General features: G+C 42.8%; 1 protein-coding gene across 3 annotated transcripts; it reads right to left on the bottom strand.

Moving 5' to 3' along the window:
- Nucleotides 1-28208: 28208 nt before the first annotated feature.
- Nucleotides 28209-58242, bottom strand: TOB2 (transducer of ERBB2, 2). Of its 3 annotated transcripts, XM_056523854.1 has the most exons (3): nt 57995-58242; nt 50044-50140; nt 28209-35279 (listed from the first exon to the last, which is right to left on the bottom strand). In XM_056523854.1, the coding sequence occupies exons 2-3, from the start codon at nt 50048-50050 to the stop codon at nt 34378-34380; spliced, it is 909 nt and encodes a 302-aa protein (XP_056379829.1). In that variant the 5' UTR covers nt 50051-50140; nt 57995-58242; the 3' UTR covers nt 28209-34377. The 3 variants fall into 3 exon arrangements, with proteins under 3 accessions (XP_056379829.1, XP_056379832.1, XP_056379831.1); XM_056523857.1 differs by lacking the exon at nt 50044-50140 and having other exon boundaries at nt 57995-58241; XM_056523856.1 differs by lacking the exons at nt 50044-50140; nt 57995-58242 and adding an exon at nt 47265-47489.
- Between the last annotated feature and the right edge of the window lie 13847 nt (nt 58243-72089).

Raw genomic sequence — 72089 nt, 5'->3', positions numbered from 1 at the left:
TTCTAAACTGGGCGGTTGATATATATAGATATATAGATATAACCCCTTTTAAAAGGTTAAGAGATTTAAAAAAAAAAAAATTTTCCTGCAAAAATTGATTCAAAAAGGTCAACAATTTTCAGCTTTGTTTGTTAGTAAAACACGTTTCATGTATGAGATTTTCTTTCAATATTGTGTGGATTAACACAATATAGTTTACTGTAGTCTTTTGTGTTATGCCTATTTTTTATTCTTTTGCAGTATACCAGACACACTTTTGGCCTCTATCTGGTAATCTAAGGCTATGTACACATTACATTGTACATCAGGAGCTTTCCCACAGGACATGCTAAACATAAACTAAAAATATTACCTATAAAACACACACACTTAAAAAGTGAGACAAATGTGACTTTGACGTAAATGTAACTTCAATAGGTCACAAGGTGGCACTCAAACATCACCTGAATTTCTCTCCCAGAGACGGGTCAGGAAAAGTAGTAACATCCAGAGCAGTGTTTACAGCTGGTGCTGCCCTAGGCACTGGGACTGAATACACCCTATTAGGGTGATTCCAGAAGCTTCGGGATTTTTTTTTTAATGCAGATCTGTCATAAACAAGCAGCAAAAATGACATGAGGTATGTGCAATATTTGTTACAAGTTCACCATGGATCACGGCCAGAACGTGGTGAAATCAATCACAATCCCACAAATCTGCAGGTTAATCGCCCATATGAATTTAAAGGGGTACTCCACCCCTAGACATCTTATCCCCTATCCAAAGGATAGGGGATAATATGTCTGATTGCGGGGGTCTCGCCGCTGGGGACCCCCGCAATATAGCATGCGGCACCCACCTGTTTCTGCTCCGGATGCGCTGGAGGGTCTGGGTCCCGACCACCGGAATGGAAGTCCGTGACGTGAGGGGACAGGGCGTGACGTCACACAGGGGCGGAGTCGTGACATCACGAACTTCCGTTCCCGTGGTCGGGACCCAGACCCTCCAGCGCATCCGGAGCAGAAACAGGTGGGTGCCGCATACTATATTGCGGGGGTCCCCAGCGGCGGGACCCCCGCAATCAGACATATTATCTCCTATCCTTTGGATAGGGGATTAGATGTCTAGGGGTGGAGTACCCCTTTAACCAAAGAGGGAAAACATTTTTTTTTTTTTTTCATCCAGGCCACAACATAGCAACTACATAAGAAGCATTTCTTTTTTTCTTCCCCTCACTTAAAGGAGTAGTGCAGTGAAAAGTAACTTATCCCCCTATCCAAAGGATAGGGGATAAATTATAGCTCGTGGGGGGGTCAGACCACTGGGACCCCTCGTGATCTCCTGAACGGCCCCGGCAGTCTGCTGGAAGAGGCTGTGCTGACCCCCCGCATGGAGTGGCGGCTGACACCCCCCCTTCATGTATCCCATAGAGATACATGGAGGGGGGGTGGCGGCCGCAGCTTCCTGCGGGGCTCGGTACGACCGCTTCCGGCAGATCGCCGTGGCCCCGTTCAGGAGATCACGAGGGGTCCCAGCAGTCAGACAAACCCAAACCCCCCCATACCCCCCCCCCCCCCCGTGATTTATAACTTATCCCCTATCCTTTGGATAGGGGGATAAGTTATTTTTCACTGCACTACTCCTTTAAGTGCTACCCCCTCAACACTGCCGCCCGAGGCACAGGCCCACGGGTGCCTAATGTCGAATACGGCCCTGGTGAAATCTTGTTTTATTTTCTGGAACTGTAAACTTAGCCTTTAGAAATAATTCAAAAACAATACAGTGAAAAGAATATAGATAATAGAATGGTCTTCTTTCGAAAATGAGTTTAACCCCTTAAGGATGCAGCCTTGTGACCGGGACTGTGTGAGACTTGCAACTATTTTCAAATAAACGTTGTTTATAGAGCTAATATGCTCTGTACACCAGGTTGATACACATACTGCTCCATAGATAGAATATGATTAGAAAAGCATGGCTGCTTTCTTCCAAAGGCAGCGCCACACCTGTCCTCAGGATGTGTGGGGTACTACAACTCCTCTACATTTTCTTCAATGGGACTAAGCTGCAATATCACACATAACCTGAGGACAAGAGTGGTGCTGTTTATAGGATAAAGCAGCTGCGTTCTTCTAATCCTGAATAACCCCTTTAAGTAGTGGCTGCATTATGCGAGAAAACCCCCGGAATCTGCTCTTTGCTGAAGGTTTCTAATTGATTAACAGCCGTGTGGTTTTGCAAGTAAAACTGCTGTATACCTGCAAAATCATTCTGCACGACTTCATAGGTATACAGCAAAACCACACGGCCATTAACAATCAATTAGAAAACCACTCTGAACAGCAGGTCTGTGCAGTTTTCGGCCATACGCATCATGATAGCTCAGTGGTCGGCACTAAATCTCTTCAACACTATTGTCCCCTGTAAAATCTGCAAGAAATGTAAATGTTCCCCCCATATCTGTAGATCCCCCCCCCCCAGTATGAGTGACGATGATCCTTGTGCTGCGCCATGAACTATGTTGGTGCTATACAATCAGTGAGGAATAAATACATAACGTATATACTCGAGTATAAGCCGACCTGAATATAAGACGAGGCCCCTAATTTCACCCCAAAAACCCAGGAAAAGTTATTGACTTGACTATAAGCCTAGGGTGGGAAATACATCATCTCCCCTGTCATCATCCAGACCCCCGTCATCAACACCCTGTCATCATCCAGACCCCCGTCATCATCTACCCTGTCATCATCACCCCCGTCATCACCCCCTTCATCATCACCACCTGTCAATCCCTTCAGTGGTCTTCAACCTGCGGACCTCCAGATGTTGCAAAACTACAACTTCCAGCATGCCCGGACAGCCATCGGCTCCCCTCGGTGGCAAGGAACGGTGAGCTGGTCCGGGCCATCTATGCTGCAGGGACCGTCCGGTGGGGAGGGTTAGTCATTCTGGGCTGTCCATCTTCCCCGGGAGGCCCTCTTCTCCGCCCTGGACTAGTGACGTTGCCTTGACGACGACGCACAGGGACGTTCATGCGCAGGGAGGTGAGTAGAAAACTAAAGGGGGGTCTGGATGATGACAAAGGCCGCAGTGGTCTTCAACCTGCGGACCTCCAGATGTTGCAAAACTACAACTCCCAGCATGCCCGGACAGCCGATGGCTGTCCGGGCATGCTGGGAGTTGCAGTTTTGCAACATCTGGAGGTCCGCAGGTTGAAGACTACTGAAAGGGATTGACAGGCGGAGAGTTAACTCGAGTATAAGCCGAGGGGGGCGTTTTCAGCACGAAAAATCGTGCTGAAAAACTCGGCTTATATTCGAGTATATACGGTAACTAAAAAGGCAATTCAAGTAGAAAATATCAGATGGCACTATCACTCTTCCCCTTTGTCAAGACTCTCTATAGATTTTGTACAGAGTTATGATGACTTTCCACAGCCGTGTGCCGGGCGCATCCCGTTGTCCTTCACGTGTGAAATCATTGCCTCGGAATCAATAACGGTGATTTTAAGTACCAGAACAGCATCTTTTTCTTTCATGAAGACTGATAATAAAATGCTGGCTGTTAGATGTATTCTGTATAAGACTGTATTCTATAAGATAATTCAATGTACACGAAGTTGTAAGGCTACATTCACATCACGATTTTACAATACGGGAAACAAAAAACGGACAAAACTGTATGCAAAATTGTGCATTATTTGTGCATTTATATCTGTTTAAAAGTAATTCTGCAATTGCCCACAGACCCCCACAGCGGGAGGTACTACTACTCCCATCATGGAACAGGCTTGTAGCTCCCCCGGCTGCAGGAGTCTGCGAGCGGCTGGAGAGACTACTGCAGCGTTTGTACTACTACCCCCATCATGGAACAGAGTTTGTTTCATGTTGAGGGTAGTAGTAGTACAGGGGCTGAGGGATTGCGAACCGCTGCGATCATAAGTTATTAACCAGGGAAGCGGGCGGCATGCCGAGTGGCCATTCAAGGCTCTCGCAGGTTTTTTTTTATTATTCTACAGTGCGGATCAGTATTTTTACATAGAACCGGCCAACCAGGGATTGCGGCGCAGTGCCGCCCGCCTCCCCGGCAGGAGCCGTGTCTCCTACTACGGGTGAAACTCGAAAAATTAGAATATCATGCAAAAGTTCATTTATTTCAGTAATGCAACTCGTCTGCGGTAGTAAGCATGAAGTGCTCCAAAATCTCCTGGTAGACAGATGCTTTGACCCTGGACTTAAAGGGGTACTCCGGTGAAAAACAGATTTGTAAATTACTTTTATTTAAAAATCTTAAAGGGGTATTCCGGGAATTTTTTTTTATTTGACTATGTTACAGGGGCTGTAAAGTTAGTGTAGTTCATAGTATAGTGTCTGTACCTGTGTGTGACGGTTTTCTCACAATTCGTATGTGATTTTCACCCCAATATTTATTTTTATCAGCATACAAAATGACTGCTGTCTCGGATTTTTCCCAGGTTGCAGTGCGGCCGAGACCTGACTCACTAGTCAGCTGATGTTAAGGAGCCTGTCTGCTTCAATGGGTGGAGAGAGCAATCTGCAACTAATGCAACAGCTGTAGGCACCTTGATTGAAGACCACAGGTCTGCAGCTCACTTAGTTTCAATGGGTGGGGTGGCTGATGTGTGGGAAGGAGGAAAATGGTATCATGGGATTTGTAGGCAAACAAGAAAACAGGAAATACCAGTTCACAGAAAGCTACCCACAGTGTTATGGTAATCTCACAGCATAACCATTTAGCCCAAGACAAGCACAGATTCTTCCTAAGCATGTCCATTACTGTCTGCCAGGTACGTACTAAAATCACCTTATGGTGGATAACCTCTTTAATCCTTCCAGTACTTATCAGCTGCTGTATACTAAAGAGGAGTTTCTTTTCTTTTTAAATTTATTTTCTGTCTGACCACAGTGCTCTCTGCTGACACCTCTGTCTGTCTCAGGAACTGTCAAGAGCAGGAGAGGTTTGCTATGGGGATTTGCTCCTGCTCTTGACAGTTCCTGAGACAGACAGAGGTGTCAGCAGAGAGCAGAGTGGTCAGCCAGAAAAGACATTTAAAAAGAAAAGAACTTCCTCTGTAATATGCAGCAGCTAAGTACTGGAAGGATTAAGATTTTTAAATAGAAGTAATTTACAAATCTGTTTAACTTTCTGGCACCAGTTGATTTAAAAAAAAAATAATAATAATAATTCACCGGAGTACCCCTTTTAACCATCAAACAATGAAGCTTTATTGGTGATATGCATAAGAACATATTAAAATACAATGAAAGAAAACAATAGGCCCGTAGACCCGGAAACAGATAACAATATCCAGGTACATAAGGTAAAATTACAATATAAGATTGGAATACACAATGGAAGCTATCAGAGTACCCCTTTTAAAGGGGTACTCCGCACCCCTAGACATCTTATCCCCTAAGATGTCAGATCGCCGGGGTCCCGCTGCTGGGGACCCCCGGGATCTCGGCTGCTGCACCCACCTGTACGGCTTCCACCTTGTGGAAGCCGTACAGGTGGGTGCAGCAGCCGAGATCCCGGGGGTCCCCAGTAGCGGGACCCTGGCGATCTGACATCTTATCCCCTATCCTTTGGATAGGGGACAAGATGTCTAGGGGTGCGGAGTACCCCTTTAATGAAGCACAGTGGACCAACACCAGCAGATGACATGGCTCCCCAAATCATATAATATATTGGGGATTTGGGGTTTCCATGAGCTGTAGCCATAATCATCACAATGATGACAAATCACGTCTTGAATTATCTTGCAACGAGTCTCTCTCATAAATTAGTTTCACTTTTTAAGTTGTATCACTGAAAGAAATGAACTTTTGCACGATATTCTAATTTTTTGAGTTTCACCTGTGCAGCTCCCATCATGGAACAGACACTGTACAGTACACAGTAGTAGGAAGAGTCTGTTCCATGATGGGGGTAGTTGTAGTACCTCAGCACTGCAATAGTCCCAGGTGGCTGTGGAGTAAAATGTACAGAACCGTGCCCAAAATCTTGGTAGACTACAGTTTTGTGCATGAGAAAAAAAAGGCACAAACCATACACATACAAAAACTTATACAACCGGATATATCTAGTTGTGTAAGTTTTTGTATGAAAGGTCAACGTATAAGATTTGTCTATATGGTTTTCAAATTGCAACCGTATACCAAAATTGGGATGTGAACGCACCCTAAAATATAAAATGCTTTATGGTGGGGAAATTATCTTTTTTAATTGAAATAGTCACTAACCTGTCAACAAGCTTTGCATAATTCAATAGTATAAGCGAACATAAGAAACTGTAATACATTCCATGAAAGAAAAATGCTCTACTCATCAGGCTCCTCTTCTCAACCCTGTTATCTCCTATATTCACCATTCACTCTCGCTGTCTGGAGATGCATCAGCTTACTGAAATATCAGGTTTCCTTCTACCTACAGAAGTACAGTGATCCCTCAACTTACAATGGCCTCAACATACAATAGTTTCAACATACAATGGTCTTTTCTGGACCATTGTAACTTAAAACCAGACTCAACATACAAAGCTACAGACAGTCCAGATCTGCGAAACATGTCAATGCCCGGACAACCGACCAATCAGAATGGGCATTCACTGGTAAAACATCTGTATTACTGAAGTGCATGCACTGACTGGCTACCTGGTAGCACCCCCTACAGTACAGGGAGGTATGACATGTTCTGTACTACTCTTTACCTGTGCCAGGGATAGCTGCTCCAGGTGAGGGCGGCTCCATTTTACTTTTTTTGGGACACTGTGTGTTCTGTACAGGACCCTGAAGAAGCTCCTGTCCTCTACATAGACAGTGATTTACAGCTCCCAGCAGATCTTTATTACTCTTATATGGTTAGCTACTTATTTTTGCTTTATCTATATAGGTTAGCTTCTTATTTTTCTTTAATCCTCACTTTTTCCTATTTGTGGATGACATTTTGGTGGCTTCAGAACCAATTATCAGGTTTCCATGGAGTTATGGTCTCGACATACAATGGTTTCAACATACAATGGTCATCCTGGAACCAATTAATATTGTAACTTGAGGGATCACTGTATATAGAGAGGAGAGTTACCTGCAGAGAGAGAGAAATACAGAGAAGCTGCTGAAGGCTCTAGGGGTAAATTCACAGGCTATACTGCGCTTTAATGTCCTCCATGCTGCTGCTGATTTTGAGGGTGTGCTACTGCAATATAGAGGGGCCAGGAATTTTGCCACCCTAGGCGAAAACTCATTTTTCTGCCCCTTGGCTCGACACTTTGACATGGGGTGACACACTGTAACAAACCCTCTCCTCATGTAATCTCCTTACTACCTGGTTGACACCCTGTAACAACCCCCTACTCGTGTAATCTCCTTACTACTGGGATGACACACAGAAACAAACCCCCTCCTCATGTAATCTCCTTACTACTGGGATGACACACAGAAACAAACCCCCTCCTCATGTAATCTCCTTACTACTGGGATGACACACAGAAACAAACCCCCTCCTCATGTAATCTCCTTACTACTGGGATGACACACAGAAACAAACCCCCTCCTCATGTAATCTCCTTACTACTGGGATGACACACAGAAACAAACCCCCTCCTCATGTAATCTATTTACTACTTGGGTGACCCCCCTGTAACAACCCCATACTCGTGTAATCTTCTTACTACTTGGATGACACACTGAAACAAACCCCCTCCTCATGTAATTCCTCTACTACTGGTGGTGGTGGTGGTTTGCTGGATGGGCGGGTGCTTCAGATGCTGGCTAACTTTATTGCTGTGGGCAGAGCGGTGCCCCCATTAAGAGTGCGCTCTAGGGGGCTGCCTATTTTGCCTATAGGCAGAGCTGGCCCTGAGGGGGGGGCAGACAGTAAAAAAATAAAAACCCCACAGTATATATCCTCATGTGCAGAACTTTTCCTTTCACACCTCATTTATGAAGTCATTTTACTAACTACCACAATGGGGTCACCAGAAAGGAATGTACGCAGGAATGACTCTGGGCGTTCAGCATCACAAACACACTTTATATTTCTCACAGAGCACTGTAAGGCTGAGTCCTCATGAGACAGATTTGCATATTATGAATCCAACATATATTTTACTACAAGATCCACAGCAGAAATCCAGGACTTACGCTCAATTTTAGCTTTGGCTGTGCAGTTTGCAGTGTCTGGGGCCTTCATAAGGATTAAACCCATTCAATGAGGCTAATCCGCATTTGGCTAATCTGCTAGTTTTTTCATTTAGGAATAAAAAGTTTGTTACTTATTGCTGTATATTCTTTATTCAACCAACATTTTCTGAGGTTTTGAACCCCATTAGCAGGTATTGGTGTGCAGGATGTTGACAGATTTATTGTAAATTAAAGTGCATCTCCATTACTTTACTCGGGTGGCCGGACATTTGCTAACATTTTCGTGCCACTGCCGATACTTGAGACTCTGGTGTTCAATCTACCAATTTTACAGAAGGTCTATGGGACTTCCGCCGAATCTGTAGATTGAATGGCGTAGTCTCGGGCAAGTCTCATGCTCGGGTGGCACCTGAAGCATCACTGGAGTTGTGCTTTAAAGGAGAAGTTTCATACCTGGAAGTACAGAAATACGTATTCCCTTATCCGCAGGATAGGGGATACGTTTTATATCGTGGGAGGGTCCGACTGCTGCAAACCCCCCCCCCCCACAATCTCCTGTACGGGGCACCAGCTCTCCCCCAGAGCGGTGCGTCCCAACCCCCCACCCCCTCCATGTATCTCTATGGGAGAGCCGTTCAGCAATCTTCAGCTCTCCCCTAGAGATGTATGGAGGAGGTGTGGCAGCCCTCTCTTTGGATGGGGGCATGGCGCACCACTCTGGGGGAGAGCCGGGGACTCGTACAGGAGATTGTCGGACCCTCCCGCAATATATGTTTATCTGTACTTCCAGGTGTGAGACTTCTCCTTTCAAGGCACCGAATCTGCAAATAAATCTTTGCCACAAAACAGTCCCAATAAGTGGAACAGTGCTCACCAAGGTGCTCTAGAACAGGGCCTGCCATAGGGCCCCAATACAGACACTGTTACTTCTTTTCTCCATAGAGCTGTCTGCTTCTACCTCTGTTCTCTGTATATTAGGGCAACACAAATCTGGTAAAGAGCTGATCAGAGAGTGCCGGGTGTCTGCACCCCACCAATCTGATATCATAAGCACAGGCCATCTTACTAAAGTCTAGAAAACCCCCTTAAATATCAAGTACCTTCTTCTGCTCAGCAGTCTGCATTAAAGGGGTGCTCCGGTGGAAAACAATTATTATTATTTTTTAATCAACTGGTGCCAGAAAGTTAAACACATTCGTAAATTACTTTATTTAAAAATTTTAACCATTCCCGTACTTATCAGCTGCTGTATACTACAGAGGAAGTTGTGTAGTTCTTTTCTTTCTGACCACAGTGCTCTCTGCTGACACCCAAATCCCCATAGCAAACCTCTCCTACTCTGTACAGTTCCTGGCATGTACAGAGGTGTCAGCAGAGAGCCCTGTGGTCAGATTGGAAAGAAATTCAAAAAGCATAGAACTTCCTATGGAGCATACAACAGCTGATAAGTACTGGAAGGATTAAGATTTTTAATAGAAGTAATTTACAAATCTGTTTAACTTTCTGGCACCAGTTGATTGAAAAAAATAATTGTTTTCCTCTTAAGAGACACTTAAATTGTCTTGCTAATAAATAACACACTCTTAATATTTATTATGTGACTACTTTTTTGTGTTGTTGTTGTATCATTACATTTCATGCATCGCAATGGTTCCACTTATTTTCCATAATGCAATTCCAATACGCCAGCAAGCGTACATCCTTTCATGAATATGTCACCAAATGACGTCAATGTGCAGAAGCTCAGGGACAAGTGGCTTGTTTATTCTTACAGTTCCTATTTCTTTTGGTAGAACAAGAGTTAAGCCGCACGGTAACTTTAGAAAGGTTCTCCCTTGCGACTAAGCTCTATTTCATAGCTGGTGCTCAGTTACAGCAGCTGTATCTGGAGAACATGACCTAGTGCCTCATATATCGATGACGTACAAAGAAATGTGTCTAAATTAGGAGCCGGGGGCAGAGGCACATTATCCAGGATGTCACAGTGTACAAGAGGATGTGAGATGCCTGTCTGAGCGTCTTGGAGGAAAAAAATATTGTTGGGGCCTTAAAGGGGTACTCCGGTGAAAAACGATTTTATTTTTTAAATCAACTGGTGCCAGAATGTTACAGATTTGTAAATTACTTCTATTTAAAAATCTTAATCCTTCCAGTACTTAACAGCTGCTGTATGCTTCAGAGGAAGTTCTTTTCTTCTTAAATTTCCTTTCTGTCTGACTACAGTGCTCTCTGCCGACACCTCTGTTCATGTCAGGAACTGTCCAGAGGAGGAAAGGTTTGCTATGGGGATTTGGCCCTGCTCTGGACAGCTCCTGAGATAGAGAGAGGTGTCAGCAGAGAGCACAGTGGTCAGACAGAAAATACATTTTAAAAGAAAATAACTTCCTCTGTAGTATACAGCAGCTGATAAGTACTGGAAGGATTAAGGATTTTTAAATAGAAGTAATTTACAAATCTGTTTAATGTTCTGGCACCAGTTGATGTAAAAAACAAACAAAAAAAAAATATTTTCACCGGAGTACCCCTTTAAGGCCCAAACAATATTTTGGCAACAGTTAATAAAAAATAAAAAAAAATTCACCAGAGTACACCTTTTAAAGAGAACTTGTCACCTTTTAATTCTAATTTTCTCCTAAAGTAGTACTCCAGGATAGAAAAACTTTTCCCCTATCCTAGGTATAGGGGATGAGTGTCAGATCGCGGGGGGTCCGACCAGCGGTCGGACCCCCCGTGATCTGACACTTATCCCCTATATTTAAGGATAGAGGATACGTTTTTCTATCCCGGACATCTCCTTTTCCTTTAACATGTAATAATGACCTTTGGGTGAAAGTTTTTATTATGATTACTATTAATTAATTATGAATGAATTATTATTGCTATTATTCATGCACTGTACTTATTATGGTGTATTTATTTATCAATATATATATATATATATATATATATATATATATATATATAAATTCTGCTCAATTTCTCTTCTGCAGCCAGCATGTATTCAAATATAGTGCAAGCTGTTCTGTAACCTTCATAGTGAAATCTGTCCCCTCTCCTGAATGATCTTCTATCCTGAACTCGCACGGTCACAATGGGAAAAAAACACGGCAGGAATGGTGTGAGGAACATGATGAAGAGCTCAAGATGTTGACTTGGCCGCCAAATTCACCAGACTTTAATTCGATTGAGCATCTGGTGGACGTGCGGGAAAAACAAGTCCAATCCATGGGAACCTCACAATTTACGGGACTCAAAAGGAAACGGACAGCAATGTCTCCAGTACTGACCTGCCGGTACCCTCTGTTAGTTCAGGTGATGTTGATGGTGTTAAAGGGGTTAACCAGGAAAAAAAAAAATGTTTATATATCAACTGGCTCCAGAAAGTTAAACAGATTTGTAAATTACTTCTATTAAAAAATCTTAATCCTTTCAGTACTTATGAGCTACTGAAGTTGAGTTGTTCTTTTCTATCTAAGTGCTCTCTGATGACACGTGTCTCAGGAACTGTCCAGAGTAGAAGCAAATTCCCATAGCAAACCTTAACTACTCTGTGCAGTTCCCGAGACAAGCAGAGATGTCAGCAGAGAGCACTGTTTCCAGACAGGTAAGAACAACTTAAAGGGGTACTCCGGTGCTAAGACATCTTCTCCCCTATCCAAAGGATAGGGGATAAGATGCCTGATCGCAGGAGTCCCGCAGCTGGGGACCCCCGGGATCATGCACTCGGCACCCCGTTTGTAATCAGTGCCCGGAGCGTGTTCGCTCCGGATCTGATTATGGTCGACCGCAGGGCGGGCGGTGTGTGATGTCACGCCTCCACCCCCGTGTGATGTCCGCCCCTCAATGCAAGCCTACGGGAGGGGGCGTGACAGCTATCACGCCCCCTCCTGTAGGCTTGCATTGAGGGGCGGAGCGTGACATCACACGGGGGCGGAGGCGTGACGTCACATGCCGCCGGCCCTGCGGTCGCGGGTAATCAGTCCCGGAGCGAACACGCTCCGGGCACTGATTACAAACGGGGTGCCGAGTGCATGATCCCGGGCGTCCCCAGCGGCGGGACTCCCTCAATCAGGCATCTTATCCCCTATCCTTTGGGGGATGTTTAAGCACCGGAGTACCCCTTTAACTTCAGTAGCTGATAATTATTGGAAGGGTAGATTTTTTTGGCAAGATTTTTTAATAGAAGTAATTCTGGAGCAAGTTAATCTAAAAAAAAAAAAAAATTTCCTGGAATACCCCTTTAATTAATTTTATTAATTTGTTCTTCTTGGTGTCGCTGTTCCAGACATATCGCTAAAAATGATGATATGTAAATTAGTCTCCTGATATACTGGTGTGCTCCCGTGCCCCGAGGTGCACTACTTCTCCTGATCCACACCCCCTACTGAATATTCATACTATCCCCTTCCCGCAAGTAGCTGCTACATGCAGATATCCCGCGCAGGCGGGGTCATAGTCTAGGCCGGCTGTGCTGGAGATCTGTGTGGGCACACGCGGGATCTTGGCATGTCGTAGCTACATGCGTAAGAAGGGGTTGTGATTAAGGGACCAGCTGAGAAGAAGAACCAGTGGACCACATGGCTAGGGAATACAAGAGCCTGTAAACATGTCCACCTATAAACTAATGTGATATGACACATAATGGCTGAATGATAACAACTGTCTATTGAATTGCTTAGCAATTCACAGCCCAAATGTGACGTGCAGCCCGCACCCTCAAAAAACACAGCTGCTTGCATTGCGGTCATGCAATGAGGAGGAATGGGGGCCGCCACACTCCCTTTTAGTGAAAGGTGGGGCCCCTACAGTCAGTTGCGGGAAACCACCTTAAGGGAATGGTCCCATGTAGTGCTAACGCAGCATTTTTCACCCTGTGCCAAACGTTTTGCGTACACACAGGGATCCTTGCAAGAATAGAAGACGGCACTCACCATGTGGCATAATAATTCTCTTATTTAGACAGAGTACAAGATACAAATGGCCGACGGGCCATTTCACACCATCTACGGGTGCTTAATTGTGACAATTAAGCACCTATAAGCAGTGTAAAATGGCCCGTCGGCCATTTGTATCTTGTACTCTGTCTAAATAAGAGAATTATTATGCCACATGGTGAGTGCCGTCTTCTATTCTTGCAAGGATTGATGATACAGTGGCGACACATGTTGGGCAGAGGAGTGTGACGCTGTATATTTATGCAGTGGGTGTGGACTAGTAGTGCCACCTGTGATTTCTTCATTGCACATACACACAGGGATACTCGGCCCCGGCCCCAAACCTCACTGAACACACAGGGCCGCTGTGTGGATGCTGATCAGAGAATACGCAGCGTATTTCCCGCTGTACATCACATTGTGCAGCCCGAAATACGCTGCGTAAGCACTACGTGGGACCGTACCCTTAAAGGTTGCGACAGGAAATGCATTTTAACAGGTAAGTAGTTATTTATGTCAACAATTATTTTGTAACATTCTCAAATGCAAAAACATAATAAAGATTCCAAGTTCAATCATCTCTACCCGTCTGTAGTATGGCGGATAAATCGTAGACCTGGATCCAGTACTGTTTCCCCGATTCTTTTAAATGATATAATATCTAATACATTTGTCTGTAGCAGCAGATACGTTTACTAAATAAATAGGAGGCAGTGGAGTACATTCATTTTAGATACAAGTAGAGCAGCAAGACTTTTAGTTTCTAATATAGAACGAGTTAATTTGGAGGCGCTTAGGGCAGCACAAAGTGTAAATCTGGCGCTGTCTATATTTCAACTTTATGTTACAGGGTTAAGTTACGTAATAGGCAAGTGCATTGAGTTTAATGTCATGTGGACATTTTTTCTCCAGATACTATTTCACATATTCCCAGTTTATCTGCCATAGGCTGTATTTATGTAAAGAATTTAACCTAAAGCTATAGACATATTCTGAGACCATGACCGGAATGGTCGCTGTATCTTCTCAAGGTACAGAATGTGGATAACAGGCTTCAGGAAGTGCATATCCCATCCAGGAAAAGCTGGGTGAGATATGGGAAATCCAGAAAGAGTTAAAATCCCTAGAGACTTAGCTTGCTAGGTTATTTGGTAAATCCTGTTATTGGGACTGGATTTTTTTAATGGGCTGAAAGGTTTGGTAGAGGGGACTTTCATTCACTTCCTAGCCCAATTCTGGTTTTCAGGTTGGCCCCAAGTCAACTGGGGGCATCAACTACCTGTGAACATTATCTACCGACCTTCCTACTGGGGACATCAACTACCTGGGAGCATTACCTACCTACCTTCCTACTGGGGACATCAACTACCTGGGAGCATTACCTACCTACCTTCCTACTGGGGACATCAACTACCTGGGAGCATTACCTACCTACCTTCCTACTGGGGACATGAACTACCTGGGAGCATTACCTACCTACCTTCCTACTGGGGACATCAACTACCTGGGAGCATTACCTACCTACCTTCCTACTGGGGACATCAACTACCTGGGAGCGTCACTGGGGACATTAACTACCTACTGGGGGCACTGCTGACATACTTGGTGCTTCTACCTTAGAGGGGAAATTCCTTACCTACTGGGGGCATTACCTAATAGGGGAGGGGAAATTAACTAACCACCATCACCCAATCCTCCTACTCTTTTCCCCCAACACACTTATCTATTCTGTCATATTAGGCAGGGCACCCAGGGGGACATTATTAAGGGCACTGAGGATAGGGAACAAGTGGGAAATGTGCTTAAAACGTATGAAGCCTAATATTTTTGTAAAAAAAAAAACACTAGGCACAGAAGAAACTGCAGATGGCACCACTGCACATTCTTAAACTAAGACAACCCTCTATAATAAAGGGCCGAGCAGGGCAAATGTATATGGGTGGTGCTCACCTGTCAACACAGTCCGAGTAATATCTCAAGCAGTAACAACGTTAATAAAAATAACAAGAGCACTCACCCATAAAATGTAACTTTTAACTTCTGTTAAAAAAAACGCTCATGAACAGCCAGGGAAACAATGATACCCTGGCAGCCGCCAGGGGTAGACAGGTGACAGACTGTTTCGCAGTCAAACCTGCCTTCTCTGGCCCAATATATATTTGTATTCTGGCAGATTCTGTGGAGACGAGTCATGGTTGGAAGGCAACTTCATGGCGGCCTGAGCCAGACAGAGAAGAAAAGGAAAGAAAACGACTCCAATTGGGGGGTTGAGTGCAAGCCTTGAGCTGTGTTATGAGCCCCAACATTTCTGATGGTGGCCCTGCTGATGAGAGTTGGAGTCCTAAGGTGGGCAGTGTTAAAAAAGGGACATTTACCTTGTGTTAGTAACACAAACACACACACACACAAAACTGGTTTGTTGAGTGCCTGGTAACTCACCTGTATAAGGGAAAGGTTTTGTGCAGTTAGTGTTGGATGAACAGGATTCATTTAGTATTTCTTTGTGCCTGCATTTTAAGGCTGTGTTTGTTTTGTTATTGAAAAATAAAAACAGGAGATACCCTGTTTATATGTTACTTCCATGTCCCTGTCTCTGGCTGCTATTTTACCGCTATGGGTCAGCCTGACAGTGCTCAGACCATATGCCACACACTGCATCAATTTGGAGTAGAGGAGGACTCCAGCGGAAACCTTTGAAGCTCTGGTGAACTCCACGCCCAAGAGACTTAAGAGGGTACTCCGGCCAAAGACGATCCTTCTATTCATGTCCATGGGAATGGGGCGTGGTGCCACGTCTCCAATCCAGGATACACAGAGGTTTCCGAGACTGAAGTAGCATAGAATGCGGGGACTGCACGGAGATGGCAGGGGGTCCCATCGGCGGGCCCCCCCGCAATCAGACATCTTATTCCCTATCCTTTGGATAGGGGATAAGATGTCTTTGGCCAGAATACCCCTTTAAGGCAGTGCTGGAAAATAATGGTGGCCACACAAAATTTCAACACTTTGGGTCCAATTCGAACATCTCCACTTAGGGGTGTACTCACTTTTTGCCATGATTTTGACATTAATGGCTGTGTGTTGAGTTATTCTGAGGGGACACAACATTAAACACTGTTAGGCTAGGTTCACATTGCTGTTTGCATCCGACCCGTTAAGGGACAGGTGTAAACGGCTACTGCCGGATTCCGATGGACTCCATTCGCTTGCATGGGGTCCAGCAGTGATCTGGTAATTTTACAGTAATTTAGCAGAGAAAAAAATAGTACTTGCACTATTTTTTTCGCCGCTAAACTCCCATTGTTCTGACAGGATTGCCGATGGAACTCCAAATAGTGGAGAACGATTGCAATGTGAACAAGGCCTTATACCGGATGTGCATTCATTACTTTACATTGTAGCATTATCATTTCTTCAGTGTTGTCACATGAAAAGATATAATATAATATTTGTGAGGGATGTTCTCTAATAATCATACAGTTTCCACATCTCTGTGTATTTAAATGATTATTAATTTACTTATTTTATTGAGAACAAGTAGATTTTTCTTTACATTTCAGGGCTCTGTTGCCAGTATTCGTTGGGATATCCTCAAAGCAGGCACAATTGTAGACATTAATAATTCAGACATAGACCCAACACAGTCACTAGTAGACTATTTCCCAAATGTATACGTTTTGTTTGCAGGATGCTTAGCAGGACGATGTTTAGCATCTACATGTCTATGGCTGTTAAAGGGGTACTCCGCTGCCCTGCTTCGGAAGCTCCGCTCCCCAGCGTCCGGAAGTGTCTTATTCGGAACGCTGCCTGAGGGCTTCCATGTTCACGCCCGCCCCCTCAACGAAAGTCTATGGGAAGGGGGCGCGACTGCCGTCGCGCCCCCTTCCCATAGACTTTCATTGAGGAGGCGGGCGCGACGTCACGAGGGGCGGCCCTCATGCAGCGTTCCGAACAAGAAACTTCCGGACTGGTTTATATTCCACTTATTCCTTTTATACTTATACTTATTCCTTTTGCTGCTGTAGCTCAAGGTATATCCAGGGTATTTTTAGCATCATCCTTCCTATTAACTTTTCCCTGCTGTTGTGTCTCCGAGCCCTGGATAATTGAGGAGAGGGGATGAGAGGGACAGCTGTAGCAAAGGATTAAACCTTTCACTCTTCCTTAACATTTCTATCTCCTGAAAGGGGTTACCCAACCCCCTGCGCCATCTGCTTTTGCTCAGTACTGATCTATATATAACAGGTCTTACATAATCAAGCGTGAGGGGGACACGCGCCCGGTGACAAAGTGACATTTGTACATATTTCCCTTGGAGGACAGCACATAAATGGATTGTTCTAACAACCAGTAGGTGATGGGCAGTGACAGGCGGGCACAGACGTGTATTAATTCTCCGAATGACATCAGTATTAAAGGGTCAGTGGCTCAGAGGATGCAAGTGAATTAAGGACAAGCGGATTCAATCCTCATAATCCACCATTTAATGCATAACATGTATCTCATTGACACATTCAGGGTGGTACAAAGCGCCTTCAATGAGTATTCGCTCATTACTATCTATCCCCTATTAACGCACAATGAAGTAAAGGCAAAACGCAGCCACTGAATTATCACTTAACATTATCCAAACCATATCATCAGTGTAACAAGAAAAATACTCTTGTAGGTTAGGTTTTCGGCCCCCCCCACTTGGGCCTGTTCTAACTATGCATTTTTCACATGCAGACGAAAACCCTGCTCGCCTGTAGGTTGGTGCACGGTATGTATATATGGTCGATTTGTCCACATGCAGCGACTATAATGCTGGAGGATACCCTTAGTCTAACAGATAAAAAAAACAAAAAAACAACTACAACATTTAACTGTTTTGCCCCCATAAATAATAGAATACAGTGGTGATTGTTGACCCTCTGAACGTTTCTCCCATCTGCTCACAGGATCTTTGGCCCTCAGAGTGATCATCGTGTTCTTTGTTATCTGTCTTACCAAGGCCCTTCTTCCCCAATTGAAAAGTTTGGTGGGGCGGCCAGCTCTAGGAAGTGTTCTGGCTATTCCATAATTCATCCATTAAGGAATTATGGAGGTCGCACACACCAAAGCCTTCAGAAGGCCTTAGGCTGCCATGACAACGGATCGCATTGTAGAAAGCCGATCCATTCCCTGAACCGCCAATAAAGGTTAAAATGCTGCTGTCAGTTCTGACAGCAGTATCTAAACTGTTAAAATTATCTCCACGCTGGCCATTAGCAGTGTCCCGAGCCCACTCAATATACACTAGTATAGTTGGCCTGTGTCGACAACAGGTTAATTTGCACTTCTCCCCCTTGCCCCCTATGTCCATGGTCACAGAATAAATGTCTATTACATCCTGTGAGTCTAAGGTGTCGTCTTGTAGATGTAGACGGTGTCTCCATTGCTGAGACCCCCATCGATTACGAGAGTAGAGGTCCTATGTACCCTGAGTGAACGGAGCAGCAGCACATGATTGCCTGCTATTACATTCATTCGCTATGGGGCATGGCAGAGTGAATGAGGGCAATAAAGTGTGCTGCCATTCAATTTACTTAGGGGGCAACAGACCTCCATTTCGTTATCGGTTGGGTTTCAGCAGTCACACCCCCACTCATCAGATAATTATCACCTAACCGGTGGGGGGGAGCATTAGTTTAATTTTGTGATAACCTATTATTTTAGACCACAAATCAGACCAAAAGACTCCCCCCTCTCTTATATATTAATTATATCTTATATTGTAAATACTTCTTCCATGGGCCCCGTCTCTTTGCAATGCTCCCATAGCCCCCCCTCATATATACTTCTTCCATGAGCCCCCTCTCTATATACTGCTTGCATAGCCTCCCTTGTAAATACTTCTTCCATGGGCCCCCTCTCTATGTAATGCTCCCATAGCCCCCCTCATATATACTTCTTCCATGGGCCCCTCTATCATATACACTTTTGCATGGCCTCCTCTCTCATATATACAGCTCCCATGGACCCCCTTATCTCATATATACAGCTTCCATGCTCCCCCCTCTCTCATATACACTCTGCTCCCATGAGCCATGTAAAAGCACACCTTCCGCATAATCTAGTCCCCCCATGCTTTACCCATTACCTCTTCCTCTGTGCTCTATGTACAGTGTAGCTGCAAGGACCTGCAATAACATCATTGGGCAGGTCCTTGTAGCTCCACTGTAAGTGTTTCTTTGCTGGTACAATAGCTTTGCACAGCCCAAACATCTAGGAGTCTGACAGCAAAATGCACTAAACTGTGGCATTTTTACAACGATTTTGTTCAAATCAGAGCAAAATGCTAAAACGTGCCTTTCATCCCCTAGCTGTTCAGGCAGAGCCCTCAGGGCCCACCAGAGGATCCTCTAGTCTCTCAGTGGCTCAGTCAGACACTGGAGGGGGGGGGCTACTTTTAATGATTTTGCACTGTCAGATTGTTGGAGGTCCGACCACTGGGAAGACCCCCCCGCAATCTCCTGCCCGGCTCTCCTCATGAATAAAGCTGTGTCGACCGTGGTACAAAGCACCGGCCAACACGCCCCCTCTATGTATCTCTATACTGTACATGTTCTGACACTTATCCCCTATCCTGTGGATAGAGGATACATTTTATTAAACTGGTGTATCCCTTTAACCCTTATAGATCGCCATATAAGGCCTTTACCACCACTATACCCCACTGTGAGGTCCATGCACTTCTCACCTTCCTTGAAATGGCATACATTTAGGATGGCATCAGATACAAAGAGACTGACCTTTGGTCTCATCAATCCTGGGTATGGATTCCAAAAAGTCTTGACCTTTTACAACATGAGCCTTAACAGGTTTACTTGTGCTTTAACCACACATTCTACTTCTATACAGGCTGCTTCTTATGGAGCGCAACGAAACAGTCCATCCAGTTTGCCTCGCCACAGTCACTGTTTTCTCGACAAATCTTACAGACAGCATTTTAACTTCAGTTTTCTAACTTTAAAAAGTACCAGAGTTTTCCAAAAAACTTTTTACATGTCCAAGGTCCAAGTGACATTATGAGGTCAGTGACACACAGCTAGGAGAAAACGCTCTTAGCGTGGTCTTCTTTTGGCTCGTTCTAGTCTGAACACTTCAACCCCAACCAATCAAAACACTTTGGGGGGGCAGAGGCGTAGCTTCTGGGCCCTGATGCAAAATCTGCAACAGGGCCCCATATGTCAAATATACTACTGGTCTCTTGTGGGGCAGATGTGTTTTGGGGCCCCCTTAGGCACCAGGTCCCCGGTGCGACTGCTACCTCTGCAACCTCTATAGCTACGCCCCTGGGGGGGGGTCATCAAAACCTGTCCAGGGGAAAAGTTGAGATGAAAGAAGCGATCTGATTGGTTGCTATGGGCAACTCAGCAACTTTTCCTCTGGACAGGTTTTGCTAAATCTCCCCCTTTGACTCTAAGTTAGTGGTTTCCAAACTGTGGACCTCCAGCTTTTGAAAAACTACGACTTCCGCATGCCCGGACAGCTGGAAGTCGTCCTTTTGCAACAGCTGGAGGTCCATAGTTTGGAAACCACTGAGTTAGAGTGTCTTTCCATCATCTAAATGGATATGCCATCACTTTGTGATCTGTGAGGGTGTTCACTGATCCCGAGGATATAGAGCTTTAGGGTCTATTCACATGGCAGAATATCCGCTTGCGGAATTCAGCCTCAAATTAAAGCCCATAGACTTCTATGGGATTCTGCACTCCCATTCACACTTCTGAATTTCCGCAAGCGGCCCTGCGGTCGACCGTAATCAGACCCGGAGCGAACACGCTCCAGGGACTGATTACAAACGGGGTGACGCGTACATGATCCCGGGGGTCCCCAGCGGCGACACTCCCGCGATCAGGCATCTTATCCCCTATCCTTTGGATAGGGGATAAGATAACTAAGCACCGGAGTACCCCTTTAAGTACCACTTCTATTAGTGTTTGAGTTATATTGCTTAGCAGATTCGTGTGCTTATCAATTCGTACCTAGCACCAGACAGCTTTTTTTTTTTATTTTTTATAAAGCAAAAGGTATCACTATGTAGCTACTGCATGTGGAGGAAGCCGTGTCTGCATATAGGCCGGCATTTATCATTGTAGGTGTAAGTGAAGCATTTGTTTACACCTTTTTTTATTTGTGTGCTGGTAATGTGTAGGAGTACAACATTTAAATGGTCGCAAAGCATTCGATAAATTCTAGGCAGGTAAACATTTTCTGAAATTTCACTCTTCACATAAACCAAAAAGCTAAGCTAAGTCTGGGCTGATGTAGTTTTAGAGACTTTTCGGTGGTTTTGCGCCTTTTCACAAAAAGGTGCAGTTCTTAAAACCTATCCATATCATGCGTATTGCCGAAATGAGCGGATTACAACTCAAAATCAGCAGAAGTGTGTAAATCAAAAGGTGCAAAACAAAAAAGGACACTCGTGCCAAAATAGCACCAAATAGAGATGGAAAAAAAAGGGTAAACAATGATAAATGCCGCCCATAGTGCCCAATAAACGCACAATTTTGCCATCACTGGCAAAGAGAGTTTGGCCACTGGCCACCACATGCAATAGCTGCACTGTAGGCCCCTATTAGGAAGATGTACTCATTTTGTTTCTTTGCTTTTTATAATTTTGATTTAAAAAAAAAAATCATATCTCAAAATTCGCCATTGACATTTTACATTGGAAACGGATATACCAGACTTGCTGAACATTGAAGTGCACCTGTCACATGAACTCATCACATGAAACCATCCCTATACACGGGGGAGTGTCACCACACCAAACATGCCTTTTTTTTTATTCTAAACAAAATTAAAATGATTCAGTGTCCCAAAGTGTCCGAGAGGTGTGGCCAGGGGTCTGCGATGCCCCTGGCCTGCAATGTCTGTCTGCACTACATCGCGCTGCTTTCATTGACACACAAGGCTCATCTGCCAATGGTGGCCCTGTGTGTTCCGCCTGTGAACGCGCAGTGAGTCTATCGGCTTGTCAGGCCCACTGCATGTGCGTCACAATCCCTAGATGCAGACAGCTCCCTTCTTGTCTCTAGTGACAGTTCATGAAAAAGATCTCATCTCACTAGAACCCTCTTTGCTTTTTTTAATTGTCACTAGAGGCGGGGAGTGAGCTCTGCCTCTAGGGATAGCAAAGTGGTGTGACATAGTGCGGAGGCATAGCTGACCCTAGCCTTGCCTCTGGGACACCATGGGACACAGAATAAATATATATATATATATAGAATATAAAAACACAATTGAATAAATAAGGTATGTTTTGCATGGGGACAATAACCCGTTAGGCTATGGAGGTGATTTGATTAAATTAATTTATACGACCGATGAACTTTAAAGGGATACTCAGCTTTTGGAACAAACTGTTCCGAACGCTGGAGCCGGCAGCTTGTGACATCATAGCCCCGCCCCCACATGACGTCACGTCCACCCCCTCAATGCAAGTCTATGGGAGGGGGCGTGACAGCCGTCACGCCCCCTCCCATAGACTTGCATTGAGGGGGTGGAGCTATGACATCACAAACCCTCGGCTCCATCGTTCGGAAGAGTTTGTTCCAAACGCTGAGCAGCGGAGTATCCCTTTAAGTAAAAAAAAAAAAAAAACGTATATAAAAGAGAATATAGTTTGTATCCCTGTTTTTGCAGTAAACATGGTATAACCTTGACCTAAACCAGTTGCCAGCAATAAGGTTAACTGGGAAGCAGTAAACAAGGCCAAGGAATCTTAGGTTTCTCTCTGTAAGATTAAGAAGGTCAGACTAAAATTAGAAGTTAGGTACATAATAAGAGAAAGGAGGATGAGGAGGTAGCTGGGTATACATTGGAAAAGGAGAAAATAGGTGCAAAAAGAATGCCTCAAAAACACAATGAAGATGAGCCCCTCTCATACATGTTAAAGGGGTACTCCACTGTATAACTTTTCTAAACATTATGCCCCTGTTGCCGGCATATAAAAAACAAAAACATAGACTTACCTGCTGCCGCTCCCTCAGTGCCCCAGTATCGCTGCTCTCGTACTCCGGTTGCCAGTGGTGGACGCGTTACGATGCGGCCTGGCTGTCCTGCCTTGGCCAGTGATAGGCTGTGCTACGGTGTGACATATCGAGCCCTATCACCAGGAAAAAGGCCAGTGCCAGGGCTCAATACGTCACACTGTCGCTCAGCCCATCGACGGCTGGAATGGAATGGGTCAACAATAAAAAAAAAATACATTATAATGGAAAGATTGGCTTTTATGTGTTTTGGACCCGCTCCTGGTTTTGGCAGTGTGTACATAGCCTAACACGTATTAATATGTGGCCTATGTAAGCCTATTCCCTGATTTTGACATATAAATAATTTACTGTTACTTAGTCATTATGCCCTGTCCCCCTACCAGTGTCTGTACTTGGTTGCTTCGTACCCATTTGCAGATCCCACACACCAGGTACAGGAAGGCCATGTTCTTGATAAACATGGAGAACTTTGACCTGTGTGCTTTAGCAATGATGTCTGTTGGGCAAAGTACAGTGTTTGCTATCGTAAGAGCATGGGGCTCACTTTGTAGAACAAGTTTATTTAATTACATCAGGTTACAAAAGGAAAAAAAAAAAAATCTCCCCTACTGCCTTTGCAAAAGTAAATCATCTTAAAGGGGTACTCCACTGGAAAACATTTTCTTTTAAATCAACTGGTGCCAGAAAGTTAAACAGATTGGTAAATTGAATTACTTCTATTAAAAAATCTTAATCCTTCCAGTACTTATCAGCTGCTGTATACTGCAGAGGAAGTTCTTTTCTTTTTGAATTTCCTTTCTGCCTGACCACAGTGCTCTCTGCTGACACCTCTGTCCATTTTAGGAACTGTCCAGAGCAGGAGAGGTTTGCTATGGGGATTTGCTCCTGCTCTGGACAGTTCCTGACATGGACAGAGGTGTAAGCAGAGAGCACTGTGGTCTGGTAGAAAGGAATTTCTAAAATAAACTGGAGCATATAACTCATATAATGAGAAGATAACTCTTAGGGAAAAAAAAACTAATGATACCTGTGTATTAGCTAATGGCTGCTTTAAAAAGTTATAAAATCATGTTTTCCTTTAAATCAATAGTCATAGAGGCCATGCTGAACTGCAGCATGCACACCTCCTCCCTCTCTGCCCTGCATGATTGATGTACAAGTGCTAGAAGCCAAGCAGGAAGAGGCAGTGTGCATGCTCTACTTCAGCACCACCTCTATGACGTCTCAGCTTGGAAGTAAAACATGATTTTAAAACTTTGCAAGCAGCTATCAACTAAAAAAAAAAAAACAGCATAGAATAGAGCTGGCATATTACCTTAAAATCACCTGGTTGGGAAACACTGCCATATAGAGACTCAAAGCCCAGGAAGGTTTTAAAAATCAGTCCAAAATCACAGCTTTTGCCATCATATTGTCTTCCCTAATGTGAAACCTGATCATGACCACAAAGGGAAGAGATTAGTCGTATAAAATAATTTAGTTCCTGCACTCTGCAACACACTTACACTACTGTGTCATTTCCACTGACCATTTCAGTAGTTTCAAGGTTAAAATCCCCCCCCCCCCAGTGATCCATTGTGACCATGTGATTTGTAAATGTAATAGACGTGGCATGGCATGCAGCTCAAACAGGTGGGTAACGAATACAAGATTGCGGGGGTCCCCAGCGCCGGGACCCCCGCAGTGAGACATCTTATCCCCTATCCTTTGGAGGGAGTAAAACAGCAAAATAAATAAATAAAATAAACAGGTGGCAAAAAGAGCTATGGGATTTGTACAACTGTTAAAGGGGTACTCCGGCCCTGAGACATCTTATCCCCTATCCAAAGGATAGGGGATAAGATGTCTCACTGCGGGGGTCCCGGCGCTGGGGACCCCCGCAATCTTGTATTCGTTACCCACCTGTTTGAGCTGCACGCCACGGTGCCAGCTCCCAAACAGCCGGGTGGCGACCACGGGGGCGGAGTATCGTGATGTCACGCCCCCCCCCCCCCTCGCTATGCAAGTCTATCGGATCGGGCGTGACAGCATTATGTACATGTGCTATTGGAGGGGGGCTGGAGAAAGTGTGAACTGTAACCAGTGGCAGCTACAGGTGACTACATATTGTGGACCCTTTTGTATTTATTAAGTGACTTTAAAGGGGTACTCCCTTGAAAAACTGTTTTTTTTTTTTTTTTTTTTTTTAATCAACTGGTGCCAGAAAGTTATACAGATTTGTAAATTACTTCTATTAAAAAATATTAATCTTTCCAGTACTTTTTGGGGGTCTGTATACTACAGAGGAAATGGTTTTCTTTTTGGAACACAGTAGGGCTAAGCCACTTGTGGAAATCCCATTCAAATCAATGGGAGTTATGCAAATAGTGCCCCACTTTGGCTTTCCCCTCAGACTGCTGAAAACAGGCCGGAGGAGCAGCGCTTGGACATTGCGCTTTAAGAGTTGGCTGATGTAGAGCTCCAGGATGTTGGGTGTTTGCTCCTTATAATTTAAGAGAACAAGGGAGTATAAAACTCTTGATCCAGTTCCCGACTTTAATTGAGCGTTGCACCTAGATTCCTGCCATCAGAGCTTTGATCCTGACAAGATTCTGGACTTTATTATAATAAGGAGATGTAGTTGCTGAAACTTTTCAAAGCCAGTAGATCTACAGCAATATTTTATGACAATTGTAAATTGTCGTGTTGCACGATCATGAAATTCTAGTTTTAATGTCAGCACATCACAAGTGTTCTGGAGATGACCCCTTAAAGTGTTGTATCCAGAGCCCTCACCATAACTGTTTACAGAGTCTCTGAGGTCAGACCCCAACCAAATATTTGTAGTATTAGGCAGTCAGTTTTCTAATCTTGGAGTACACACCTACAAAATACACTGCTCAAAAAATAAGGGGAACACTTAAACAACACAATGTAACTCCAAGTCAATGACACTTCTGTGAAATCACACTGTCCACTCAGGAAGAACACTGATTGACAATAGGCAGGTTTGTTGTGTCTGTCAGTGTAGTGTCCAGAGCATGGAGGCACTACCAGGAGACAGGCCAGTACATCAGGAGACGTGGAGGAGGCCTTAGGAGGGCAACAACCCAGCAGCAGGTCCACTACCTCCACCTTTGTGTAAGGAGGAGCAGGAGGAGCACAGCCAGAGCCCTGCACAATGACCTCCAGACGGCCACAAATGTGCATGTGTCCACTCAAACGGTGAGAAACAGACTCCATGAGGGTGGTATGAGGGCCCGACGTCCACAGGTGGGGGTTGTGCTTACAGCCCAACACCGTGCAGGACATTTGCCAGAGAACACCAAGATTGGCAAATTTGCCACGGGCTCCCTGTGCTCTTCACAGATGAAAGCAGGTTCATACTGAGCACGTGACTGGAGTCCGGAGACGCCGTGGAGAACATTCTTTTGCCTGCAACATCCTCCAGCATGACCAGTTTGGAAGTGGGTCAGTAATGGTGTGGGGTGGCATTTTTTTGGGGGACCTCACTCCTCCATGTGCTTGCCAGAGGTAGCATGACTGCCATTAGGTACCGAGATGAGATCCTCAGACCCCTTGTGAGACCATATGCTGGTGCGGTTGGCCCCGAGTTCCTCCTAATGCAAGACAATGCTAGACCTTATGTGGCTGGAGTGTGTCAGCAGTTCCTGCAATAGGAAGGCATTGATGCTATGGACTGGCCGCCCGTTCCACAGACCTGAATCCGATTGAGCACATCTGGGACATCACGTCTTGCTCCATCCACTAACGCCACGTTGCACCACACTGTCCAGGAGTTGGCGGATGCTTTAGTCCAGGTCTGGGAGGACATCCCTCAAGAAACCATCCAGCACCTCATCAGGAGCATGCCCAGGCATTGTAGGGAGGTCATACGGGCACGTGGAGGCCACACACACTACTGAGCCTCATTTTGACTTGTTTTATGGACATTACATCAAAGTTGGATCAGCCTATAGAGTGGTTTTCCACTTTGATTTTGAGTGTGACTCCATATCCAGACCTCCATGGGTTGATAAATTTGATTTCCATTGATAATTTTTGCGTGATTTTGTTGTCAGCACATTCAACTATGTAAAGATGAAAGTATTTCATATGATTTAGTTCATTCATTCAGATCTAGGATGTATTATCTTAGTGTTATTTTTTTTTTGAGCAGTGTAGTTAAAAGGGATACTCCACCCCTAGACATCTTATCCACTATCCAAAAAGTATAGGGGATAAAAATGTCTGATCGCAGGGGTCCCACCGCTGGGGACCCCCGCGATCTCGGCTGCGGCACCCCGCTGTCATCACTGCACAGAGCAAACTCGCTCTATGCGTAAAGACCGGCAACACAAGGGTCGGAGCATAGTGACTTCACGGCCATCACCCCCTCCTTCTTATAGGCTTCCATTAAGGGGGCGCGGCCATGATGGCACAATGCTCCGTCCCCCTGTATCGTGGTATAAATGTGGTAATTTACAGGTGGAAATTAATGCGTAAAATAAAAAATATCAGTAAATTTTTCACTTTGTGAACATATCTTAAGGGCCAGTGCATACTATGGAATTTATGAGCTTAACTTGGCTTTGGAATTACGATGCAGCATAGTTTTATTGCTGTCAGAAGGTTTTCACTAGATATGAGCGAAGTTACATAGATTCGATTTGTCACAAACTTTTCGGCAGTTGCTGACTTTAGCTTGCATAAATTAGTTCAGCTTTCAGGTGCTCCGGGGGCTGGAAAAGGTGGAGCATCTGAAAGCTGAACTAATTTATGCAGGCTAAAGTCAGCAACTGCCGAACCGAGAAGTTTGTGACTAATCGAATCACTAACTTCGCTCCTCTCTAGTTTTCACTGCACAGTTCAGGCTACAAAATTTCAGCATCAAAGCTTTCCATCACTGAAATTTTTTTTAGGGAAAGAATCCCACACAGAATCTATAGCCTTCTATGGGAACTGGCAATGTATCGTGGAGTCTTCGCACCAGCTGATTTTCTCCAGGTGGAAATTCTGTAGCGTGCATGAATAAAAATTAATAAATAACCATCAGCAAGTTGACATAATGTCATGTTAATTCCACGTTAAACAAAAATAAAAAACCACAGAACCACAAAAGCTTAATATCATGCTTTTTAATACAAACTTAAAAAACTTTGGAACAATATAAACTGTACATCTGAAACTTAACACTCCAGTAGGCCATCAAATATTGCACAATGTTCCAAAAACAAATTACACAAAAGAAAAAAAATCAAGTTAATTTTTATAATTGTTTTTCAGTAAATAAACTAAATTTTTTTCCCTTCCCACTCGTCGACCTGTGTTAAAAAAAAAACAAAAAAAAAACTTGGTTTTAACATTTAGAAGTCAATAGTTTGATTTTTAATATAAAGATTATATCTTTAAATTTGCATTTCTGTACAAGATTAGACACTGTATCCGCTTTGAAAAGAGGCAGTTTTCTGTATTTTTTTTTTATTTTTTAGCATTTCACTTTTTTGAAAAAATATTTTAATCCTTGGGATTTTTTTTTTAATTTTCCTTAACAAAAAAAAAACAAAAAACAAAAAAAAAACCTGAACAGAAGTGTAGCTTAAATGTACATTAGAAATATATATTTAGAATATATTCCTCTCACATTTTACAAATGTAGCAAACTTATTTTTTTATTTTCTTTTTCTATTTTTTTTTTATAAATGCAAATAAAAACTAAGAAACACATTAGGTACTAGTGTTTTATTAAAAAGGAAAAAAACAAACATGTATATGGGTCGCTGGAAGAGGACAATGCAGTGTAGCAACCTGAAAATGTAGTAGTTCCAAACTTGTGAAGTAATCTAAAAGATGAATTTCAGTAGCTGAAGAGCCCTTCAGCTAATGAAAATAGTATTCATGGGTTAAATCTAAAGACTTTAGCTATGTTGGTGCCACCTATCACACTTAGTGCAAAATCTGGGGAAAAAAAAATTCTGCAAAAGGTCTTTCACAACTTTTTTGGACTTTTCTATACTTGACTGCAGTAGTGTTTAGCATGCATGACCTGTAAGTTTACACTTACTAGTCATGAGGTCACTCGCTGTAGAAATCCGCCGCCACGAGCAGAGAGAGAGCTATCCGGCCACTGCCAGGAGCCCACTCTGCAGTCCCTCTGTGACTACTGTCGGCACAACCGCAGCATAAAATATGAGTAATTCAGCCATGCAACAATTTTTTGCATTTAAGTGCTGCTTGCTGTACAGTTCTCCAGATTAGGTTGTCTCACAAGGTTTTTTTTTTAGGGAAGCTTCATACATGCCGCATTTTCTGCTGCTGCATATTTTCTTACCAATTTAAGTCAATGGGTAGCAAAATACGCAGCAGCAAAATACGGCAGGTGTGACCCTACACTTAGGATGTATGACGTGACATAGTATAGTGGACAACAGGATTGTCGAAAAGTTGCTAAATGGAGCTAAAGAAAAAACATGGATTTTTTTTTACGGAGAGTAACTACGATGGTTGCAAGAGGCATTTTAGATACATTCACTCATCCGGTTTAGAAAGTGAAAACAAAAACTGTCTTTTACAAGATCAAAGATCTACGGTGTGCAGTTTTTTTATTTTTTTTAATTCCATGGTTTAGACACAAAGCTGTCACAAAAATTACACATCATTTTGAAAATAGGTAGGTTGTACCAACTGCATATCTGGAAAATTTTAAGCTTTTGAATGCAAAATACATTGGGCTAATAACTAGTATTTCGGAACTATTCTATCTCCCAGTGAACAGAGCTATAACCTAATGATGGCCGATACAGGGGATAGGGTATCGTGACGTCACGGCCCACCCCCTCAATGCAAGGGGGCGTGGCGGCCGCCACACCCCCTCCCATTGATTTGCGTTGAGGAGGCGGGGCCGTGACATCACGATACCCCGTCCCCTGTATCGCCCGTCATTAGCCACGGAGAGAACATAGCATCAGGATGCTGATGTTGGGGTGCAGCAGGAGATATCCCCTTTGGATAGGGGATAAGATATCTAGGGGTGGAGTACCCCTTTAAGATGCCTCCATATAGCCCCATCCTCACAGAGTAATATATTTGCAAGTTAAAGTGTTTTAATTATTTTGCTGAATCATTAAGATTAGGGGGGATTCCTTATTTTTTAGAAATATTTTGTAGGCATTGCAATACTTTAGGAAGCCTAAAAATGGATGGCAATTTAGCAATTTCTTTTTTCTATTAAAGTCAATGTATTATTAAACAATTATGCCAGATGGGGCCATTTTTTACATCACTAATGTAAAGTCTTTTTGGCCATTTTCTCCCTATATGGGATAAAGTAGAAGACTGCACTATTCCATTTAGAGACACTTGATAATTAAGGAACACAAAATGTATACTGTGCAGTATACATTTGTTTTTCACCAACGTGGGAGCCTATGAGTGATTGATACAGCCGGCAATTGACATCTGTTAAATATATACTTCAGGAGGTTTGCATCAGAGATCGTCCAGTCAGAACATTGGATTTGCAACTTAGAATATAGGGGGAGATTTATCAAAACCTGTGAAGAGGAAAACTTGCCCAGTTGCCCATAGCAACCAATCAGATCGCTTCTTTCATTTTTACGAAGGCCTGTGAAAAATGAAAGAAGCAATCTGATTGGTTGCTATGGGCAACTGGGCAAGTTTTCCTCTGCACAGGTTTTGATAAATCTCCCCCATAGTGTTTAAGGAGCCTATAAATCTTTGCACGGTTTATTAGAATAAAGCTGTAAACTATTGTTTGGATCATTTGTGCAGTAAGATAAATGCAGGATTTTGCATCACACTGCCTAGTTTGCTTGGAGATCTGCAGATTTTAATTTCACATTCTGAATATTTTAGACAAATTATTGATGCAGACATTTTTTTTTTTCCCCATATATCTCTATCTGTCCTATCCCACTAAAGTTTAGCGGGCCTGGATATATAGGGTATTATTCAAGTCTTAGCAATCCCATATTTTTTCCCGAAGAAACTGGAAAATGGCTGCCAGCAGGCAGTGGTCTAACTTGCTCTTAAATACAAGAAGCAAAAGTTGGTCAAACCCACCGATTTCCATGAGCTTGGCCAACTCTTGCCTGACAGATGACGTCCTTTTGCTCTCAAAGGAGATAAGATGACACTGAAGGTGCCTGGTAGCGGCTAACTCTTCTCTCCCTAGTAAGGACACATGCACACTCGGCCATGTTGAGTTAATAATACCTGTTGGTCGAACAAGCGCTTACATGTATGGCCACTAAACTGACAAAAAAAAAATAATTCCAGTTTCTATTTTTCATGTATGAGCTCTTTATTTCAAAATTCAAACAATAAAAAGTTACCTTACCACAAACTGGGCTGTAAATATATTTTTTGTTTTTTTTTAGTTTTTTTTAAATATAATATAAATACCGTATTTTTCAGCGTACAGGACGACTTTTTAACCAACCCAGGAAAATGTTCTCAAAAGTCGGGGGCCGTCTTATAGGGCAGGTGCTGCAGTCGGCCAAGACGCCTGGGGTATGGATAGATAGAGAGCGGTGCTGTGCCCAGCGCAAAAATCTAAACAAAACAAAAACGCATTTTTCACCTGTCCGGCCCGCCCTTGTATCCTATTACCATACCTCTGCCTCTCAGATCTCGCTCCTGAGGATTGCAGTGAAGCGGCGCAGGCACGCATGTGCGAGATCTGAGGAGGCTCAGGCGTGAATGTGCGATATTTGACAGGCGGCGCTGGTGCGCATTTGCGAGATCAGAGAGGCGGAGAAGGAGGTACGGTAATGGAATACAAGGGCGGGCCAGACGGGTGAAAGAGGCATGATAGTCTCTGATAGTCTTGGAGACCGGGAGGGCTGACCAATCCAAGCAGGCTTTGTATACAACAACCAGCCAATCACTGGTAAGGTACAGTACATCGCGGTAGAGGGGTAGTCTTATAAGGCGAGTATATCCCAAACTCTATATTTTAACTGTAAAAGTTGGGAGTCGTCTTATACGTCGGAAAATACGGTGTGTATGTATATATAAATAATATTTTGATTGCTGATCCTTGCTAGTTTTATTCCAAAAATATCTTAGAAAATAAAATAAATAAAAATGAATTTATAAACACTTAAAAATATAAAGATATAATATAAAATTTGTTTATATATATTAGTCTTTCCCCAATGCCATTACTTGGCTCAGCTGGCCTATTTTGGACAAGGAATATTATACGCAATTCGTACATATGCCTTCTATACAAAGAGTTCAGAAAAAAAAAGAAAAAAAGTAACAAAACCAATAAAACATGGTCTTATACTAGAATATATAAAAAAAAAAGTGTGTAATATGTAATTTCGATCTTTGTTCTTGTCTGAAGAACAGAATTTAAATTTAATTTCAAATAAAAGAGTCAGACAACCATTTCCAGTTTTTCATAGCTGGAGAAAGGAGGAATGCCATATCTACTGGTACAGGAACCGGTTAAATATATCAAACATAAATGTAAGTTTGCACTGGGAATACAGTAAAACCTCAAATATGAACGCTTAAACCTGTAGTGAAAAATTGTCTAATGGGTGGTCCTCTCAACGAAGGTGGCCAATATCACAGAATAAAAGGGATTCCAAAATTATACAGATATGGGATTTTTTCTTCTTTTTTAGAAATGCTCTTTTTGAGAGGTTTCACTGTACCTTTATAAGGCAGAATCAAGGCTTGACCGGCATTTTCTTTTTCAGAGTGCAAGTGCTCTCTTGTCCAATATCAGCCACATCTTCAAAGAACATATTCAACAGCACTTATACTACCAAGAAATGAATCAAGGCTTCAATACTGCTATAATGTCACCACATACATTCATAGAACTTCGAGGAGTTAACCTTTGGGTATGGGAGGACAAAAAATAAATAAAAAAATAAAATAAAAAGGGGAGGTAGATAAGTGCAGTCTTTTTACTGCTATACAAGCTACAAGTTCCTTGCTAGCTATGGACTTTGTTGTACAGCAGCTAAATGCACGCAACTTGCTCATCTGCCATAGCATGGATGCAGTGGGCAATATGCATAAAAGTAGAGAAAAATAATTATTTAAGTGCAAGCATTTCCAATAGCAAACAGATTTAACTAACTGTTACAAAGAGGATATCCGGTTGGTTTGGACAACACTGGAACTTTGTCTTATTGTGAAATTAGTTTTTATGCATGAGGACCCAGCTGCATCTATGCAGAGGTAATACATCGATCATAAATGGTTGCTTTTTTACCCTTCAAAGGGCAAGTTAAGGTGGCCATACACAATGTTGCCAACAGCTGGCAAGACTGGCCAACCAGCTAACGTGTATTGGGATGTCAATTCTTTTCCCCCCCAACGGCAGATAATGGGAAAAAAGAAGGACCAGACTGTTGAATTTGAACACATCCCATCCTTTTGTTCTTAGATAAGTCACTGACCAATGTGTCTTACCCCATTTTCCTTAATCTGATCTGCTGACATGAGCTGCTTACTGTGTGCATGTGGTTTAAAAGGTGGGGGGGGGGGGGGCAGGTTTGGCAGGAAGAATAGCAGTCGGACTGACAGCATACAGCCGACAGCTAAATAAAGTGTATGGCTACCTTTACTCCTGCAGCTAGATAGTAGTCTTACATTTAAAGTGTGATGCCTTCTCCAGATTGAAGTACCAATGCATGGCTATAGTGAATTAAAAAAAATATATCTATCTATAAAAAAATTATATATAAAAATAGAAGGGAGCACAATGATCAGACAACACCAAAAAGGTGTAACAATAGAAAAAGAACTCATACAGAAATAAATAAGAAATCTAACCCCAATAACACAAGATGTGAGAAGGGATGTTCCTCCAGGCTGGCAGAGGGCAAAATCGTAAGAAAGTGAAACAAATTACAAAACTCCAAGCATGGCAACCCTGCCACAGGCACAGTTCTTTTGATACAACCATGCAGAACAATATAGTCTTTTTCTCTTCCTCTTTTGGGCATACTGAGGAGAATTCAAAACTATCCAAGGCTTATTCTGATGCAGCCAATCGTAAGGGGAGGGGGGGAAAAAAAAAAATATAGATATCCATATAATCTCTATAACTATGTTTCACATATATATTCATCTTTTTGTAAAAAGGTGAGAACTTCACAAGTGTCCAGTAGAAATGCAACCCAAGTACTTTGTATCCCAGTAATATCTATTTGTGTTACCATGTTTTATTTCAGAAGCCAAAAAAAAAAAAGTTTCAACTTTTAGATGTCAATCTTCAATTCTTCAAAACATAAATTTTCGTAGACAACCTCAATTAGCCAGGACAACAGGCTGGAACGGCTGGCTTGGGTAGGGTAGGCTGAAGTTCAACCCATCCACAAAAGGAGATTTCTCATTAAACAGGCTGCTCCCAGTGCTGAAGGGTGTGGCGAACTGACCAGGGCTTGGAAGGCTCTGGCTATCCCCCTCAAAAAATAGCCCCGGTGGACCACTGAATACAAACTCCTTGGCGTTTGGAGAAAGCTGGGATGGGGGTCCCTGGGCTGGACTGAAGTTCAGTGAATGCATGGAAAGAGATAGGCTCTTGTGCTTTGCGAGGTTATTGGTGGGTGATCGTGCCATACGTTGACCTCCTTTCTTCATCTTAGTTGAGCCGAATTTGGTGGCTGCAAATGTGGCAGTAGTAAAGGTAATTGGCTGAGTGGCACGAGGGATGAAAGTTGGACTTGGAGACTGACCAAAGGATGGAGATGGAGAGTTTGACAGTGATGCCTCTTGGCTTGTAATTGGGATGAATGCTTGTGCCTCCGGATTGAAGCTACTCTTTATTTCTTTGTCCAGCTCCGTGCTGCTCTCTACATCTTCCAAATACAACACTTTCACTGTTCCCTTCTCTCCAATTTGGTAAGACACTTCGAATGGATCAATCCAAACACTCAGCTCTTCTGGTACGTTTGCTCTTACATCTTCTATATCAAGACCACTTCTGCGTGCCGCTTGCTCCACGACTGGATCCACGGTTTCACCAATGTGAACACATCGATAGCCAGATCCTTTCAGTGGTTTTTCAGGGTACCAGTGCCCTTCGTATTTGCCTTTTAAAAGCCTCTCTAGCTCTTCACCAAACAGATCAGCTCTTCGTCTTGGAAGCTTATTGTATAGGTATGATATAATAAAATTTAGGGCGACCTTAATCTCCAGATGCATATTCTCTGCAGAGAAGGGGGAAAAGAAAAATGAAATATTTTTATATAGAACACATCTATAATGAATATATGAATCATACTATAGAATAGTTCTAAACACAAAAAAATAAAAGATAAAAACACGTCTACTTTATTCTGTATATTGAAAAAACAAAACACACCTGCTACCAGGCATGACAATTAGAGCATGAACAGAACTCGTATGCAATGCAATTTTTTTTTTTTTTTTTTTTTTTTAACTATGGATGTTAACCCCAAAAGGTATAGGCACACGTGGCATGAAAACTGCTGCAAATCCTTGGCAAACACTAGGGATGTCCCGATACTGATACTGGTATCGGAACCGATACTGGACATTTGCACGAGTACTTGTACTCGTGCAAATGTCCCTGATACCTAATCCGATACCCACCAGCAGGTATCACGGGAGTGCCGAACTATGCAGTGCACCCAACAGCTGAGCGCGCGTCATAGCCGGGACCTGTGGCTTATGCCAAGCATTACCTATGGTGGTTATGTCTGCCATTAAAAGGGTACTCCGCCCCTAGACATCTTATCCCCTATACAAAGGATAGGGGATAAGATGTCAGATAGCCCCGGTCCCAGGATACCCGCTGCGGCACTGCGCTATCATTACAGCACAGAGCAAGTTCACGCTGCACGTAATGACGGGCAATACAGGGGCCAGAACATCGTTACGTCACGGCTCCGCCGCTCGTGATGTCACGGCCCGCCCCTTTCAATACAAGTCTATGGGAGGGGGCATGGCTATCACACCCCCTGCCATAGACTTGCATTAAGGAGACGGGCCGTGATGTCACGAGGGGCGGAGCCATGACATCACGCTGCTCCGTCCCCTGTATCGCCCGTCATTACGCACAGAGCGAACTCGCTCTGTGCTGTAATGATAGCGCAGTGCCGCAGCGGGGATCCCGGGGCTCCCCAGCAGCGGGACCGCGGCGATCTGACATCTTATCCCCTATCCTTTGGATAGGGGATAAGATGTCTAGGGGCGGATTACCCCTTTAAGCCTATGGATGCCGCGATCAAAGTTGATCGTGGCGTCTAAAAGTACTGAAGTTAACTATTGGTTAGCTCAGGGATACTGATCTGGATCACTGCGATGAAAACAGTGTCCCGATCAGCTGAGAGGATGGCCGGAGGTCCCTTACCATGCTCTGTGCCGTCCAATCGTCTCTCCTTTACTGCAGCCATCCCTGGCAGGCAGTAGTAAAGGAATGCTGATAGCACTGATCAATGCTATGCTATAGCATATCATTGATCAGTGTATGCAATCTACAGATTGCATGTAATTGTGCCCTATGGGGACTTAAAAAATAAAAAAAAGTTAATAAATAAAATGTGAATTAACCCCTTCCCTAATAAAAGTTTGAATCTCCCCTTTAATGACTCAATTTTATTTTTACGCTTTTCGTTTTTTCCTCCCTGCCTTCTAAAAATCATAACTTTTATATTTTCATTCACAGACTAGTATGAGGGCTTGTTTTCTCCGCGACCAGCTGTCCTTTGTAATGACATCACTCCTTTTACCATAAAATCTATGGCACAACAAAAAAATATATATATATTTGTGTGGGGAAAACTGCTATTTTGCTAATTTTTGAAGGTTTTGTTTTCATGCTGTACACTTTACCTTAAAATAGACATGTTCTGTTTATTCTGTGGGTTAATACGATTAAAATGATACCCATGATTACACACTTTTTTATTGTACCGCTACAAAAAAATAATAATAATTACAAAGTTTTTTTTTTTTTTTTTTACCAAATTAGTGTGTTTAAAATCCCTCTATTTTGCTAACCTATAAAACTTTTTCATTTTTCTGTATAAGTGGCAGTATGAGGGCTAATTTTTTCATACCACATTTGCATATGTAAAACTTTTAATACATTTTCTAATCATTTTTTTGGGAATAAAATGTAATTAAAAAAAGCAGCAATTTGGGACTTTTTTTTACGTTGACCATAGGGGATCATTAACATTATATTTTAATAGATCGGATATTTACGCATGCGGCGATACTAAATAGGTTTATTTAAATTTTTTTTTTTTATTACCAGTTTTATTGGCGAGAGGGAGAGAGATATTAAATACTTAAAACTGTCAAATGACAGAAAAAAAAAAGTATTGGTAATTGGCATCGGTACTCGTACTCTGTCTTAAAAAAAAAAAAAAAAAGGTATTAGGACATCCCTAGCAAACACTCATTAATGTTGGCATGTTGTACGGACTCCACCCCTTTAAACTAAAAGGGATACAATCTGTACTGAAAATCAGCAACATAAATTTACAATTCTGCACCTCAAGTCAATTTATGTGCATAAAGATTATTCAGATCTCATCCATGTGACCGGTACTGTACTCCACTGCAAAAAAAATGTTAAGCTTCAATCCGCATGGAAAATTCATAACACTGCATACTACAACATGGGTAAACAGGTGTTTGAGCACAAATCGTTGAAGTTTTGCAATGCGGATAATGGGAGACTGTTTCCTACATAAAGGATACCCTTCCTTTACCATCTTCTTATTTTATAGACTTTTTTTATTATACAAAAAAAAATAAAATAAAAAAAATAAAAGAATACAAAGAAGGAAAAAAAAAAAAAAAAAAAAACACACCAAAACTGTAGAAATATCCTTAGGCTAAGTTTCCACTTTTTTTTTTCTGGCAGTTTTTGGATATCTGCCACTGTAGTTTTTGAGCCAAAGCCATAAGTGTATTCAAAAGGAATAGGACATATAAAGGAAGGACTTATACTTCTCCATTATGGATCCACTTCTGACTTAGGCTCAAAAACTGCAGGTGGCAGATATCCAAAAACTGCCAGAAAAAAAAAAAAAACAAAAAAAAAAAAAGTGGAAACAGCCTAAAGGCTGAATTCACATGGTGCATTCAACCCCCACTTACCAGGTTTGGAGATCATGGGGAAAAATATTTGCAAAAGACCTATATTTGACTGTGAATTATCACTGTTCAATGATGTTGTTATAGAAAAAGATTTTTTACATCACACAGTCAATAACCACATTGCAAAATTATAGTTTGTTTTTTCATATATATATATATATATAAAACTCAACGTGTGTGTGTGTGTGTGTGTGTGTGTGTGTGTGTGTATGTTCCAGCATCACGTCAAAACGGCTAAAGATATTAACATGAAACTTGGCCACATGTTATTAATATGTCAGCAACAAACATAGGATAGGTGATTTAACCCTTACTTATGGGGCTTATGTTTTAAGTCCCATGCAAGTCTATGGGAAATATATATGTTACCGCATAACTTCCAAACGGCTGGAGATATTTCGACAATACTTGGTCACAAGTTATTTATATGTCCACTTAAAATATAGGATAGTTAATTTAACCCTTTACTACCCCCATTTGTGAGGGTCGGGGTTTATGTTTAAAGTCCCATGCAAATCAATGGGAAATGTATGTTCCCATATAATTTCCGTATGGCTGGAGCTATTTCAATACCTGGTACACATATTACGGGTCGTGACGGGAGATCGGGATATGATAACAATATATGAGGATGGGATATGAAGTCAAAAGCTTCCTCCTTTGTTTATTTTCCTCCCCAACAAGGATTAGGAAGGAAAAACCGGGCAACGCCGGGTATACACATACATACACACAAAAACACATGCATTTTTCCTATTATGTTTCTCCATGACCTTTAAACCGCTATAAAAATATACAGTGTTCTGTACTTAAAGGATAAATGCAGCCATAGACACTTGTCCCCCATCCACAGGGGGGACCGAACGCTGGGACCCTCCGATCTCCGGGACGGGAACCGGCTCTGAGCAGTTCTCCCGTGCAGGAGGCATGTCAGCTGCAGCATGACACCGCGACCGACACACCCCTCCATGTATCTCTATGGGAGAGGCCGAGATGCAGCTTTTGTGCATCCCCACCTCTCCCATAGAGCTCAGCGAGGTCGACACACACGCATTAGCCGATATAATGCCGGATCCCAGTGGTTGGACACTGCAGATAGGGGATAAGTGTCCAAGACTGCAGTACTCCTTTAAGTCTCAGTGGCATTTCTCACAGCAACAATTTATTTTTTACTACAGTTTTCTTTAAAATGTAAAAGATTTTGCCAGCCAGCACATTACCCCTACATGTAAACAGTGTGAGGCTCAAATCTCACTTTGTGCCAAAGCCAGAAGTGGATTCAAGAGGAATAGGAAATAAGAAAACACCTAGGGTACTGTCTCACATGCCATTTTGATGCAGTTTTTAACAACAAAGAAAGGAGTAAAAGTAGTGGAATTATAAACAAGGGGGGGGGGGTGTATCATGATTGATAATCTTGCTGTCTGGTAAAAACATCAAATCATTTCGTCACTATTTGCAAAACTCATGAAAGGGGTGTGGTTGAGCAGAAAGGGGGTTTACATTGGTAAACTGCTGCTGGAATCTCTGCTAGCTCAGAGCTAACAGAGATTTCAGTACAGGTGCACAGGCTCATGGATTTATGTAGAGGCATCCGCCCCTACAGCGAGCCTCCTGCGCGGTGGCAGCAGAGATTGTGCGCTGGGGGAGGCCTGATAAGTGCCCCCCCCCCAAAGCCTACCTCTTTTAAAGCTTTGACTTTAAAAACTACATGTGCAAAGGCACTTTCATTCTTCACCTTCCTGCTGGATCCAAATTAAAAACAAAACCTCAAACTACATGTTTTTTTCAAGCCTTACAGTAAACTCAATCGCTGCAGTTGAACTCAAGTAGCATAGGATTAATTCCAGAGTCATTTTATTTATTCTTTTCCAGACATCTAAAAAAATACTACTGGTCATTTTTTTTCCTAGAGAACTCTTAATAGTAAAAAGTTGTATTTTTCTCATGAAAGAAAGCAACACACTTAAGAAAAATGGCCACTTTGTAACCAGGCAGAGGTGAATCACATGACTCCTGCCAGAGTAGCTTTGCTTTATCTGAATAGTCTTCTATGGGTGTTGTGCAATGGAGGCATTATTGTGCCGACACTGGAACCAAAGGAGTGCATAGTACCAGATAATATCATTGCATTATTGCCATTTATTTTTTATATAAAAACAATAAAACTACAGGGTCCAGTCCAAATCATGACAACGGCCTCAGGATGCTATTTATCCTGGTCCACACTTTCATTTACTATTATTCAAGTAAGAAGAGTTTTCTGGCATCCACCAAAGCCAGAAGTTGTGGTCAGATCGGCAGATGGTAAAATGCAGTTTATAAAGCTATAGACCCATCGGACCAGTATCCAACAGCAGTTTGCTTTCAAGTACTGCAGCAGATACTTAGCATTGAGCATAGTGATTTTAGGATTTCATGTGTCTGCTCAGCCATAGAAATTTAGTTCTTGAAGCTCCAAATGTTAGATATGTGGACTTGAGGGGCCGTTCGTGACACCATAGTTACCATTATAATTGAAAATCGAGCTTAAGAGTTACAGTCTATGGGATTCCGCAGCCAGTTCTTTTGAGGCTTACTGGTTTTTAGCTGAGCCAATTATTGGAAAGCGGGCATCCTCCTGCCACTATGGAAGCTCGTCATCTCGCCAGTATGTCCTATTGTACTCCTATGGTTTATAGATTTTGCACGTCTATATACTTGACAGCCTGTACTTTAAAGGCTCTGTTTACATCTACATTGGAGGCCCAATTAGAGATTTCACTTGACTTAAAGGGGTTATCCAGGAATTGAAAAACGATTTTCTTTTAAAAACTGTTCCCAGTCTGTCTCCAGGTTGGGTGTGGTTCTGCAGCTTAGTTCCACTGAAGTGAATGGAGCCAAGTTGTAATACCACACACAACCTGGGGACAGACATGGAACAGTTTTTGAAAGAAATTAGCTCTTTTTTTTATATTCCTTGAAAACCCTGTTAAAAATTACACAATTTGCAGCACAATAGAGGAGATTTATGTGAACCTGAGTTGCCCATAGCAACCAGATCGCTTCTTTCATTCTTCAGAGGCCTTTTCAAAAATAAAAGCAGCAAGCTGATTGGTTGCTATGGGCAACTTATTAACTTTCCCTCTGGACAAGTTTTGATGAAATCTCCGCCTATAACTTCCAGAAAAACGACCAAACACTGCTTGTGTCTGCTTTGTGCTTTCTATCGTCATAATGCACAAAGCATATTCAAACTCAGACACTATTATGGACTACATATGTGCTAGTTCTCTAGGAGAAAAAAAAAAAAAATAAAATAAAAATAAAAAACACAGCCAACTAGGAATAGATGAACCATGAGTAATCAGGGAGCGAGTACACAGAGTATATTTCCTTCCAGGAAAATATGTAGCAGAAATTCTGAGGTAGCCATAAATATTTGTGGTATATCTGCATGCTTTAGACTGTATATATTGTTTCAGTTTAAAAAATGGGTTAGGCTGCGTTCACATGGCCGTCTAGACCCGTCCCGTTCTTCTCCCATCAAAAATAAAAACGGATTTAAAAAAACCCAGACAATAACGGATGCCAACGGAGGTTATCCGTTTGTATCCATTATTGTTCAGTAAATAAACTGAAAAAAAATCTTTTGTTCTGAGCATGCTCAGAAGTAAAAATGGATGCAAACGGATGACATTAAAGGCTCATCTGTTTTCCACAGGCTTCAATGTTAAATTTACTGTATCCGTTTCTTTGTCCGTTTTTTTGACGGAAGAAAAAATACTGCATGTGCCTTTTTTTTCCTCCAGTCAAAAAAAAACAGAAACGAGTGCAGACGGGTACAAACGGATGTAAACAGATTGTAAAAAAAAAAAATCCCATTGGCATGAATGGGATTTTTTCTTTTTTTAAACAGTTTTCAATCCGTTTACAGCCTGCAAGAACGGAACCGAAAACGTGGATAAAAAATAAATAAATAAACAGGGACAGACGGCCGTGTGAACGCACCCTTAGCGCCACCTTGTTCATTTACACTTCTGTATAAAAATGTGGATCAAATAAGGCTATTTCAATTCAATACTCTAGCTGTTTTTGATATGTATTTCAAGTTGTAAGTTTCTCTTTCATATTTACTTTTTTTGTTGTTGTTTTGGCAACGTTAGTGAAATACAGATGTAGAAAAATAAATACGCACATGTAAAAAAAAAATCTAAAAAACTTATATGGGCTAAAAATGTTATCAACAGGGATTTGCTTGAACATGCTGCATATTATATATATATATATATATATATATATATATATATATATATATATATATATATATATATATATAAAAAAAAAATACTCATACTGATCAAAAATAAAGACTAAAATTGAAAAGGGGTTACAAGTGCCTAATGTGCTGATGATCCAAACTGAACATGTCCTGACATATGGCAGGCTCTTCAATATCTCCGCAAACAGGCCTGAAGAGAGTCGAGGTCTTTCCACAAACCAACAGCAGATGAGGTTGGTGAAAGGTTGCATATCCATGGGGAGCCATTCTACAAAAGGAACTGACTACAGCACGGCGTCACGGTGCAGCTAGAGCTTTCCGATGGTTTCATGAAAAATACAAAAATTGTGTAGGGCTAAACAGAATTCCAGGCAGGAAGATAGGAAGTCGTGTCGGTCCTGTACGACGCGTTTAACAAACATGGAGAAATATAAAACTATAATAATATGATCCACTCCTGGACAGATTATGTGACCAGTGTTTTTCCATTTAGCTGGCAGCGTGCCATCACAGGACCTAGATGTATTTATGCTACTGTATTCTATATGGATTATCGAGATCAAGATTTCTTACAGTTTTAAGTTACGCATAAGGGGGAAACATTTATATTGTATTAATTGTATTTTTTGTTTTGGCGTATATATATTAAACTGTAAATCATACAAATAACAGATTTCTAAGGCAATGGTTTATACCAGTGGTCTTCAACCTGCGGACCTCCAGATGTTGCAAAACTACAACTCCCAGCATGCCCGGACAGCCGTTGGCTGTCCGGGCATGCTGGGAGTTGTAGTTTTGCAACATCTGGAGGTCCGCAGGTTGGAGACCACCGTTTTTGATTGTTTTCCTCATATAGAGGCGATGTTTAGCCTTGTGTTCACAAGATCCCCCTCTGCATTGGATCCCCCTCTGCAGATTCTGACACATTTGATGCAAATAAATAACACGGCACGCAGATCTATTTTTTTTGTCTTGTACCAAATAAGCGTCAGAACGGAATCATTATCATTCAATATCCTCCATCAAGCACCGTTAGTGCCCATAATGGTACGGATCTGGCATGTGGTCATTTTCAGGGTATTTCTCCCTCGGCAGAGCATAGAGCAGCAGCTATGAAATGTTATTAATTCTGCGATACACTGTATCAGTGATCACGTTCCGACTTTTAAGTTTAAATGCTAGTTTAAATAGAAGTATAAATTTATGATCATTTTTGACAACAGAAACATTATTATTAGAAAAGAGTAAGTCTAAAGGCAGTGGGTAGCGCACAGCCAAAAATCATTCCAGCATGTGGTTTTACTGTGTCATCAGCATTTACCTTGCATGTAAACAAGTTTTTGTTGCACAACCGTGTCTCCCTAATAAGTCAATCTGAAAACTGTTAGGGTGCATTCACACCACGTTTTTGCAATGCAGTTCCCGTGTCAGGTTTTTGATGAAAAACTGATTCCTCAAAACCTGACTAAGGCTGGGTTCACACCACATTTTGTTAACTACGATTCCCGTATACGGCTGGGAGGAGGGGGGCGGGGCTTAAACGTGGCGCCCGCACTCAGCCGTATTCGGAAACCGTATTTAATGCATGTCTATGAGCCGACCGGAGTGAACCGCAGCCTCCAGTCGGCTTCGTTTTTGGCCATATGCGGTTTACCGACCGCAGGCAAAAACGTGGTCGACCGTGTTTTTGCCTGCGGTCGGGAAACCGCATACGGCTGAAAACGAAGCCGACCGGAGGCTGCAGTTCACTCCGGTCGGCTCATAGACATGCATTAAATACGGTTTCCGAATACGGCTGAGTGCGGGCGCCACGATTAAGCCCCGCCCCCCCTCCTCCCAACCGTATACGGGAACCGTAGTTAACAAAACGTGGTGTGAACCCAGCCTAAGCTGTATCAAAACGTGTGTACAAATTTTAACCCATATACAGTTAGAAACCGTATACTGTTTGAAAACTGACATCCGGTTGCATCAGTTTTTTAAGAAAAAAAACATATACATTTAACTTTTCACTCCATTTTGAATAAAGTTTTACTTTTTTGATTGAAATTCCAAGAAAAAAAACTGTGCAAAGTCAAAAACCGTATGGTGAAAACCGGATGGAACTGTATGCACATACAGTTCTGTACAGTTCCCATTGACTCCCATGTTAAAAAATAAATAAAAAAAAAAGTATACGGTTTAATACAGTTTTTCAACCGGACCTTAAACCGTGGTAGGCTACGGTTTGGGGTACAGGAAAAAAAACCTGACAAAACCGTACAGGTTGCAAAACGGACACAACCTGATGCATCTTTTGGCATACGGTTTTCAATGGAGTCAATGCATACGTTTTCCAATACGGTTCCGTACGGTTTTCACATAGAAAACGTATACGGGAACTGTATTGCAAAAACGTGGTGTGAATGCACCCTTAGCAAGGTATTCAGCAGCATCTCAGCTGCACAGAGGCCTCTACATGTGGATTCATCCTAAATAGATCCCACAACATTTCGCCCAAGCTGCAGTGCTGAATGCAGTTCTTCTCAGATAACTTATCTGCAAGAACACAGAGAATCCCAGAAGAGCAGCCTCTGCTATGTTCCAATCCTGTTTTTTTTTTTTTTTTAGCAAAAAATATAGGTACGGAATACAGATTGCATGGTGGTTGTGATTTAGCATGCTGTAGTAGCTCGTAATCCACAAGGCATCAAGTCTGAGGGTTATATATGTATCAGGAATCCATGACAAATACAAACTGTTATACTCCTGAGCTTATAGGAACTAGAATTAGAAGATAACATACCAGATTGAGCAGCATTCTGCTAATCACAGGGAACTGGTTTATAGTCAGATTGGATATGTGGAAATTTTGGGAGGGTGTTCCTGACCACAGATTTTATGGACTTTTTTTTTTTCAAAAACGCCTACGTCAGTGGTCTTCAAACTGTGGCCCTCCAGATGTTGCAAAACTACAATTCCCAGCATGCCCGGACAGCCGTTGGCTGTCCGGGCATGCTGGGAGTTGTAGTTTTGCATCATCTGGAGGGCCACAGTTTGAAGACCGCTGGCCTACGTGATGGACTACATTTTGAAAGGAACCCTAACACTAGGTATGATCTCCCTATAAATCTGTACTCTATTATACTGATCAAAACAACACCATTATTTCCAACAAACGACTGGGGTGTAACAGGATACATGTTATTAGGCAACACTCCCTTCACAAACGCTCATCTGTAGACTGAATGAACAGGAGTTGTAATTGCCTGGACATGAAAGATTGCTTTCATATAAAGTCCATATTGCATATAAAGGTCAAAACGCAGCTTGATTTTTTTTTTTGGAACTTCAGCTTGCGTAATGGCCATCTTGACCCCTTTTTTGAAGCACATGAAGAGACCTTTGTCAGCAAGAGTTAAAATAACAAGAAAAACATTCTAGATGGACATGTCAGGCGGGGTGTGGAGGAGAAGAGCCAATCACAGGGGCCCTGGACTGCGTGCTTAAAGGGCTGGCGCAGCTGACATTAAATGGCTGTTTACACATTAAACAAGGTGAGAGGGAGGAGGCCAATAACCTTGTACTCTGATCTGTATTCCTAGGACCATGACCCCCTTCGGTTGTGCTATAAAAAGGTGCCAGATTATGAGAACAAATAATCAGCACATATACATCTATTTACTATTCGCTGCACAGACAAGTTTCTTCTCTCCTGTCATAGGGTGAAAAACAAAATATATATCTAATGACAGTACATACAAGCACAGGTCACAGTAAAATCATAAAGCTCAGGCTGGCAAGGCTTGTGACTTGATGTTGTGCAATGTCTGATCTGGGTGTTAAAATGTCTGCCTCTTCCTGTCATCTCCTGTAATTTTTAACACCAAGGAGAAAAAAAAAATAATAAAAAATAAAAAACACACAAAAACAACAACAACAAGTCAAAATGTTGAATGAACAATATAAAACCTAAATATACAGTACAAAATAAGTTTACACCCCAACAGTCAACGACTAAAAAATACAGTGCCATAAAACACATTTAATTAACACTTACTCCTACAAAAGCAGATGATATAGATTATTGTACAATGACTGCTATGACCTAAACAACTTATATAAAAAAAAAAAAAAAAAAACTGTGAAATAACCTGTATGGTGCCAGCTGTCAAGGCCTTTGCTTCACAAAATGTTACAGGAGGTTTCCTCACTGGCAGCCATATTAGAAAACTAAAAACTGTACAATGTATACCTTTACTAATGTGTATTTGTTACAGTACTTTCTATATATAACTAAAATTTAGTAGTGGCGGTCACTTTATAGGTGGTGTTGGCTTATACATAGGCAGTAAAGGTGATAAGTAGGGAAGACAGGGAGCGATTGGGTTCTATTGTATCCTCTATACACAGAAATGTAACAAGTATAAACAAAACATAACCGTTCAGCTGTTACAAATAAACAAAATAAAATAAAAAATAACGGTCACTATAAAGCTCAACGGCTGCACGAACATTCGGAAGGTTCCTATTGATCAAACCACAAGAAGCGTTCATTGCACAGGAAAGTAAAAAAAGGAGCCCCTCCATATGTAGGGGCCCCCACACCATCCTGTAGGAACCAACACTGTGCATTTAAAGGGACAGAAGGGTCTCACATCCAGTGCACAAAAAAAAAAAAAAAAACAGGACTCATCAACACCCCAAACACGAACCTTACAGGAGAATCCCCCCTCTCAGTGCCGCCCGCACACATTCCCGTCGTGTACACAGCCCCCCCCTGTCCAGTAATGCCGGTAGTTTAATAAACAATCCTTACTTGGTCGGTAGTTGTAGGTCAGAATCCGTGGGTTTGGAGCAGCAGGAGGAGGAGGAAGAGATAATTGAGTGCTTAGTCTTTCTTGGGGGTCCCCTGGTGTATTTTGTTGGGTGTTATTTCGAGGGGTGGGTTCACCGAGTCTGCCGGGATCCCGCAACCTCCCTCCTCCTGGCCCAAAGTGAAGGAAGTCAGGGGAAAAGTTTCACCCTCAGCAACCCTGCGGATGGATCTCACATTCACACACCCAGCGTGCTGTGGCTTGGAGAGAGTGGAGTTGACGGATCTATATTATGAAGCTCCCCTGCAAGGTTAACTGTTTCGGTTCGGCGTGTGAACAGGAGGGGATAGTTACTGAGATTTCTGTATAGAACTAGATTTGCTTATAGTGCAGGATGAGGTTATACTGTTGTCTTTTATAGATTTATTTATTTCAACACATAAACCTTAATACATTAGACTATCATAGTATTTGGAATATTGAAGGGTACTGTGTGTAAACCAGTGTTTCCCAACCAGTGTGCCTCCAGCTGTTGCAAAACGACAATTCCCAGCATGCCCGGACAGCCGAAGGCTGTCCGGGCATGCTGGGAGTTGTCGTTTTGCAACAGCTGGAGGCACACTGGTTGGGAAACACTGGTGTAAACTGGTGTAAACACTGAGAAACACTGGTGTAAACTGGTGGAAACACTGGTGTAAACCAGTGTTTCCCAACCAGTGTGCCTCCAGCTGTTGCAAAACGACAACTCCCAACATGCCCGGACAGCCAAAGGCTGTCCGGGCATGCTGGGAGTTGTCGTTTTGCAACAGCTGGAGGCACTCTTGTTGGGAAACACTGGTGTAAACTGTGCACCGGCCTATTGAGAACTATGATGCCAGGGTACTAAACATAACCTTCTTCAATGCCACCTTTCGTAGGCTCGGTTCAAACTACGTTCCTGCCCCCATTATTCGTATCCACCCAAAACAGGATGCGACGTATACTGTTAACGGGCGCAGCGGTCGCCATTCACTTCTATGGCCGATCGGAGTCACCCAGTGAGGCTGGGTTCACACCACGTTTTTGCAATACAGTTCCCGTATACGTTTTCAATTTGACAACCGTATGCCAAAAGATGCATCAGGTTGTGTACGTTTTGCCAGGTTTTTTTTCCCATACTCAAAACCGTAGCCTACCAAGGTTTTTGGTCCAGGTGAAAAAATGTATTGAAACATAAACGTTTTTTCAAACATGGGAGTCAATGTGAACCGTACAGAACTGTATGTGCGTAAGGTTCCATCTAGTTTTCACCGTACGGTTTTTGACTTTGCACAGCTTTTTTCTTGGAATTTCAATCAAACAAGTGAAACTTTATTCATAATGGAGTGAAAAGTTAAAAACGTATACATTTTTTTCTTAAAAAACAGATGCAACCAGACATCATTTTTCAAACCGTATACGGATAAAAATTTGTACACACGTTTTGATACAGTTTAGTCAGGTTTTGAGGAATCCGTTTTTTTTTAATCAAAAACCTGATACGGGAACTTTATTGCAAAAATTTGGTGTGAACCCAGCCTAACATAGTATTTGGAATATTGAAGGGTACTGTGTGTAAAACAGTATTTCCCAACCAGTGTGCCTCCAGCTGTTGCAAAACTACAACTCCCAGCAGTGTGAACTATGCACCGGCCTATCGAGAACTATGATGGCAGGCTACAAAACATAACCTTGTTCAATGCCACCATTCGTAGGCTCGATTCAAACTACGTTCCTGCCCCAGTTAATTGTATCCATCAGCATCCCACCCAAAACAGGATGCCGACGTATACTGTTAAGGGGCGCAGCGGTCGCCATTCACTTGTATTGCCGATCGGAGTCACCTAGTGACTCTGTTCGGGATGTATCCGCTATTTTAAGCAGACAAAAACGACTGCCCGAGCATGCTGGGAATTGTAGTTTTGCAACAGCTGGAGGCACTCTGGTTGGAAAACAGTGCAAAAGACTTTCATGTAAGGCTATGTTCACATTGGAGTGTGAACTCCATTTAAGACGTTCAATCACAGAATTAGTTAAATTAGCGGGGCCCTGAACGGCAAAAAAAAATGCTGCAAGCAGTAATGTTTTATCCATGCAGATCCTGCTAAGCAAACAGAAACCAGTTGGACCCTAGTAAAGTCAATGGGATTCTTTGCTATATGTTATGAAGGGGACCATCCGGCTAAGTTCACACTGCTGTTGGGTTCCGACATGTTCTGTGTCCATTAAGCTCTTTTTCTGTGCTGAATGGACACAAAACGGCTCAGAGCACAACTGACACCATTGCGTCTCGATGGATCCCATGGGGGTCTGAGCGCTGGAACCCCCGTGATCTCCAGCAGTCTGCTGGAAGGGGGCGTGCCGCCCCCGCACGGAGCGCCGGCCAAGACCCCCCCTCCATGTATCCCATAGAGATACATGGAGGGGGGGGGTGTCAGCTGCAGCTTCCTGCAGGGGTCAGATCGAGCGCTTCCGTCCCAGCAGTTGGGCCCTCCGCGATCTATAACTTGTCCCCTATCCTTTGGATACGGCATAAGTAATTTTTTCGCTGCACTATTCCTTTAAGTAAAAAATATATATAATTTCCGGAAAAAAAAATGATAATAATAATACAAAAAATTTGCCATCTTTGAGGCTTTATAGCCAACCTGGAGTATGCTGTGTCTTGAAAAACATGCTGCAGACCCCAAAAATTCAAAAAACATGGTGGCCCAAATCTATCAGTGTTGTCTAACATTTAGATAGTATAAACTTAAAGTGTACCTGTCATTTAGAAAAACTTTTCACATGTCAGAGAAAGAACGCAATATTCAGTTCCTGGCTGAGTCTTCTATGTACCCACATCATGTCATTTGGATTCCTGCAACAGGAGGTAAGAGACACAGAGTCATGACCTGAAAGCTAAGGCTGGGTCCACACTACGTTTTGTCCCATACGGGAGCGCATACGGCAGGAGGGAGCTAAAACCTCGCGCTCCCGTATGTGACCGTATGCGCTCCCGTATGTCATTCACTTCAATGAGCCGACCGGAGTGAAACGTTCGGTCCGGTCGGCTCATTTTTGCGCCGTATGCGCTTTTACAACCGGACCTAAAACCGTGGTCAACCACGGTTTTAGGTCCGGTTGTAAAAGCGCATACGGCGCAAAAATGAGCCGACCGGACCGAACGTTTCACTCCGGTCGGCTCATTGAAGTGAATGACATACGGGAGCGCATACGGTCACATACGGGAGCGCGAGGTTTTAGCTCCCTCCTGCCGTATGCGCTCCCGTATGGGACAAAACGTAGTGTGGACCCAGCCTAACACAGCTTGTTCAGGAGCATGACCCCTGCTAGTGAGAGGAATGCAGAAGACCTGAGCAGCACAAGAGGCCTATTATCTTTCCACAACTACGCAGATAAAAGTGACAGTAACATAATTCTAATAATAGTGTGAGTAACATTATTGGGTTTATGTTTTTTTCTTCCTTGGTCACAGGTACGCTTTAAGTCTTCTAAAATAATGACCCCTTAAATCCCTTTCCTTAGATACGGAGGTTAGGACTTGTATCACATGGGGGGGGAGATTTATCAATACTTGTGCAGAGCTAAAGTTACCCAGTTGCCCATAGCAACCAATCAGATCGCTTCTTTCATTTTGTAGAGGCCTTGTCAAATATGAAAAAAGAAATCCGATTGGTTACCATGGGCAATTTTTCCTCTGCACAGGTTTTAAAAAATCTCCACCATAGTGTATATTCTGCCCTTGTGTTTTTTCACCCAAGGTGCATTATCTTGCACTTATCCACATTACTTGTCAGAGTTCTGACCATTCCTCTAGTTTACCTAAATATTTTTCCTTTTGGCGTATCCCTCCAGGAACATCAACCCTGTTACAAATCTTTGTGTCATAAGCAAAAAGACCAATACCTTACCATCGAGACCTTTTGCAATATCACTAATGAAGATATTAAACAAAATGGGTCCCAGTATAGATCCCTGAGGTCCCCACTGGTAACAAGACCTTGCTCTGAATATTCTCCATTGACTACAACCCTCTGTTGTCTGTCACTCAGCCACTGACTAATCCACTCAACAATATGGGAGTCCAACAATATGGGAGTCCAACAATATGGGAGTCCAACAATATGGGAGTCCAACAATATGGGAGTCCAACAATATGGGAGTCCAACAATATGGGAGTCCAACAATATGGGAGTCCAACAATATGGGAGTCCAACAATATGGGAGTCCAAGCTCAATGACTGCAGTTTATTAATAGACTTTACTAAAATCTAGATAAGTGATGTCTATGGCACCTCCTGGATCTACCATTTTAGTCACTCAATCAAAAAAAATCAATAAGATGAGTCTGACATGATCTCCTTGGTGTAAACCCATGTTGTTTCTCATCTTGTAATCCATGTGATTTTAGATGTTCCACAATCCTATAGTGTTGCTCGCGAATATTCGCAATTCGAATATTATTCGCGAATATCGCATATTCGCGAATTCGCGAATTTCGCGAATATAGCGCTATATATTCGTAATTACGAATATTCGTTTTTTTTTTTTTTTTCACAGTACACATCACAGTGATCACCCCTCTCTGCTTCCAGCTTGTGTGGTGTAAAGACTTGTGTGGTGTAAAGAAGGCTGTAATACTACTGTGTGAGACTGGCGTGCGAAAATTCGCATATGCGAAAATTAACATATGCTAATTTTCGCATATGCGAATTTCCGCATACACTAATTTTCGCTTGCGCGTATTTTCGCATACGCGAAAATAAAACGAGAATATAACGAATATGCGAATATTCGCGAATATATGACGAATATTCGTCCATATATTCGCGAATATTCGCGAATTCGAATATGGCCTATGCCGCTCAACACTACAATCCTATCCTATAGTTTGGTTTTCATTAATTTCCCCTCTATTGATGCCAGACTTACTAGCCTATAATTGCCCTTGGCTATGTTTCTTTGATGCCCAGTCAGTCTCTGTTCATCTGGCCTTTAGTGATGACATATCAACACACGTGATGGCACAAACACACTAGAGAGTAGATATTTCACCTCCCCAATAAACTCAGTGGGGAACATTTGCAACAAGTTCAATTCTGCAGTAGAAATTAAAATGCTAAGAACTTAAAGATCACAGTCATTACAGTCACGTTGGTGCGCTAGGTCCGCCTCCAAACTTTACTGCACACACAGGCTGCCACTGGTAGCCCTGTGTGTCTGCTCATAGGAGAATACACAATGTATTTCCAGCTGTACAGTGGATTTTGCGCAGTGTGAAATATGCTACATATACGCTACGGTGACCCTACCCTAATAGAAGAAGCAAGCTGCCATTGCCTGATTTAAGTGTCGCAATTTTCTACCTACAGACCCAAAGGCTTGTTTTATGCAGAACCACTGTACTTTGTAATGACATCACTCATATTACCACAAAACGTATAACGAAGCAAAAGAAAAAAAATTCTTTATAATGCCCTTTATGGTTAAAATAATGTTATATTTATTCTGTTAGTCGATAAAATAACAACTATATCTAATTTAGATTTTTTTGAGTTTTACTACTTTTAAAAAATTATAACTATTTGAAAAAAAGGAGTATGCTTGACCCCTTTTGCCCATTTTGGCCTTAAGGACTCGGTGAGGGGACCTCCGCCTGCCGTTCTGGATGATCAAATCTCCGCGGCAGCGATGCGAGCGATCCGATCATCCATTTTAGTGACTGCAGCGCTGCAGATGCCGTGATCTGTATTGATCACGGCATCTGAGGGGTTAATGGCGGACATCCGCACGATTGCGGATGTCAGCCATTACCGGCGGGTCCCTGGCTGCTATCAGCAGCTGGGACCGAGCATCACTTTGATGCTCGCGGTAATGTATAGGACATAAATGTTAAGTACCACCGCATCAGGACGTACATTTTTTTGTGCGGTGATCTGTAGTTTTTATGAGAACTATTTTTGTTTAGATGGGACTTTTTGGTTACTTTTTATTAATTATTGTGGTAACGGGGTGTGATGAGGGCAGATGTTGTTACCCTAGGGGCAGATGGCATTAACCCCTTGTATTCGTGACGCCACCCGAAAGTATACTGCTAGATCCTGGGCTAGGCATGGGGACAATAATGACTCTGACGCCAAGTTACGTGTAGACAGATGGTAAAGTCTATACAGTTCAGCCAGCGCCCACGGAGGTGACCAAGACTCAAAGACCTTAAGGGCTTGCTGGGACTTGTAGTAGGACTAGACATTTTAATGCAGGCCACGCTGACTTGACAGTTGCTGACAGGGACTGACTTGACTGATGACTGACAAAGCTATGACTGTAGATTACTTGCAATTGACTGTGGCTACAGACTGGACTTGAGGCCTCCAATGACTCTGGACACTCTCTCGACTTGACCTCAGCAAAGACTTGTAAGGAAAGAGAGAGAAGCTCCACCCAGGGCTTATATGGGGGAGACTAGCAGGGAGCCCATAGGTCACCACTGGGATCACTTGGTCACTGCTACCTCCTGGGTAACAATCACATGACAAGTCACATGGTAACAGTCTTAAAGTGACGTTTCCTGAACACATTACATGGTGGAATACATTAGAAACATATTTACATGGGAGGACAGATGCAAGGGGGCCGGGGGACACTGTAGGGAGGCTGCCTGACAGGGCAGCAAGGGTACGGGGTAACACCACCTGTATTGGGCTACCACATAATTTTTCTGGTATATGAAGTGACCAAAAAACAGCAATTCTGGCCTTTCTTTTAAAGTTCATGTTGTTCACCGTGCAGGGTCATAAGCATTATATTTTAACCTCTTAAGGACCTTACTTTTTAAAAATCATAACCCTTTCAATTTTCCACCCAAAAAATCCATATTATGGCTTATTTTTTGCGCCACCAATTCTACTTTGCAGTGACATAAGTCATTTTACCCAAAAATCCACAGTGAAACAGTATAAAAAATCATTGTGCGACAAAATTGAAGAAAATCATTTTGTAATTTTTGTAATTACACCTTATCTTTATTCTGTAGATCCATACGGTTAAAATGATACCCTACTTATATAGGTTTGATTTTGTCGTACTTCTGGAAAAAAATCATACCTACATGCAGGAAAATGTATACGTTTAAAAATGTCCTTTTCTGACCCCTATAACTTTTTTATTTTTCCGCATATGGGGATCTATGAGAACTAATTTTTTGCATCGTGATCTAAAGTTTTTATCGGTACCATTTTTGTTTTGATCGTACTTTTTGATCGCTTTTTATTCAATTTTTATGGTGTAAAAATTGATAAAAAATACGCTATTTTGGAATTTGGAATTTTTTTACGTGTACGCCATTGACCTTGAAGTTTAATTAATGATATATTTTTATAGTTCAGACATTTACGCACGTGGCGATACCACATATGTTTATATTTATTTACATCGTATTTTTTATGGGAAAAGGGGGGTGATTCTGACTTTTATTAGGGAAGGGGTTAAATCCCATTTATTAACACTTTATTTACACATTTGTTTTGCAATGTTATAGCCCCCATAGGGGGCTATAACATTGCACACACTGATTTCCTACACTGATTACTGCCTGGCATTGATCAGTGTTATTGCCGCTCGACTGCTCCTGCCTGGATCTCAGGCACTGAGCAGTCATTGTGCGATCGGACAGCGAGGAGGCAGGTAGGGATCCTCCTGCTGTCCTGCAAGCTGTTCGGGATGCCGCCATTTCACCGCAGCGGTCCCGAACAGCACCACTAAGCTAACCGGCAATGTTTACTTTCACTTTAGACGCGACGATCAAATTTGATCGCCGCATCTGAAGGGTTAATTCCGGGCATCACCGCGATCAGTGGTGTCCAGTATTATCCGCGGGTCCCGGCCGTTGATGGCCACAGGGACCGACGCGATATGATGCGGGGTCAGCACGTGACCCCGCGTTATATGGCAGGAGCCCGCGCAGGACGTATGCATACATCCTGTAGTGGGAAGGGGTTAATAGTTCGGACATTTCCACATGTGGTGATATCAAATATGTTTATGCTAATTTTTTTTATTAGGGGTGGGGCTTATTCACATTTATTAACTTTATTTTTAATCTTATTCACAATTTTTTTAGTCCCCATAGGGGACTATTACACGTTATCTTTCTATTGCAAACAATGTTTAATGCTATGTCATAGCATAGCATTGATCAATGTTATTGGTGCTTTGCTTCTGCCAAAGCAGCCTGGAGAAGCAGATCAATGAGTGGACAGCACTTGAGGGCAGTTAAAAACCCTCTCTTTGTCATACAGGCTGATTGGGACCTCGAAATCAAGCCATGGAGGTCCAGATCTTCCCTAAAGGACGGCCAACAAAATTTTAACACTTTTAGATGCCACAATCAACTATGACTGCGGAATCTTAAGGGTTAATACTAGGCATCGGTAGGCTGGAAAAAAAAAAAACTCCCAAGAAGAGCACTTTGCAAAAACAGAAATACTGTAGGTACAAAGCTCCTTCTTCTGCACCAAAAAGGAACACCCATATGCCCCAGAATATTGGCCCTGAGTTCCCTGAAATAAGAGCTTATGCATGTGCCTATTCTTTGTTCACACACTGGACAAGTTTGTAATAACGACCAATAAGAAAAAAAACATTAAATCACAGGAACGTTTAGGTACGGTATGATGTGCTTTGGATGTGTGTGCATGGGACCTAACGCTTAAAGGGATACTCCGGCTGACTTTTTTTTTTTTTATGTCCTATTATGCCCAGGCTGCAACAGTTAAAAAAAAGGAACACTTACTTACCTCTCGCTGCTCCCCTGTTGCCGCTGGTATTGCTGTCCCGTCTTCTTCCTACTTTTGGGGCCCAACACTTCACACCTCACTTAGCTAATCGACGGCTGCAGCGATGTCCCACCTCGCCCTACGGTCCCATTAATTTGCACTTTCTTCCCTAAAAAGAGATGTCCCACCTCGGGCAGTAATTGGCTGAGCGGCAGTGTCATGTATCAGGAAGAAGACCGGTGCCAGGCCCAATACATCACACTGCTGCCCAGCCAATCACTGATCGAAGCGGGACTTCGCTGTGGTCGGCGATTCACTAAGTGGCATCACGTGTCCGGCCCCAAAAGCAGGAAGACCTCACTGGAGGATAGAAGAAGGATACCAGGGGGGTAGGCACTACGGGGGAGATTTATCAAAACCTGTGCAAAGGAAAAGTTGTCCAGTTGCCCATAGCAACCAATCAGATCGCTTCTTTCATTTTGCAGAGGCCTTTTTAAAAATGAAAGAAGTGATCTGATTGGTTTCTATGGGCAACTCAGCAACTTTACCTCTGCACAGGTTTTGATAAATCTCCCCCTACGTGTGCGCCCTACGGTCCCATTAATTAGCACCATCTTCCCTAAAAAGTCTATATAGCCTACGTCTCCAAACTGAGGACCTCCAGATGTTGCAAAACTACAACCCCCAGCATGCCCGGACAGCCGCTGGCTGTCCGGGCATGCTGGGGGTTGTAGTTTTGCAACATCTGGAGGTCCACAGCTTGGCAACCACTGGTCTATAGAGAAGAATGCCTTCGCAATACGGCATCCTATAGGGCAGGCATGGGCAACCTTCGGCACTGCAGACGTTTTGGCGGGAGTTCAAGCTGCAAATTTGCCACACCGATCCAAAGGTCAGCCTTGAATTTCCACCATGGAAACGTACGTTGGATTAATATCCGATGTGTGAACACATCCCCAGGCTCCATAGTACAGAGCAGTAGGCACTACGGGGGAGATTTATCAAAACCTGTGCAGAGGAAAAGTTGCCCAGTTGCCCATAGCAACCAATCAGATCGCTTCTTTCATTTTTCAGAGGACTTGTTAAAAATGAAAGAAGCGATCTGATTGGTTACTATGGGCAACTTTTCCTCTGGACAGGTTTTGATAAATCTCCCCCTACGTGTGCGCCCTACGGTCCCATTGAATAGCACCATCTTCCCTAAAAAGTCTATATAAGCTAGGTCTCCAAACTGTGGAGCTCCAGATGTTGCAAAAGTACAACCCCCAGCATGCCCGGACAACTGGGGTTGTAGTTTTGCAACATCTGGAGGTCCACAGCTTGGCGACCACTGGTCTATAGAGAAGAATGCCTTCGCAATACGGCATCCTATAGGGCAGGCATGGGCAACCTTTGGCACTGCAGAGGTTTTGGACTACAACTCCCATGATGCTTTGACAGCATTTTAGCTGTATGAGCATTATGGGAGATGTAGTCCAAAACCTCTGCAGTGCTGAGGGTTGCCTATGCTTGTTATAGGGTATACCGCAGGGGTCAAGTCCTGGAAAAAAAAAAGTGAAAGAACTCACCCATGATTTCCACTCAAGGGCTGGTCCTGCTAATAGGAATGGTGCTCCTGCTTTGGAAAAAATGCAGGAACTCAGTTCCCACACATTCCTGCAGGACTTGACCCCTGGTATACCGTATTTTCTTTTCCGTGCAATTTTTAATTTTTTGGAAATAAAACAAATAGGCTTCCGCATGGCGGTCCAGTGTGGCCCCCAAAGTGCGCAAATTTACTTCACATTGTGAGTACATCACGATTTACCTGTATCCATGAGCCCTCATACTGGCTATCCCACATTACAGGGAACCAGTCAAAAGTTATTTACTTTATTTCTTTCCTATTTACTCTTATCTTTATAACCTATCGCCTGTACTTAGAACGAAATACAGACCATATGACCACCGTGTCACCGTAAACACCCAAACAAGCGAGCCCCTCTCTCTGTGTCTATCCTAGGGCCGCGGCAACGAAAGGGTTACTGCCGACGTCACGGGGACTAGTTTGTCCTTTTCTGGGAGCGAGCGCAGTGATACCGTCGGGTGTGTGCGTAGTGAGCGGCTCATACAACATTCTGGTGAGAAGACCGAGTGCTAAAAATATAAAGCGCTGCTAGCAACAGCGTTCTGATTGGGCGAGCGCTCGTCACAGTCGGGAGCCTATTGGTCGGCGAGCCCCGCCAATGGCAGTGCGAGATGCCGAATGCGTCATCCCTACGTAAATCACCACGTAGTGACTGACGGGACTTGTAGTAGAGCCGAGCGTGTTACGCGTGCGTAGGCAGTGTGGCCTGTGCAGGGAATTAGCCTATCGGACCCTGCTGTTGGTTTTTCGTTACAATGTGCAAGATAAAAAGTTCTTACGCTGGTGCATAGCTGCTCTATGGAGCGTGCACTCAATGCCTGAGTTGATAAATACAGCACAGCTATTGACGTGACTACCTCGCTGCCTATAAGACCCTGTTCACAGCGTATAGAAAAATAATCATCCTACCAATGACAGCAGCTTTCATTTTATACTGTTTCCCATAGCAACCAATGACAGCAGCTTTCATTTTATACTCTTTCCCATAGCAACCAATGACAGCAGCTTTCATTTTATACTCTTTCCCATAGCAACCAATGACAGCAGCTTTCATTTTATACTCTTTCCCATAGCAACCAATGACGGCAGCTTTCATTTTATACTGTTTCCCATAGCAACCAATGACGGCAGCTTTCATTTTATACTCTTTCCCATAGCAACCAATGACAGCAGCTTTCATTTTATACTGTTTCCCATAGCAACCAATGACGGCAGCTTTCATTTTATACTGTTTCCCATAGCAACCAATGACTGCAGCTTTCATTTTATACTGTTTCCCATAGCAACCAATGACGGCAGCTTTCATTTTATACTCTGTTTCCCATAGCAACCAATGACGGCAGCTTTCATTTTATACTCTGTTTCCCATAGCAACCAATGACGGCAGCTTTCATTTTATACTCTGTTTCCCATAGCAACCAATGACGGCAGCTTTAATTTTATACTCTGTTTCCCATAGCAACCAATGACAGCAGCTTTCATTTCATACTGGTTCCCATAGCAACCAATGACAGAACAGCTTTCATTTTATACTGTTTCCCATAGCAACCAATGACAGAGCAGCTTTCATTTTATACTCTGTTTTCCATAGCAACCAATGATAGAGCAGCTTTCATTTTTCAGTAAAATACAAAATGGAAGTCTATGATTAGGGTTGCCATCTTTCTTACAAAAAAAATACCGGCCATGCTAATTTGCATAGTTATATATATGCGTGACATCACAGGATACACATTTGTGGGGGAAATTTTGTCCTATTCTGACCCCTATAACTTTTTTCTTTCTCCTTATACGGGCCTGTATGAGGGCTAATTTTTTGTGCCCCGATCTGCAGTTTTTAACAGTATAATTTTTGTTTTGATAAATAAAATTTTGATTAAATTCGGGAGTTGCAGTTAGTTACAAACTACTAATCTCAGCATACTGGGAGTTGCAGTTTTGCAACAGCTGGAGGCGCTCTGGTTGGGAAACACTGGTATCGTATGTGGTTTCCCGGTACAGGACATGGTCCTGTACCACACCTAAGTCCCCTCAGGAAGAGTCCCTGTGGTCCATAGGGCTCTCCTGCAGGGCTCACCCCTTACTCGCCTTCTATAAATGCATTGTAAATGATTTGTGCATATTGTTCATTATACATAAAGTTTGTACAAATGTATAAAATGTATAGGACCTTTCTGGGTCATGTGATCTACTCTCATGTGATGTACCCAGAGTTCCCTGGGTACAGGACCTACAGGCTTTGCAACCAATGGGCTTTAGTCCAGCCCCCTAGTATATAAGGGGCTGTAGTCTCTTATGGGGACATTTATCAAAGCATTTAGTAGTTTTTTTTTTTGCTTAAAATTGTCGCAAAAAAGTCTCATGTGCGGCTACTCTCTTTTTTCTTCGACTTTTTGCATGTTCAGTGTCCTAAGAAAAAAAAAAATCTTGCTTACCAAAGCAAAAAGTGATTTTTGACTTGCAGTGGTCAGAGATTTATCAAGTGCGAAAGTCGCAAAAAAGTCGCGTCGCATGAAAAAACCTACTAAATTTATTGCAGCTCAGACATGGAGCAGAAAAAGCCACTACCAAAGCAAAAAAAGAAAAAGTGCTTAAATGGGCACTGTCACCAACTTTATTTTTTGATATGTTGTAGTACTTATGTACTACAACATATCTCTAATATACTTTAATTATTTATTTTTTCATTAAAAAGGTTTAATTTACATTTAAAAACCGGCCACTGAAAAAGGACTGATTTTGGAGTGGCAATCAGTCCTTTTTCAGTTAGGCTGCACTCGCTCCCTGCCTGTCAATCAGACAGGCGGGAGCAAGCACATTGGCTCCCCGGCCACTGGCTGGGAGGCCTCTCCTCCCGCACATCACCGCCGCCGCCTCGTTGCCGCCGCTGTCCCTGCACACCCGCTGTCGGACTCTGCAGTGACTGCAAGTGTAATGAGTGAACGGGGTATGCGGGGCGGGGGGGGGAGGAGGGAACGGGCTCTAAAAAAAGAAAACAAACTTTCTCTTACCTGCCAACGAGCCCCCGGCGCTCCGGTACACTCCGGCCCAGGTGTTCGATCCCCAGGCTGTATTCTTCTTACTTCCGGTTAGCCCAGCACGTCACACGGAGCTTCAGCCTATCACCAGCCGCGGCGGGACATCGCTGCGGCCAGTGATAGCCTGAAGCTCCGTGTGATGTGCCGGGCTAACAAGAAGTAAGAAGAATACAGCCCGGGGACCGAACACCTGTGCCGGAGTGTACCGGAGCTCCGGGGGCTCGTTGGCAGGTAAGAGAAAGTGTGTTTTCTTTTATTTTGCAGCCCGGACAGGATAAAATGAGAAAAGTGCGCGCCGGACATGTCCTTTAAGTAAAAGTTCCAGTTCGTTTCACAATTCCTGCTATGGACATTCCTTTATTGCCTGCCGTTTCTGGGTTGGTTGTCGGTAGGGCCTTATACAGAAAACAACCACATCCTGGCGTCACGACTAATCAGGGGTTAATAACACCTTACCCCACAGGGTTAATACCATCAGACCCTGCTACACCATTGCAACACCCCAGTTCACCACACGTATAAGGTGCAACATTCTGGGAGTTGGAGGATTGGTTGGATAAATAATGGCCATTGCATTGCTGCTATTTTTAATATAAAAATACTGTCCGGGTGGCCAAAATACCGTCTGTGGCGGTAAAATACCGGCCAGGTGGCAGCCCTAGCTGTGATTGGCTGCTATGGGCAACAAGGACAGGTTTCGTTCACCAACCGCCGGCTCCTCAGCATTTGCTGAAACTACAACTATGAACAATGTAGGGAGTTGTAACATCTAGATAGCCTCAGGCTGGACACAATGAGGAAGTCCCCTTTCTGCTCCATGCTAAAGTGAAGTGAAATTGGTGCAGAATTTTAAACGGAAATAAAAAGCACCCTCCCTGTCCGCAGGTCGTGTGTGGTATTACAACTGTACTCCATTCACTTCAATGGAACTGAGCTGCAATTCCACACACGACCTAAATACGAACGTGGCACAATTTTTTGAGGAAACCAACAGTTTTCTAATGCTGCATAACCCCTTCAATGCTTACATTGTGAAACTGTGTGGAATTAACGTGTTCTTAAGATATGGGGTGTTTTATTTTCATCTGACCGATTCCTAAATGTCAGATGGACTTGCATACTTATGATACGCTGTGATGCTAGAAGGTATGGGTGGGCTTATTGGGGCTGGGGGCATGAATAACTTACATCCGTGGTGTGTGGCCACAGGTCCTCTTTTAAGGCCCCATTCACACTGAGAAGTGTCCGAGAAGAATCTGGTGGAAATATTCTGCCTGGAAATTCCGTTGCAGCAGACTCCCATTGTTTTTAATAGGATTTTGCTGCACTGTGGACAAGCAGAATTTCCATGCTAGAAACTTCTGGCTTGGAAATTCAAGTCAGAATGAGTCACTCTGTCCCCGCTACCCTCTTTTACAGGGACGGGGACACATTTTCTTCGCACATCTCCCATCCTTTCTCCTGCTTGCCCGCACATCTACCACCCGCCGGCATGTCTTCACTGTAAGGACATGCTGGGAGTTGTAGTCTTGCAACAGGTAGCGGGCGGATGGTAAATGTGCGGGGAGAAAGGCTGTGGAGGGCTCTTCTGGCTGCGCTCCACAGTCTCTCAAAGTGGCAGGGAGATTGGCGGAGAAACTGTGTTCCCGTCCCCATGAGAGAGGTTAGCGGGTATGGAGTGAGAGGGAGGGGGGATGGTGAAAACTGTGTCCTCCTATAAAGAAGAAAACTGTGTCCCTGTGGCTACAAGGACACAGTTTTCTTCATTACAGATCTAAATATTTCAGATACTCATGATCTACTGGAATTTTCACACACAACCATCTTTAGGATTACAGAGAATGGTCCCAAAAAGAGAAAATATCCAGTGAGGATGAGAATAACTTGATGTCAATGGAGAGTAGGCAGACTGGTTCGAGATGACAGAAAGGCAACAGTAACTCAAATAATCACTTACAACCAAAGTACGTAAAATACCATCTCTGAATACACATGTTCAACCTTGAAGCAGATGGGCTACAGCAGCAGAAGACCACATCTGGTGCCACTACTGTCAGCTAAGAACAGGAAAACTTAGGCTACAATTCACACAGACTTAATGGTGCCAATAATTCTGTCCAGCCCATTTTTGGAGTTTGGTGTGCCATTATGTCCAATTTGCTTTTTTCCCTCCCTTTTTTGTTTAGTTCCAATACACACAAAGTGAATAAACGTGTATAGCAAAGCATGTGTTACTGCAATCCTTTTCTGTTACAAATACTTAATTTTCTTGAAAAATTTCAGGGGTGTCAACATTTACGGCCATGTCTGTATACATACATATATATATATATATATATATATATATATATATATATATATGCTATTAATAAGTGCTATATGCAGAACTGTTTTCATCAGTGCTGTAAAATCTCATGATAACCAGCAAGAGCCGCAGCTTTGCACTTTAGGGTACGTTCACACTACGGAATTGCCGCGGAATTTCCAGCCGGAATTCCGCGGGCGCAATTCCGCCGTGTGAACTTTAACATTAGTGTGAACAGGTTTCCGCGAGACCCATTCACACTGCGGAATTTCAGCGGCGGACATTTCCGCCGCTGAAAGTGTTCCGCGCAAAGAAAGAACATGTTCATTTTTTGTGCGGAATCCGCGAGCGGACTATAGCCGTCAATGGTGACGGCTCAGTGCCCCGCGGCCCTAGCGCCGAAGTATTCAGCGAGCGGAGATTCCGCAGTGTGAACGAGCCCTCAGGCCGCCAGCGGGGCTATAGAAGCACCAATTGGTATGAAAGGAGTTACTGGGAAAAAAAGTTTGGATCCAAGTTTTTTTTTTTTATTACTTTTAATTTATAAAGGTAAATTCACACAGTTTTTTGTTACCATTTAACCTACACTTCTTTTTTTTATAATTTTTTTTTTTATTTTTTTAGGAAAAATCATATCTGTTAATGTATGCTGCTTTATGCCACCTGTTTCCATTGGCTTAAAGTATACTTTACGGTCTGTTTTTTTTTTTTTTTTTTAGAATGTATTTTGGCAGACACAGAAGCATGGTTGGTTACATTATTCCATACAGTAAATGTATACATACTTCAACGGAGTGGCGTGAAGGAGAGAAAAACTTGGTGTGAACACACCCTTACATTAACTTAAGTTTTATTTTTAATTTTTATTTTTTTTCAGGGCTTTTAAAGGAGATCTGTAGTGCTCTGAACTTATCCACTATCCAAAGGATAGGGGATAAGTTATAGATCGCAGGGGGTCCGAGCGCTGGGCCCCCCCCACGATCTCCTGTATGGGGCCACGGCAATGTACAGGAAAGGGGGCGTTCCCTCCCCGCATGACGCAGCAGCCGGCACTCCCCTCCATGAATCCCATAGATACATGGAATCTAGAGAGAGGGAGGAAGGCGCCTCATGTGCGGGATCAGTAGATCTTGTTAGTGGGGGTAGGGGACGGTAATTCCCAAGCCGCTTACCAAAGTTGGTTGTGCGCCCACACACAACAAGGTAAAATGCAGAAGAAATATAGAAGAAGGTCCACTGCAGCCCTCCTGGGTAAGAGTAAAATCAAAACCGAATGACCAGGGAGTCAGGAGTTTGTCTGGCGCAGAGAGGAACCATCAGGCAGCCAAGTAAAATCAATGGATTTATTAGATGCAACGCGTTTCGCTGCGCATGCGCAGCTTCATCAGGCAATAGATACATTGAGGGGGTGTGCCGGCTGCCGCGTCATGCGGGACGGAACACCCCCTTTCCTGTACATTGACGTGGCCCCGTACAGGAGATTGCGGGGGGGCCCCAGCAGCAGTCAGACCCCCCTTGATCTATAACTTATCCCCTATCCTTCGGATAGGGGATAAGTTCAGAGCACTACAGATCTCCTTTAATTAAAAATTAAAATAAATACATAAACTTTCCAGTGACAGGTCCTCTTTATGACTATAGAAATGGCGTAATTTTTACCTACTAACTAGAAGAAATACTATGTAATAGCAGCTCTCGTTTCCAATGAAACGGGTAATGGTGGCTTGTAAAATCTACAAAGCCCAGGGATCATTTTAGGCGTCTATTATCTCCCACTAACCATGCTGTGTGAAAAAGTGAGATCTAAAAGCAACACCCAACTCTGGATGAGAGTTCTATCCATTTACTTGTCAGGACATGTAAATCATTTCTTCCCACAAGCCCGGCCTCTCGTCCTGATGCTGCTTTTTTTTTTTTTTAAATAAAGCTCTGAGGACGAATCGGTCTGCGTGTGAGTCACAGACCTTTATTGCACACAGAGGGTTCTCATAAATCCAGGCCTGTGTCAGTCCTTCTAGGAATGAAAGTGTAATGAGCGACAGTGACACCTGGAGGCGGCTTCTGTTCTCTCCACCGTGGAACATTCCTTTCTTACTGTGGAATTTAACTCTGTTTACCCGTGGAAAATTACAGGTTGCTAGGCGAAAATGTAACGCTAGTACATGTCCAGACTTGGCGGAAAACTGCAGATTCTGCAACAAAGTACAGTGCGATACATGTAAAAGGGGATATCAAAGCCTCAATAACCCTTTTAAAGCAGTGGTCTCAAACTGTGGCCCTCCAGATGTGGCAAAACATCAACTCCCAGCATGCCCGGACAGCCGTTGGCTGTCCGGGCATGCTGGGAGTTGATGTTTTGCCACATCTGGAGGGCCACAGTTTGAGACCACTGCCCTAAAGGGAACCAAACTGCAGATTTTAGCCTATATATCGCTTGACAATGCGTTATATATGCTAAAATCGTTATCCTCACCATCCCCGGGGGACGTTTTTTGCCCCCAGGGATGGTGAAGATATTAAAGTGTACCTGTTGCCAACAAAACTTTTGATATAATGTAGATAATAGTACCATCATACGTATATTTGTAATATACATTGATTAAAAAATGTGTATATATTTGGGTGAAATTTTTTTGTCCCTGCAGCTTTGCCTGTGTGTATCTATGAGGAGTCCAAATACTGGAAGTGAGGGTAAGAGATGCAGGACTCTGTGCAGTCTCCTGGCTTGTTATTTATCCTGATGTGTGAGCCAGGAGCGTTACAGAACCTCAGTGTACAGAACCCCGCTTGTCCTCAGTGTACAGAGCCCCGCTTGTCCTCAGTGTACAGAGCCCCGCTTGTCCTCAGTGTACAGAGCCCCGCTTGTCCTCAGTGTACAGAGCCCCGCTTGTCCTCAGTGTACAGAGCCCTGCTTGTCCTCAGTGTACAGAGCCCTGCTTGTCCTCAGTGTACAGAGCCCCGCTTGTCCTCAGTGTACAGAGCCCCGCTTGTCCTCAGTGTACAGAGCCCTGCTTGTCCTCAGTGACAGAGCCCTGCTTGTCCTCAGTGCACAGAGCCCTGCTTGTCCTCAGTGCACAGAGCCCTGCTTGTCCTCAGTGTACAGAGCCCTGCTTGTCCTCAGTGTACAGAGCCCTGCTTGTTATCAGTGTACAGAGCCCTGCTTGTCCTCAGTGTACAGAGCCCTGCTTGTCCTCAGTGTACAGAGCCCTGCTTGTCCTCAGTGTACAACATTTTACAAATATACATATAATGGTATTGGTTGTGGCTTTTTCTGCTCCATGTCTGAGCTGGAGTAAATTTAGTAGGTTTTTTTCATGTGATGCGACTTTTTTGCGACTTTTGCACTTTCATAAATCTCTGACCACTGCATGTCAAAAATCACTTTTTGCTTTGGTAAGCAAGTTTCCTTTTTTTTTTTTTTTTTTTTTTAGGGCACTGCATAATCAAAAAGTCGCACAAAAAAAATCACACATGGGACTTTTTTGTGACAATTTTAAGCAAAAAAAAAATAAAAAATGAATTCTTTGACAAATCTCCCCCACTGTGCGTAATAATTTGGAACAGTGCATTGTAAGTTTTCTGTTTTAAAAAAAATACTTATCATTAGGAGGTTTGTTCAATAAAATTTAAATTGTACTCTTAATAGTTGATAAGATGAGAATTTTGCTGACTGTTATTTACATCAATTATTTAGGTAAATGAGAAAAATATAATTTGGAACAGGGTGTATGCTAAAATCTGCTGATTGGTTACCTTTAAAGGGGTACTCCGGTGGAATTTTTTTTTTTTTTCAAATCAACTGATGCCAAAAAAATGTAACTGATTACTTCCATTTAAAAATCGTAATCCTTCCAGTACTTATCAGCTGCTGTATGCTCCTGAGGAAGTTGTGCAGTTCTTTCCAGTCTGATCACAGTGCTCTCTGCTGACACCTTTGTCCATGTCAGGAACTGTCCAGAGCAGGAACAAATCCCCATACCAAACCTCTCCTGCTCTGGACAGTTCCTGACATGGACAGAGATGTCAGCAGAGAGCACTGTGGTCAGACTGGAAAGAACTGCACAACTTCTTCTGGAGCATACAGAAGCAAGTGCTAGAATTAGTAAATAGAAGTAATTAACATGTCTTTCTCGTAAATAAAAAAAGAGAGAGATCTATCAATCAAAGCGTCAGGGACGCCTCGATGACTCGCAGCCCTGTTCTCGGCCAGTTACTAGAACTGTTTCTCTGCAGCATTTCGGCATTATAATAAGGGAACCTATACGTGTTTAACCCCTTCCCACTATAGGACATATGCATACGTCCAAGCATCCGACACGTACGCGCAACTGGACGTATGCATACATCATAGCGATCTCCGGCACTGCTGTTAATCACAGCCGGAGTCCCGCCGCAGCTGCTGGAGCCGCGATCGTGCCGGTCCCAGCAGCATTAACCCCCTAGATGCCATGATCAATCCTGATCACGGCATCTATGGTGTTGACAGGGGGAGCGCTCTCCTGTTCACAGACGGCGGCACCTCGATACGATTGCGGGTCGCCATTCTGCTATGGCAGAAGGAGGTCAGATCATGGCCTCCTGTCTGCCTGCTACGGAAGACTGTGAGATCCAGCCACAGGCTGTATAGCACAGGCTGTAGTGTGTGCAGCTCATCAGGTCATACTGTGCTGCAGTACAAATGTATTGCAGCATAGTATAACCTGTAAAAAGTGTAAAACATAAAATAAAAAGTTCTTTAATAAAAGTATGAAGTGTAAAAAAAAATAAAAAATAAAAAATGCCCCTTTCCCAATAAACGCCCTGTATTATCACCAAAAAAGATCAAAACCACAAATCATATACATAATAGGTATTGCCACGTCCGTAATGATGTCTACTATAAAACTATAATATAAATTATCCCACACGGTGAACGCCGTAAAAAAAAAATTGCGAATTTTGGTACAAATAGCGTAATAAAAAAGATCAAAAGGGAGCACGTAACACAAAAATGATACCAATAAAAAGTACAGCTCATCCCGCAAAAAATAAGTCCTTATTCAATGGCGTCGGCCGAAAAATAAAAAGTTACGGCTGTTGGAAAATGAATGGCAGAAAAATAATTTTGCTCAGAAAAGGAAAAAGAACATAGAAAGCTACCGTATTTATCGGCGCATAACACATTTTTTAGGCAAATTTTTTTTGTCTAAAGTCTATCTGTGTGTTATACGCCGATAAGCCACTGCAGTTCAATGATATAAAGCGGGCGCTTTTAAATCAATGGACTGCAGCGGCTTTTGCAGGTCCAGAGACCTGCCGTCGCTGCCTGCTTCTCTCCCCCTGCCTTTCCTGGGGTCTAGAGCCCTGCTGCCGCCGCATCTCTCCCCCTGGCTGTCGGCGCTGCTGCCCCATTGCCTCCCCCGTCTTCAACGCGACGTCACTCGTCATTGCGCAGCGCATAGCAACAACGCAGGAGACGCCACACCGGAGCCAGAAGCAGCGCGGACCCAACCCCGGCAACAGGTAATTATAAAACCGGGGATGGGGGAGGCAATGGGGCAGCAGCGCTGATAGCCAGGAGGAGAGAAGCGGTGGCAGCAGGGCTCTAGACCCCAGGAAAGGCAGGGGGAGAGAAGCGGGCAGCAACGGCCTCTCTCCCCCTGCCTTTCCTGGGGGCTTCTCCGGGGTCAGAAACAGTGTATCGGGGTATACACATGCACACACACGCACCCTTATTTTACCAAGGATATTTGGGTAAAAAACTTTTTTTACCCAAATATCCTTGGTAAAATGAGGGTGCGTGTTATAGGCCGGTGCATGGTATACCCCAATAAATATGGCATATAAAATGTGTATCGCCATAATTGTACTGACTCACAGAATAAATATAACATCACTTTTACCGCACAGTGTACACCATAAAAAAAAAGCCAGAAATTTTCCAGTTTTTCACTATATTTTGAAGTTTTTCACAAAATGCTGCATGTGTCAACAAAAATGCACCACTTATATAAAGTACAATATGTCAAGAAAAAACTCTCAGAATCGCTCTGCTCAGAAAATGCTTTCTAAAATTACCATTTAAAGAGACACAAGTCAAATTTAAAAAAAAGAGCCTGTCATTGAGGTAAAAAATTGGTCCGTCCTTAAGGGGTTAATGCTGTGCGCAGTGTAGGCAGCATGAAAATAGTGACAGGTTACCTTTAAATGGGCACAGTCAGATTCAAAAACTTTTTATATATTGCTACAGATTAAAAAAATTAAAGGGGTACTCTGGTGAAAACTTTTTTTCTTTTAAATCAACTGGTGGCAGAAAGTTAAACATATTTGTAAATTACTTCTATAAAAAAATCTTAATCCTTCCTGTACTTATTAGCTGCTGAATAATACAGAGGAAATTCTTTTCTTTTTGGAATGCTCTCTGATGACATAACTAGCACAGTTCTCTCTGCTGACGTTATTATAATAATAATAACACTTTATTTAGTGTTGTCCTTAGTGGGATTTGAACCCAAGTCCCCAGCACTGCAAGGCAGCAGTGCTAACGACTGAGCAACCATGCTGCCCTTAGCATACATCTGCTATGCATGGTTGCTAAAATGGACAGAGATGTCAGCAGAGAGCACTGTGCTCATGATGTCATCAGTGTTCCAAAAAGAAAGGAATTTCCTCTGTAGCATTCAGCAGCTAATAAGTACTGGAAGGATTAAGATTATTTAATAGAAGTAATTTACAAATCTGTTTAACTTTCTGCCACCAGTTGATTTAAAAGAAAAAAGGTTTTCACCGGAGTACCCCTTTAAGACCTTTTGTAATATGGTTGCTTAAATTTAAAAAATATATATTTTATTAAGAAAACAGCTCCTGAAAATGCCACCACTACCTACCGGGACACTAACTTTCTGGCAGCAGCATCAGGCTTGTCCATGAGTCATGGACAAGGCTGCATCCACCAATCACCTTCCACCACCACCCGTTCCCCTGAGAGGATTTCTAACACTTTGAGCTAATGAAAAGAGGGATTTTTATAATAAATATAGGTGATAAAAATCAGGATTTTAGTTGTGGGATCTGACAGGAACGCTTTACATACCAATTACCACCAATAGTCCCAGGGGACAAACACTATATAGGTATAAAGTTAAAGGGGTATTCCAGGATTTTTTTTTTATTTGACTATGCTACAGGGGCTGTAAAGTTAGTGTAGTTCATAATATAGTGTCTGTACTTGTGTGTGACGGTTTTCTCACAATTCTTCGGATTTTCACCCCAATATTTACAATATTTACATTACATATATACAAAATGACTGTTGTCTAAGATTTTTCCCAAGTTGCAGTGCGGCCGAGATCTGACTCACTAGTCAGCTGATGACAGGGAACCTGTCTGCTTCAATGGGTGGAGGGATCGCTTGGTGGGAGTGAGATCAATCTGCAACAGCTGTAGGCATTGACCTGATTGAAAACCACAGGTCTTTTGAATGGATGCAGCTCATTTATGTTTCAATGGGTGGGGTGGCTGATGTGTGGGAGGGAGGAAAATGGAATCATGGGATTTGTAGTCAAAAAAAGAAAACTGAAACAGGAAATACCAGTTCACAAAAATGTAGCCACAGTGTTATGGTAATCTCACAACATAGCCATTTAGCCCCAAGACAAGTGCAGATCCTTCCTAAGTATGTCCATTACTGTCTGCCAGGTACGTACTAAAATCACCTTATGGTGGAGAACCCCTTTAAATCATTTATGTCCACGGCCATGTTATTAAGAAACCACTCTAAGGCGATTACTCATACAACACTGTATACTTATAGGAGAACTGGGTCAACACCTACACTGTAAATAGAGTCAAAAATCTTTATTTAACACCATGATTAAAACAAATATGAGACATAACAAATAGGATCCAAAATGAAGCAGGGGAGAACGAGATCTGTAATAAATACTGCTACTGTTTGTGCATGCAGGTTCAATGGACTTCAGCACTGTCATGGGTAATTATTTCCACCGCAATTACATTAAGAACTTGGTGGGGGTGGGGGTGGGGGTGTGTGTGTGTGTGTGATGCATATATCTATTGGATCAACATTCTATTGGTACAGCCTGTCATAGGCAGACTATATAAATAGGCACTGAAGCCTAGTAGGGGCCATGGCAGCCTATTGGCAGTGCTTCTTTTAGCAGGATAATACCCTGGCCACACTGCAAAAATTGTTCCGGATTAATCAATCATGTATTGGAATATGCTGGAAAACAAAGTCCAATCCACGAAGGCTGCATGGAACTTACTTGATAATTTGAATGGAAAAAACATTTCACCTAAAAAAGATTTTCCTTTATATAATTTTTTCGCTATTTCTTCCACATAAGATTATTCATACATTTAGGACGCAGCCCATTTTGGCTTTGAGGCATTTTTATGTTTTTTGCTTTTTCCTCTTCACCTTTTTAGAATCATAACTCTTATTTTTCCATCTACAGAACCATATGAGGACTCATATTTTGTGCAACCAATTGAACTTTGTAATGACACCTTTTATTTAACCTATAAATTGTATAGAATTACCAAAAATAAAAATATTTGTGGTGGAAATTTAAAAGAAAACTGCAATTTTGGAACTTTTGTTTTTTAAACTTTATGGTAAAACTAACATGTTCTCTTTTTTCTATGGGTCAATACAATTGAAATGATACCCATGGTTACATGCTTTCCTATTATTGTACTGTAAAAAAAAGGCAAAATTCATTAACAAAATAAGTATATTTATTTTTAACTCCCTATCTTTTTATTTTTCAGTTTAGGACGCTCACTTTTTTTCTGAGTGATCTGTAGTTCTAATCGGTACCACTTTTGCATATGGCAAAGTTTCCACTTGGTCTTTTTCTGGCAGTTTTTGGATATCTGCCACTGCAGTTTTTGAGCCAAAGTCAGAAGTGGATCCATAAGGGAGGAGAAGTGTAAATCCTTCCTTTATATGTCCTATTCCTTTTGAATACATTTCTGGCTTTGGCTCAAAAACTGCTGAGGTAGAGCTCCAAAAACTGGCTTTTTTTTATCACTTTTTATTCCTTCTTTTTTCTGGG

This window comes from Hyla sarda, chromosome 6 (assembly GCF_029499605.1).
Source record: "Hyla sarda isolate aHylSar1 chromosome 6, aHylSar1.hap1, whole genome shotgun sequence".
NCBI lineage: Eukaryota > Metazoa > Chordata > Amphibia > Anura > Hylidae > Hyla > Hyla sarda.
This window is presented reverse-complemented; position numbering and strand designations above follow the sequence as displayed.